The sequence below is a fragment of the Triticum dicoccoides genome, chromosome 5B (assembly GCF_002162155.2).
Source record: "Triticum dicoccoides isolate Atlit2015 ecotype Zavitan chromosome 5B, WEW_v2.0, whole genome shotgun sequence".
NCBI lineage: Eukaryota > Viridiplantae > Streptophyta > Magnoliopsida > Poales > Poaceae > Triticum > Triticum dicoccoides.
This window is the reverse complement of record NC_041389.1, coordinates 506,146,451-506,218,539: the sequence shown is the minus strand read 5'-3', so window position 1 is coordinate 506,218,539 and position 72,089 is coordinate 506,146,451. Positions and strand designations below refer to the sequence as shown.

At 44.3% G+C, this 72,089-nt stretch overlaps 2 protein-coding genes, 1 long non-coding RNA gene and 1 pseudogene across 3 annotated transcripts; 2 read left to right on the top strand and 2 right to left on the bottom strand.

The window, feature by feature from the left end:
• Window positions 1-50,163: 50,163 nt before the first annotated feature.
• LOC119305921 (dehydration-responsive element-binding protein 1B-like) lies at window positions 50,164-50,973 on the top strand. Its single transcript, XM_037582310.1, has one exon. The coding sequence runs from the start codon at window positions 50,185-50,187 to the stop codon at window positions 50,866-50,868; it is 684 nt and encodes a 227-aa protein (XP_037438207.1). The 5' UTR covers window positions 50,164-50,184; the 3' UTR covers window positions 50,869-50,973.
• A 3,684-nt stretch (window positions 50,974-54,657) lies between these two features.
• On the top strand, window positions 54,658-57,022 carry LOC119311203. The gene is made up of 4 exons (XR_005150935.1): window positions 54,658-54,768; window positions 54,828-55,086; window positions 55,264-55,523; window positions 55,658-57,022. It is a non-coding gene; the product is annotated as an uncharacterized LOC119311203 (long non-coding RNA).
• Window positions 57,023-57,917: 895 nt separating this feature from the next.
• Window positions 57,918-63,808, bottom strand: LOC119311202 (annotated as a pseudogene).
• A 4,194-nt stretch (window positions 63,809-68,002) lies between these two features.
• LOC119309883 lies at window positions 68,003-71,509 on the bottom strand. Its single transcript, XM_037585784.1, has 6 exons — window positions 71,274-71,509; window positions 70,567-71,170; window positions 68,929-70,481; window positions 68,745-68,843; window positions 68,601-68,669; window positions 68,003-68,372 (listed from the first exon to the last, which is right to left on the bottom strand). The coding sequence occupies exons 1-6, from the start codon at window positions 71,507-71,509 to the stop codon at window positions 68,213-68,215; spliced, it is 2,721 nt and encodes a 906-aa protein (XP_037441681.1). The 3' UTR covers window positions 68,003-68,212.
• Window positions 71,510-72,089: the final 580 nt, after the last annotated feature.

Sequence of the window (72,089 nt, the reverse complement as noted above, 5' to 3'; positions counted from 1 at the left end):
CGGCAACATTGCTTGCCGCGGTAGAGCGCGTCGCGCGGCTCGGTGGCTGTGGAGCCGGCTGCCGCCCCGCTGCGTCCCCGGCCCTGCGAAGGCGCCTCCTTGGCGGGGCCGGGGGCTCCGCCTGCGGCAAGTTCTCTGAAGGCTCAGCCTCCTCCTTGCCGGCCTCGCTCGGCTCGGCTTCGGAACCGGCAGGCTCCTCCTCGCCCATGAACTCCGCGCGTTCGGCAAGGTTTGCCGCCTCTGCAGCCTCCGCCTCCTCCACAGTAAACCCAAACACATCCGCAGCAGCTGCGGCCGCAGCCTCTTCCGCCCTAGTAGCGATGAGCTGCAGCTCCTCGTTGGTGGTGTCACGGGTGAGGCTCTTCTGCTCGTCAGCGTGGACCGGCACTTCCTCCAAGGTGTCGAAGAACGCTCGCACAACATCATCCGCAGGCTCTTGCCAAGTTGGGACGATGCCGTGTGAATCGCACAACGGCATCATGGCGCGGATCCGGTCAAGCGAAGAGTTATTGCACAAAGGAACTACGCCCCTCGGCAGTGTGAATGGGTGCTGGGGGTCGCGTTTGAATAATTCCAAGAGCATTGCGTCCAACTCCAAGACGGTGAAGTTGTAGTTGAGGCCCGGCCGCAGCCTCATGATGTCCGCCGAATTCTTGAATTCCCAGGCGGGCCTCCCCCTCTCCTGCAGGGGGGCAATGCGGCGGCGGAGGAAATCTGCCCCGACAGCACCTACAGTGAGCCTGGCAAGCCTGAGGCGAAGAATCCTAGTGATGGCGATCTTCAGCCTCTCGTCTTCCGGGGCCACGTTGCTCCAGTCATTGCCGCACACTATTGGAGTTTGGCGCACGGCGGTGAAGGGCTGCGGATTCTCCTCAACGATCCAGCACCACTCCGCTCTCCACTCCTCCCACTTGCTGCGGAGCTCACCCTCCAAGTACGCATCTTTCTTGCCGACTCTCGAGACCCAGGCAATCCCTCCAGCAAGCGGCTCTCCTCTCTCTACCCGAGGTATGAAGAAGTGGCGGAAAAGGGCAACACTAGGGTGGACTCCGACAAAGTTTTCGCACAAGTGTGCGAAAACTGCCATGGTCAGGACAGCATTGGGGGTGAAGTCAAGGAGGCGGAAGCCATATGTGTTCATAATATCACAGAAGAACTCCGATAAGGGCGGGCAGAACCCGCAATAGAAGAATAGCGGGAAGAACGGGTACCCATTTGGAGCCAACTCCGAGGCAGCGGCCGGGAGTACCCTCGTGCGCGGATGCGCACGCGTCTCCATCGCCCAAAAGAGGTAGAAGTACTCCCTCAGCTCCTGCACGCCGAGCTGGGGGGTGAAGATCGCCCGCTCCTTCCGCAGCGCCGCGAGCCGCTGCGCCTCGGCCGACTTCACACCCTTTCCCTTGTCGGCTTTCGGGGCCATGGCGGAGGTGGTGGGGAACATCGACGGCGTGGTGATGCTGGTGGCAATGGGGAGGGCGGAGCGCTGCTCTCTCGGCTACAAGAAGAGGGGGAGCGGCGGAGTTTGTGAAGAAGGAGTAGCAGCAACCAGCGAGGGGGAACGAACTGCCTCTGTTTCCTCTGCTTATAAAGAGGGATGGGGCGGACGTTTCGGCCTTCCAAATAAACAACCACCCACGATCTCTCCCACGATGCCGCATTCAACGTGTGCCGTTATGGGAGAGCGTGGTGAATACGGAGCAAGATTTGGCGTGGCCCAGCCCGCGTGTGCCCGTGCCCTGTCTTGGGCCTGGCCCAACAGCGCTCGGCACCGTGTCTGGCCCAGGCCCGGGGGCTCCTGTCGGTGTACTAGAATAGGGGTACCCTAGTACCCCGAACTTGTGCACGGGCAGTTGCAGCACCCCGCGGCAAAGGCTTGCCGGGCGAACGCCAAGATCCCCCAAGGTTCCCTTGGAGCCATCCAAGAACAAAGTATTTAAGCTAAGGAGACAAGACCCCGGCAAGAGGAGCTTGCCGGGAAGGCCAACCAAGGCGCTCTAAGGAACTTGCCGCGACGCGCCACGCGCTCCGGCAAGGCAACAAGGCCCCGGCAAGAGGAGCTTGCTGGGAAGACTAAATAAGGTACCCCGAGGCCCGGTGAGCGACGAGCTTCTGGACCCGGCGAGATAACAACAGCGGCAAGGCGCTTGCCGCGGCAGGCGGCCACTCTGCGCCCACGCTCCAGCGCATCCACCAACATGTCGCTCTGGGGGCCTCTCCGGGCGCGCGTGGCGGGAGGCTGTGCAGCGAGCGGTGCGCAGTGGCATGCGAAGCTGACAAGATCGCCATCGTGGCGAACGGTGGCGCCCCTAACGGTCCTTTTCTGCACTGTTCGGGCGACTCAGACGGGCATTTAATGCCCTTGTCCCCTGCCGTCAGGGTTAGGTAGGGTGCACTGTACAAGCAACTGTATCAACTACCTCGCTTTTTACGTTTTTACCCTCCTCTGCGTTGCCACCTGTCGGTGACCCCTTTAGCGTATAAAAGGAGGCCCATGCGCAACGTAGAGGGGGTTCGGGCAGTTTGCTTCGATTCATTCGTAGCCCAGAAAACATAACACTCTCTCGCTCGAGAGCAAGAACACCAGATAATACAACCAGACAAGCAGCAGTAGGAGTGTTATCTCTCCGGAGAGCTCCGAAGCTGGGTAAACTGCTCGTGTGCCTCTCCTCGATCTGCTCTTTGTGCGACCTCCGCCCCTCGCCGAACCGAAAGGGGCCCGGTCCGCCGGCCCCATAGGTGTTCATGGATCAGTTTTCCCCGACACAGGGGAAGCCTCCCCCAAGCTTGTGGGAGACTCTCTTCTTTGATTTGCGCAAAATTATATATTTCCCGCAAGGCAGCTTGTTTCTTATGAGCAGGGAAATATTTAGCAGAGAAGTAATAAATCATATCCTAGGGACTACGCACACAACTAGGAGCAAGAGAATTATACCAAGTCCTAGCATCACCCTTTAATGAGAACGGAAATATCTTAAGGATATATAAATAGCGAGACTTCTCATCATGAGTGAATAGGGTGGCTATATCATTCAACTTGGTAAGATGTGCCACAACAGTTTCAGATTCAAGGCCATAAAAAGGATCAGATTCAACTAAAGTAATAATATCAGTATCAATAGAGAATTCATAATCCTTATCAGTAATGCAGATAGGTGAAGTAGCAAAAGTAGGATCGGGCTTCATTCTAGCATTAGGAGACTGCTGCTTTTATTTAGCTAATAATTTCTTAAGATCATTTCTATCATTGCAAGCAAGGATTTCCATAGCAGCTTTTTCATTCATAATATAACCCTTAGGAACAACAGGTAATACATAATCATTGGGGGAACCTTCATCATCACTATCATCAGTAATAGGGTCTTCAATATTTTCATTCCCACTAACTCTAGCAAGTTGTTCATCTAGAAATTCACCTAATGGCACAGTAGTATCACTCACAGAAGTAGTTTCATCATGCATAGCAGAAGTGGCATCATCAATAACATGCGACATATCAGAATTCATAGCAGTAGCAGGTTTAGGTGTCGCAAGCTTACTAATAACGGAAGGAGAATCTAGTGCAGAGCTAGATGGCAGTTCCTTACCTCCCCTCGTAGTTGAGGGCAAAATAGTAGTTCGATCGTCTTTCAAATTCTTCATAGTGATCAATAGATATATATCCCAAGTGACTCAGAGAATAGAGCTATGCTCCCCGGCAACGGCGCCAGAAATTAGTCTTGATAACCCACAAGTATAGGGGATCGCAACAGCTTTCGAGGGTAGAGTATTCAACCCAAATTTATTGATTCAACACAAGGGGAGCCAAAGAATATTCTTGAGTATTAGCAGTTGAGTTGTCAATTCAACCACACCTGGATAACTTAGTATCTGCAGCAAAGTGTTTAGTAGCAAAAGTGGTATGATAATAAAGGTAACGGTAGCAAAAGTAAAGGTAGATGTTTTGGGTTTTTGTAGTAGTTGTAACAGTAGCAACAGAAAAGTAAATAAGCGAAGAACAATATGTGAAAAGCTCGTAGGGAATGGATCAATGATGGATAATTATGCCGGATGCGATTCCTCATGCAATAGTTATAACATAGGGTGATATAGAACTAGCTCCAATTCATCAATGTAATGTAGGCATGTATTCCGTAAATAGTCATACGTGCTTATGGAAAAGAACTTGCATGACATCTTTTGTCCTACCCTCCCGTTGAAGTGGATTCCTAGCGGAAACTAAGGGATATTAAGGCCTCCTTTTAATAGAGAACCGGACCAAAGCATTAACACATAGTGAATACATGAACTCCTCAAACTACGGTCATCACCGAGAAGTATCCCGATTATTGTCACTTCGGGGTTGTCGGATCATAACACATAATAGGTGACTATAGACTTGCAAGATAGGATCAAGAACACACATATATTCATGAAAACATAATAGGTTCAGACCTGAAATCATGGCACTCGGGCCCTAGTGACAAGCATTAAGCATAGCAAAGTCATAGCAACATCAATCTCAGAACATAGTGGATACTAGGGATCAAACCCTAACAAAACTAACTTGATTACATGGTAAATCTCATCCAACCCATCACCGTCCAGCAAGCCTACGATGGAATTACTCACACACGGTGGTGAGCATCATGAAATTGGTGATGGAGGATGGTTGATGATGACGACGGCGATAAATCCCCCTCTCCGGAGCCCCGAACGGACTCCAGATCAGCCCTCCCGAGAGAGATTAGGGCTTGGCGGTGGCTCCGTGTCATAAAACGCGATGAAAATTTCTCTCTGATTTTTCTCCCCGAACGTGAATATATGGAGTTAGAGTTGACGTCGGTGGAGGTCCAGGGGGCCCACGAGATAGGAGGCCACGCCCTAGGGGGGCGCGCCCCTGTCTCGTGGACAGGCTGTGGGGCCCCTGGCATTAATTCTTTCGCCAAAAATTCTTATTAATTCCAAAAAGTGCCTCCATGGATTTCCAGGACATTCCGAGAACTTTTCTTTTCTACACATAAAACAACATCATGGCAGTTCTGCTAAAAATAGCGTCAGTCCGGGTTAGTTTCATTCAAATCATGCAAGTTAGAGTCCAAAACAAGGGCAAAAGTGTTTGGAAAAGTAGATACATTGGAGACGTATCAACCACCTGTCGAAGAAACACATTGTCTTGATAACCCGACACAGGTAGTAAAGGTAAATTCTCTCTATAGATATGATAAAGTTGAAATTCCCTCTACTAAATTTCATAGCCCATGCTTAGATGAATTTGATGACTTTATGGCTAGACAAGAAAGTTTCAATGCTTACATTGGTAGAGAATTAAAGAATAATGTTTTTGAAATAGGATGCTTGAGTGAATATATGGCTAGAGTTAAAGATGAACTTAAACTCATTAGCAAATATGCTTCTATGGTTACCACTCAAGCTGAGCAAGTACTTAAAGCTCAAAGTGATTTGCTTGATGAATTAAATAATAAACATGACTTTGCTGTTAGATTGTCTACTAGAACTGGTAGAATGACTCAGGAACCTTTGTATCCTAAAGGCCACCCTAAGAGAATCGAGCAAGATTCTCAGGGAAATAATTTAGAGGCACGTAGTTCTTCTAAAAAGAAGAAAAAGAAACATGATAGGACTTTGCATGCTTCTAGTGAACCTGTTGTAGACACACCTGAGAATTCCAATGATATTTCTATTTCTGATGCTAAAACACAATCAGGTGATGAACATAAACCTAGTGCCAATGTTAATGATAATGTTCATGTTGATGCTCTACCTAGCAAAAATAATGAAGTAGAGATTGAACCTGTTGTTGAGCTTGATAACCCACAATCAAAGAATCAATGTTATGGTAAGAGAGATTTTGTTGCTAGGAAGCACGGTAGGGAAAGAGAACCATGGGTTCAGAAATCCATGCCCTTTCCTCCTAAACCATCCAAGACAAAGGATGATGAGGATTTTGAGTGCTTTGCTGAAATGATTAGACCTATCTTCTTACGTATGTGCTTGACTAATATGCTTAAAGTAAATCCGTATGCTAAGTATATGAAGGATCATTACAAATAAAAGAAAGATACCGGAAGCTGAAATTTCCACCATGCTTACTAATTATACTTTTAAGGGTGGAATACCGAAGAAACTTGGAGACCCCGGGGTACCAACTATACCATGCTCCATTAAAAGAAACTATGTTAAAACTGCTTTATGTGATCTTGGAGCCGGTGTTAGTGTTATGCCTCTCTATTTATATCATAGACTTGAATTGAATAAGTTGACACCTACTGAAATATCTTTGCAAATGGTTGATAAATCAACTGCTATACCTGTCGGTATTTGTGTGGATGTGCCTGTTGTGGTTGCAAATGTCACTATCTGAACGGACTTTGTTATTCTTGATATTCCCGAGGACGATAGTATGTCGATTATCCTTAGTAGACCCTTTTTGAATACTGCAGGGGCTGTTATTGATTGCAACAAAGGCAATGTCACTTTTCATGTTAATGGTAATGAGCATACGGTATACTTTCCGTGGAAACAACCTCAAGTTCATAGCATCAATTCTATTGGAAAAAGTCCAACTATCATTATTGGAGGTTTTGAATTTCCTCTTCCTAGTGTCAAGAAAAATATGATATTCTTATTGTTGGGGATGTTCATATCCCCGTTGAGGTAACTTAGTGTTATTCGAAATTTCTTCAGTTCCGTGTTATTCGGAATGATCTTGTTAACAAGACTTGATCAACCTTGTTAGTGGATTCATTTTGATGATCATGAGATGGATGAAACTAGAAGGCACAACCTTCTGTACCCTCTTTTTACTTTCTGTTATTTAGAATAAATAAAGCAAAAATAGTATTATCTGTCTGTTTTCTGAATTATCCGTGCAATAAAAAATATCCCGAAAATAAAAGTGCTCCTAATGCCTTGCAAATTTAGTATGATTTTTATGGAATATTTGAGGATTTTAGGCACTTAAAACACTGCACGAGGGGCAAGCACGTGGCCACGAGGGTGGAGGGCGCGCCCACATCCCCTGGGCACGCCCCCCTGTCTTGTGGGCCCAGGGTGGCCCCCCTCCACTTATTCCTGCACCCACACACTCCATCTTCTTCCCAAAAAAAACCATCCAGCTCAAGCACGAGTTCTAGCTCATTTTGCTGTGATTTTCGATCTCCTTGCTCAAAGCTCCATTCACAAAACTACTTTGGGAGATTGTTGCTTGGTATGTGACTCCTCCATTGGTCCAATTAGTTTTTGTTCTAGTGCTTTATTCATTGCAAATTTTTGCTGCATAGGTGACCCTGTTCTTGAGCTTGCATGTCAAATTTATGAGGTCCCAAGTAATTCTAATACATGATATAGGCTCTAGGCACTTGTAGGAGTAGTTACTACCAATCTTGTTTGGTTTTATTCACTTTTATTTTGAAGTTACTAATATTTCAGAAATTTTTAGAAAATGTTAAGGAGATTTTTGAGGGGCTCTTCTAGCCAAGGCTCCCAGGAAAAACAAGCTAAAGAGAAGGAAAAGGCCAAGTATAATCTTCCTCGTGTAGCGGAAGTACGGCCGTGTGAATGGCCCTGTGATGAATTCTTGAGAGAGGCCGTGATTTATGAAGACTTTTATTCTTTGATTGAAAATGCAGGCCTCACCGACTTCCTCCACGACCGGATCGATCAGTATACCTTACTCACCAATACTTTCGTGCAAAACTTTTATTACTATCCTAAGAAATCACCTCCTTCAGTATCATTTCATTTATATGATGAATTCAAGGAAATGTCTTTACATAATTTTTGCGCGGTATGTAGAATACCCTTTGAGGGTAAATTAGATGAACCACATCGTAAAGATGTGGATGGCTTTGTTAACACCATTACTGTAGGGGATCCAAAGAAGGGTTCCGATGCAAGAATCTCTAGCATACACTTTCCTGTTTTACGCTACTTTGCCTTATTTGCTAGTCGATACTTAATTGGTCGTGGAAATAGTGGAAACTTCAATGTTCTTGATATTGTTATTATTCTCCATGCCTTGTTTGGTGATAATAGTTTTAGTATGGGTGTCGTCATTGCTAAACGGCAAAGCCTGAACCGTACAAAAGGCCCCATTCTTGGAGGTATCTATGCTCCACGCATTGCTTAACATTTTGAGATACCTATTAGGCACCATGAGAAAGAGGAGACAATACTGCCTCCTTACCTTTTAGATTACAGGAGCATGGTAGCGCATGAGTTTATTGTTCATAATAATAATAAGATGCTCCTGTATAACTTGAGATTTAATAAGAAACACAATGAGACTATTATTCTGCCTGCGCCTCTGTTGTTTGATTTGACTACAGTTAATTATCTTGTCACGCAGGAAGCGGTGTACATCATCGAGGCCAAGCATCCACTCTAGAGCCTGAGCCTGAGCCGGAACCTTCACTGGACCCTTATCATTCATCATCTTACCAGTGGGATCCGGAGGATATGGCCAGCCAGTGGTATCCTGATTACACCCCTCAGCACACCGGGGAGAGTAGCCGCGATCCTTGGCAGTAGACCAACTTAGGCCAAAAGCCTAAGCTTGGGGGAGTACGTATTTCTCACCGACTTTACATTCATGTTCACACACTATTCTAGTTGTCGGTGCTCATACTCTTTCATTGTATTATCCATGCTAGTTTAATTTTCTTTTTCTAGCTTTCTTCTTGTGTGTTTGATAAACCTTAAGAAAAACCAAAAAATTAGTTAGTTTAATTTCCATGCTTGTAGTAGACTTAAAATGAAAACCCAAAAAGATTTCTCGTTCTGCTTCTTACTTGTTGGGAGCTTTCCCATGTAAATAGTTTTATTTTCTTTTCTTTCCTTTGGGGGTCGAGAGTAGAAGACCGTATTGAAAATGTTTAGTGGCTCTCTTATGCATGATTGTTTATTTAATTTAGAGCCCATATTACTTTGTCTTCTCTCTTGAATTGAATGCTTGCAGATTCCAGCTTAGTCCAATGCATGTGCACTATTATTATTATACACATAGTTCGGTCGTGCAAGGCAATAATGATGATATACGATGGACTGATCTAGATGAGAAAAGCTGGTATGAACTCGACCTCTCTTGTTTTTGTAAATATGATGAGTTCATCGTTCCTGATCCAGCTTATTATAAAGTAAACATATTTGCAATGACATTTAGAGATTATAGTTGCTTGTGACATGCTTAATTAGCTATGAGTTATAATGGTTTACCTTGCGTGCCAACATGCTATTAAAATGATTATGATGTGGTATGATGGGATGGTATCCTCCTTTGAATGAATTGAGTGACTTGACTTGGCACATGTTCACGCATGTAGTTGAAACAAATCAACATAGCCTTCATGATATTTATGTTCATGGTAGATTATATCCTACTCATGCTTGTACTTGGTGTAAATTAATTTTAATGCATGTCCATGACTGTTGTCGCTCTCTCAGTTGGTCGCTTCCCAGTCTTTTGCTAGCCTTCACCTGTACGAAGCGGGAATACTGCTTGTGCATCCAAAATCCATGAACCCCAAAGTTGTTCCATATGAGTCCACCATACCTTCCTATATACGGTATCTACCTACCGTTCCAAGTAAATTTGTATGTGCCAAACTCCAAACCTTCAAATGAAATTCCGTTTTGTATGCTCCAGCAGCTCATGTTTCAACTAGGGCTGCCTGTATCTTCCATCCTAGGTGGGTTATTCTCAAGAGGAGTGGACTCCCCTCCTCACTCACGAGGAAGGGCCGGTAACAGGGATGCCCAGTCCGATGATCCAAAAAGATCAAAGCAAATCAAAATAATTAAACAAAACTCCCCCAGGGCTGTATTTAGTTGGAGGCACTCGTTGTTTCGAGCAAGCCATCGATTGATGCTTGTTGGTGGTGGGGGAGTATAAACTTTTACCATTCTGTTTGGGAACTGCCTATAATGCATGTAGTATGGAAGATATCGCCATCTCATAGTTGTTGCGTTGACAGTGAAAGTATGCCGCTCAAAATGTTATTCATCTCTATTTTAAAATCGAGCTCTAGCACCTCTACAAATCCCTGCTTCCCTCTGCGAAGGGCCTATCTATTTACTTTTATGTTGAGTCATCATCCCTCTTATTAAAAAGCACCCGCTGGAGAGCACACTGTCATTTGCATTCATTACTATTGGTTTATATTGGGTATGACTTGACTGGATCTCTTTTACCATCAATTGCAATGTTTAGTAAGTCCTTGATCTTTAAAGGTGCTCTGCATTTATGTTTTGCGGTCTCAGGAAGGGCTAGCGAGATACCATTTTGTTATATCGTATTATGATTGTTTTGAGAAAGTGTTGTCATCTGAGTTTTATTATTATTGCTCGCTAGCTGATTATGCCATTGATATGAGTAATTGTGAGACCTAAGTGTTATTGTGAGTATGGTTAGTTCATAATACTTGCTGAAAACTTGAATGCTAGCTTTACATATTTACAACAACAAGAGCAAACCGAGCTTATAAAGTTTTTCTTTATCACTTTCAGTTTATCAACTGAATTGCTTGAGGACAAGCAAAGGTTTAAGCTTGGGGGAGTTGATACGTAGCCAACGTATCTACTTTTCCAAACACTTTTGCCCTTGTTTTGGACTCTAACTTGCATGATTTGAATGAAACTAACCCGGACTGATGTTGTTTTCAGCAGAACTGCCATGATGTTGTTTACTATGCAGAAAACAAAAGTTCTCGGAATGACCTGAAAATCCACGGAGATAAGTTTTGGAAAATATAAAAAATACCGGTGAAAGAATCAAGGCCAGGGGGCCCACACCCTGTCCACGAGGGTGGGGGCGCGCCCTCCCCCCTGGGCGCGCCCCCTGTCTCGTGGGCCCCTGATGCTCCACCGACCTCAACTCCAACTCCATATATTCCATTTTGCGGAGAAAAAAATCAGAGAGAAAGCTTCATCACGTTTTATGATACGGAGCCGCTGCCAAGCCCTAATCTCTCTCAGGAGGGCTGATCTGGAGTTCGTTCAGGGCTCCGGAGAAGGGGATTCGTCGCCGTCGTCATCATCAACCATCCTCCATCACCAATTTCATGATGCTCACCGCCATGCGTGAGCATTTCCATCGTAGGCTTGCTGGATGGTGATGGGTTGGATGAGATTTACCATGTAATCAAGTTAGTTTTGTTAGGGTTTAATCCCTAGTATCCACTATGTTCTGAGATTGATGTTGCTATGACTTTGCTATGCTTAATGCTTGTCACTAGGGCCCGAGTGCCATGATTTCAGATCTGAACCTATTATGTTTTCATGAATATATGTGTGTTCTTGATCCTATCTTGCAAGTCTATAGTCACCTATTATGTGCTATGATCCGACAACCCCGAAGTGACAATAATCGGGATACTTCTTGGTGATGACCATAGTTTGAGGAGTTCATGTATTCACTATGTGCTAATGCTTTGTTCCGGTTCTCTATTAAAGGGAGGCCTTAATATCCCTTAGTTTCCACTAGGACCCCGCTGCCATGGGAGGGTAGGACAAAAGATGTCATGCAAGTTCTTTTCCATAAGCACGTATGACTATATTCGGAACACATGCCTACATTACATTGATGAATTGGAGCTAGTTCTGTGTCACCCTATGTTATAGCTATTACAGGAGGAATCGCATCCGACATAATTATCCATCACTGATCCAATGCCTATGAGATTTTCACATATTGTGCTTCGCTTATTTACTTTTCCGTTGCTACTGTTACAATTACCACAAAACTATTATCTTTACTTTTGCCACTATTACCATTACTATCATACTACTTTGCTACTAAATACTTTGCTGCAGATACTAAGTTATCCAGGTGTGGTTGAATTGACAACTCAACTGCTAATACTTAAGAATATTCTTTGGCTCCCCTTGTGTCGAATCAATAAATTTGGGTTGAATACTCTACCCTCGAAAGCTGCTGCGATCCCCTACACTTGTGGGTTATCACCCCCCTTGCCCTTTCCTACTCCCTCTCTCTTTCCCTCTTTCCTTCTCTCCTACTCCAAAAGGGAAAGGGATTCCTACTAGGACTTGGAAGTCCTAGTAGGACTCCATACTCTAGGCGCACCCCTAGGGGGCCGGCCTCCCTCCCTCCCTCCTTTATATATGTGGGCAGGGGGCACCCCAAAGACACACAAGTTTCTCTTAACCATGTGCGGTGCCCCCCTCCATAGTTACACACCTCGATCATACCATCGTAGTGCTTAGGCGAAGCCCTGCGCCGATAACATAATCATCATCGTCGCCACGCTGTCGTGCTAACAGAACTCACCCTCGTCCTCAACTGGATCTAGAGCACAAGGGACGTTATCGAGCTGAACATGTGCTGAACGCGGAGGTGCCGTACATTTTGTACTTGATTGGTTGGATTGCGAAGAACTTCGACTACATCAACGGCGTTATTGAAACACTTCCGCTTTCGGTCTACGAGGATAAGTGGACACACTCTCCCCTCTCGTTGTTATGCATCACCTAGATAGATCTTGCGTGATCGTATGATTTTTTTTTGAAATTACTACATTCCCCAACAGTGGCGTCCGAGCCAGGTCTATGCGTAGATGTTTTATGCACGAGTAGAACACAAAGAGTTGTGGGCGATAATAGTCATAATGCTTACCACCAATGTCTTACTTTGATTCGGCGGTATTGTTGGATCAAGCGGCCCGGACCGACACTACATGACCGTGTTCGTGAGACTGGTTCTACCGACGTGCTTTTGTGCACGCGTGGCTGGCGGGTGTCTGTTTCTCCAACTTTAGTTGAATCGAGTTTGACTATGGCCGGTCCTTGTTGAAGGTTAAAACAACACACTTGACAAAAAAATCGTTCTAGTTTTGATGCGTAGGTAAGAATGGTTCTTTCTAGAAGCCCGTTGCAGCCACGTAAAACTTGCAACAACAAAGTAGAGGACGTTTAACTAGTTTTTGCAGGGCATGTTGTGATGTGATATGGTCAAGACATGATGTGAGATGAACATGTTTTGTTAAATTTATCAGCAACTGGCAGGAGCCTTATGGTTGTGTCTTTATTCCATAAGATGCAAGCGCTATATAATTGCTTTACTTTATCTCTATGCGATAGCAATAGTTGCAAAAGCAATAGCTGGCGAGACGACCATGTGATGACACGTTGATAAAGATCAAGATGATGGAGATCATGGTGTCATGCCGGTGACGATGGAGATCATGATGGTACTTTGGAGATGGAGATCAAAGGCACCAGATGATGATGGCCATATGGTGTCACATATTTTGATTGCATGTGATGTTCATCTTTTATATTCTTATTTTGCTTAGTTCGGCGGTAGCATTATAAGACGATCCCTTACTAAAATTTCAAGGTATAAGTGTTCTCCCTGAGTATTCACCGTTGCAACAGTTCTTTGTGCCGAGACACCACGTAATGATTGGGTGTGATAAGCTCTACGTTCACATACAACGGGTGCAAGCTAGTTTTGCACACGCAGAATACTCGGGTTAAACTTGACGAGCCTAGCATATGCAGATATGGCCTCGTAACACTGGAGACCGAAATGTCGAGTGTGAATCATATAGTAGATATGATCAAGATAGTGATATTCACCATTGAAAACTACTCCATCTCACGTGATGATCGGACATGTTTTAGTTGATTTGGATCACGTGATCATTTAGATGACTAGAGGGATGTCTATCTAAGTGGGAGTTCTTAAGTAATATGATTAATTGAACTTTAATTTATCATGAAATTAGTCCTGATAGTATTTTGCAAATTATGTTGTAGATCAATAGCTCGCGTTATAGCTTCCCTATGTTTTTTATATGTTCCTAGAGAAAACTAAGTTGAAATATGATAGTGGCAATGATGCGGACTGGGTCCTTGATCTGAGGTGTATCCTCATTGCTGCACAGAAGAATTATGTCCTTGATGCACCGCTAGGTGACAAAACTATATATTGCAACAGCAGATTTAGACGTTATGAATGTTTGGCTAGCTCAATATGATGACTACTTGATAGTTTAGTGCACCATGCTTTACAACTTAGAATTGGGACTTCAAAGACGTTTTGAACGTCATGGACCATATGAGATGTTCCAGGAGTTGAAGTTAATATTTCAAGTAAATGCCCGAGTTGAGAGATATGAAGTCTCCAACAAGTTCTATAGCTAAAAGATGGAGGAGAATTGCTTAGCTAGTAAGCATGTGCTCAGAATGTCTGGGAACTACAATCACTTGAATCAAGTGGGAGTTAATATTCCAGATAAGATAGTGATTGGCAGAGTTCTCTAGTCACCATCACCAAGTTACTGGAACTTCGTGATGAACTATAGTATGCAAGGGATGACGAAAATGATTCCCGAGCTATTTGTGATGCTGAAATCGACGAAGGTAGAAATCAAGAAAGAGCATCAAGTGTTGATGATTAAACAAGACCACTAGTTCCAAGAAAAGGGCAAAGGGAAAGAAAGGGAACTTCAAGAAGAATGGCAAGCAAGTTGTCACTCCCGTGAAGAAGGCCAAAGCTGGACCTAAGCCTGAAACTGAGTGCTTCTACTACAAAGGAAATGGTCACTGGAAGTAGAACTGCCCCAAATATTTGGCGGATAAGAAGGATGGCTAAGTGAACAAAGGTATATTTGATATACATATTATTGATGTATACCTTACTAGTGCTCATAGTAGTCCCTGGGTATTTGATACTTGTTCGGTTGCTAAGATTAGTAACTCGAAACAGGAGTTGCAGAATAAATAGAGACTAGTTGAGGATGAAGTGACGATGTGTGTTGGAAGTGGTTCCAAGGTTGATATGGCCATCATCGAGCACTCCCTATACTTTCGGGATTAGTGTTGAACCTAAATAAATGTTATTTGGTGTTTGTGTTGAGCATGAATATGATTAGATCATGTTAATTGCAATACGGTTATTCATTTAAGACAGAGAATAATTGTTATTCTATTTACATGAATAAAACCTTCTATGGTCATACACCCAATGTTGATGGTTTATTGAATCTCGATCGTGGTAATACGCATATTCATAGTATTGATGCCAAAAGATGCAAAGTTGATAATGATAGTGCAACTTATTTGTGGCACTGCCGTTTGGGTCATATCGGTGTAAAGCGCATAAAGAAACTCCATAAAGATGGACTTTTGGAATCACTTGATGCTTGCGAACCGTGCCTTATGGGCAAGATGACTAAAACTCCGTTCTCCGGAACAATGGAACGAGCTAGTGACTTACTGAAAATAATACATACCGATGTATGCGGTCCAATGAGTGTTGTTGCTCGTGGTGGGTATCATTATTTTCTGACATTCACAGATGATTTGAGCAGATATGGGTATATCTACTTAATGAAACACCAGTCTGAAACATTTGAAAAGTTCAAAGAATTTCAGAGTGAAGTGGAGAATCATCGTAACAAGAAAATAAAGTTTCTAGGATTTGATCATGGAGCAGAATATTTGAGTTACGAGTTTGGACTTCATTTAAACCAATATATAATAGTTTCACAGCTCATGCCACCTGGAACACCACAGCGTAATGGTGTGTCCGAATGTCGTAACTGCACTTTATTGGATATGGTGTGATCTATGATGTCTCTTACCGATTTACCACTATCGTTTTGGGGTTATGCATTAGAGACAGCTACATTCATGTTAAACAGGGCACCATCAAAATCCGTTGAGACGACGCCTTATGAATTGTGGTTTGGCAAGAAACCAAAGTTGTCGTTTCTTAAAGTTTGGGGCTGCGATGCTTATGTGAAAAAGCTTCAAGCTGATAAGTTCGAACCCAAATCGGAGAAATGTATCTTCATAGGATACCCAAAAGCAACTGTTGGGTAGAGCTTCTATCACAGATCTGAAGGCAAGATATTCGTTGCTAAGAATGGATCCTTTCTAGAGAATGAGTTTTCTCTCGAAAGAAGTGAGTGGGAGGAAAGTAGAACTTGATGAGATAATTGTACCTTCTCCCGAATTGGAAAGTAGTTCATCACATAAATCAGTTCCAGTGATTCCTACACCAATTAGTGAGGAAGCTAATGATGATGATCATTAAACTTCAGATCAAGTTACTACCAAACCTCGTAGGACAACCAGAGTACGATCCGCACTAGAGTGGTATGGTAATCCTATTCTGGAAGTCATGTTACTAGACCATGATGAACCTATGAACTATGATGAAGCGATGATGAGCCCAGATTCCGCGAAATGGCTTGAGCCCATAAAATCTGAGATGGGATCCATGTATGAGGACAAAGTGTGGACTTTGGTGGACTTGCCCGATGATCGTCAAGCCATTAAGAATAAATGGATCTTCAAGAGGAAGACGAACGCTGATAGTAGTGTTACTATCTACAAAGGTTGACTTGTCGCAAAATGTTTTCGACAAGTTCAAGGAGTTGACTAGGATGAGACTTTCTCACTCGTAGCGATGCTTAAGTCTGTCCGAATCATGTTAGCAATTGCTGCATTTTATGATTATGAAATTGGGACAATTACACTTCTCCCTCTAACTTGAGCCACCACCTGGGATTTGCCCCTAGTTTTCAGGTATGCTCAAAAATACCCCTCTTCCGTCTGTGGCCCTTACAGAAATCCCCCTCCGGGTCGTTTTCGTCAGGTCAATGGTCTTTGACTGGTAACTTGCCGTCTGTTGGACATTTTGGCCCCTGGTTCTTACATGTGGGCCCATATCAAAACGTTATCCACTCGCTCACTCTCTCTTCTCCCTCGCGACACACCTCTTCTCTCGTTCCCCTCTTGGCGACCAAAACTCTAACCCTAGGTCACCCTAAATCCCTCACCGGCGGTCCTCCAACATGTATTACTTGTCGCTCAAATGGATGTCGATCATGTTTCGTTGGGACCATTTGATCGACGAGTAATATGGATTGGAGAGGTACAGACAGAAACAATAAGACAGAGAGAGATCACAAGATCCAACTGATGCTTTTCAATTACTTTGTCTTTCCAAAAGATGCATAGCATCAAAGTTACACAACCAGGAGCAACTCACATCATGAAAAAGTTCACAACATCAAGCTAATTTCTACTCAGTGCCAAACTAGCTTGTTCTCACTGACTAATATGCATTCTTTGAACTAAACAAATATGATAGAATGCATATGCCAACAATTATCATCAAAAATGCCCATGTTTCCATCTGATCATGCTTCTTCTGCAATTGTAACCTTAACTTCTTCTTTTTCTCTCTGAGACGTGTCATCCTCTTCTCTAAACGATGAGATTTGAACCAACTTGATTCTAGTCCATCATGTAGTGTCTCAAATGCACGCCCCACAAGATCTGGAGGAGAAGGGTCAACCCACACAGCCCATTCACATTCATCAAGAAGCTGCAACATAAAAAAATTCGTCAAAATGCGATCTTGGCACCAATTTGTTGCAAAACAGATACAATCTACCAAATTACATCCAGTGGGCATCCAAGAAAACGTCTCCCCATGCTTGCTCCTCCCCAGGCAACACGGCAAGCGGGAACGAGCCCGTGCCTCAGGCACCGATGCTTGGAAAGCTTCTCAAGGCCGCAATAACTCGGATCTGGCATGTAGAACTCGGAGGAGAACTGCACTATGCCAACCCCATCGACCTAGGAGAGAGAAAATCCCCAATTTTACCTCAAACCCTAATGAGAAATCCGCGGGCGCACACAAATCAGAGAAGAATAACTTACCTCCACGGCGATAGAAGAGCTTGAAAACGACATGCGTGAGGTGCACATCCACGTGGCCTCACTGCCCGAGCTCCAAAACGATGTTGTTCGTGCGCCGCCGATGCGGTCACCAAGAGGGGAACGAGAGAAGAGGTGTGTCGCGAGGTAGAAGAAACAGAGTGAGCGAGTGGATAACGTTTTGATACAGGCCCACATGTCAGAACCAGGGGCCAAAATGTCCAACAGACGCCAAGTTACCGGTCAAAGACCATTGACCCGACAAAAACGGCCCGGAGGGGGATTTCTGTAAGGGCCACAGATGGAAGATGGGTATTTTTGAGGATACCTGAAAACTAGGGGCAAATCCCAGGTGCTGGCTCAAGTTAGGGGGAGAAATGGAATTGTCCCTATGAAATTTGGCAGATGGATGTTAAAACTGCATTCCTGAATGGATTTCTGGAAGAAGAGTTGTATATGATGCAAATAGAAGGTTTTGTCGATCCAAAGGGTGCTAACAAAGTGTGCAAGCTCTAGCGATCCATTTCTGGACTGGTGCAAGCCTTTTGGAGTTATAATAAATGATTTGATAGTGTGATCAAAGCATATGGTTTTATACAGACTTTTGGAGAAGCATGTATTTACAAGAAAGTGAGTGGGAGCTCTTTAACATTTCTAACATTATATGTGGATGACATATTGTTGACTGGAAATGATATAGAACTTCTGGATAGCATAAAGGGATACTTGAATAAGAGTTTTTCAACGAAAGACCTCGGTGAAGCTGCTTACATATTGGGCATCAAGATCTATAGAGATAGATCAAGACGCTTGATAAGATTTTTCAATGAGTAAATACCTTGACAAGTTTTTGAAAGAGCTCAAAATGGATCAGTCAAAGAAGCAGTTCTTGTCCGTATTACAAGGTGTAAAGTTGAGTAAGACTCAAAGCCCGATGACGGAAGAAGACAGAAAGAGAATGAAAGGCATTCCCTATGCCACAGTCATAGGTTCTATAAAGTATGATGTGCTGTGTACCAGACCTATTATGTACCTTGCCATGACTTTGGCAAGGGGGTACAATAGTGATCTAATAGTAGATCACTGGACAACGGTCAAAATTATCCTTAGTGAGGACTAAGGAAATGTTTCTCAGTAATGGGGGTGGTAAAGAGTTCATCTTAAAGAGTTACGTCGATGCAAGCTTTTACATTGATCCAGATGACTCTAAGTCTCAATCTGGATACATATTGAAAGTGGGAGCAATTAGCTAGAGTAGCTCTATGCAGAGCATTGTACACATAGAATATTTGCAAAATACATATGATGCTAATCACATAGCAATGTTAACTAGATTATTGACTCTAGTAAACCCTTTCGTTGTTGGTCACATGGCGATGTGTACCATGGGTGTTAATCACATACAGATGTGAACTATTGATATTAAATCACATGGCAATGTGAACTAGATTATTGACTCTAGTGCAAGTGGGAGACTAAAGGAAATATGCCCTGGGGGCAATAATAAAGTTGTTATTTATATTTCCTTATATCATGATCAATGTTTATTATTCATGCTAGGATTGTAGTAACTGGAAACTTAGTACATGTGTGAATACATAGACAAAACATGGTGTCCCTAGTATGCCTCTACTTGACTAGCTCGTTAATCAAAGATGGTTATGTTTACTAACCATAGACATGTGTTGTCATTTGATGAATGGGATCACATCATTAGGAGAATGATGTGATGGACAAGACCCATCCATTAGCTTATCATTATGATCGTTACAGTTTCATTGCTACTGCTTTCTTCATGACTTATACACGTTCCTCAAACTATGAGATTATGCAACTCCCGAATACCAGAGGAACACCTTGTGTGCTATCAACACACCATAACTGGGTGATTATAAAGATGATCTACATGTGTCTCTAAAGGTGTTTTTTGGGTTGGCATAGATCGAGATTAGGATTTGTCACTCCGTGTATCGAGAGGGATCTCTGGGCCCTCTCCGTAATGCTCATCACTATAAGCCTTGCAAGGAATGTGACTAATGAGTTAGTTGCGGGATGAAGCATTACAAAACAAGTAAAGAGACTTGCTAGTAATGAGATTGAACTAGGTATGATGATACCGACGATCAAATCTTGGGCAAGTAACATACCGATGACAAAGGGAACAACGTATGTTGTTAAACGGTTTGACCGATAAAGATCTTCGTAGAATATGTAGGAGCCAATATGAGCATCCAGGTTCCGCTATTGGTTATTGACCAGAGATGTGTCTCGTTCATGTCTACATAATTCTCGAACCCGTAGTGTCCGCACGCTTAACGTTTGATGACGATTTGTATTATGAGTTATGTGTTTTGATGACCGAAGTTTGTTCGGAGTCCTGTATGAGATCACAAACGTGACAAGGAGTCTCGAAATGGTCGAGACGTAAAGACTCATATATTGGAAGGCTATATTCGGACATCAGAAAGGTTCTGAGTGATTCGGATATTTTTAGGAGTGCCGGGGAGTTAAGGGAATTCACCGGGAGAAGTAGTGGACCTTATTGGGCCATACGGGAAAGGAGGAGGCAGGCCAAAGGGGAGGTGGCGCATGCCCCCCCATGGGTCTGAATTGGACTAGGGGAAGGGGCGGCGCCTGAGGGAGTCCTGGATTAAGGGGTCCTCGGACAGCCAGACTATATACTTTGGCCGGACTGTTCGACTATGAAGATACAAGATTGAAGACTTCGTCCCATGTCCGGATGGGACTCTCCTTTGCGTAGAAGGCAAGCTTGGATATTCGGATGTGTAGATTTCCTTCTTTGTAACCGACTCTGTGTAACCCTAGCCCCCTCCGGTGTATATATATAAACCCGAGGGTTTAGTCCGTAGGACAACAACAATCATAATCATAGGCTAGCTTCTAGGGTTTAGCCTCTACGATCTCGTGGTAGATCAACTCTTGTAATACTCATATCATCAAGATCAATCAAGCAGGAAGTAGGGTATTACCTCCATCGAGAGGGCCCAAACCTGGGTAAAACATCATGTCCCCTACCTCCTATTACCATTAGCCTTAGACGCATAGTTCGAGACCCCCTACCCGAGATCCGCCGGTTTTGGCACCGACATTGGTGCTTTCATTGAGAGTTCCACTGTGCCGTCGCAATAAGGCTTGATGGCTCCCTCGATCATCTTCAACAATGCGGTCCAGGGGGAGGTTTTCCTTCCTGGACAGATCTTCGTATTCGGCGGCTTCGTACTGCGGGCCAACTCGCTTGGCCATCTGGAGCAGATCGACAGCTATGCCCCTGGCCATCAGGTTAGGTTTGGAAGCTTAAACTATACTACCAACATCCGTGGAGACTTGATCTTCGACGGATTCAAGCCCATGACAGGTGCGCCGAACAGTCATGACGAACATAACTTTGATCTGCCGTCGGACAGTATTCGGGAGATCGCACCCGCGTTGGCGCCGGGAATCAATCCGGAGCAGATCATGCCCTCAAAGGACGGGTGGATGGACCCCGCCACGGAGGCCGCACACTCATCAGCGTCGGAGCCAAACACTGATCCCACCTCCTGTGAGAGTGGCGTTATCGGACCCCCCCTGACTCGTCTCTGGCTGTAGGATCCGAACCGCGTGCGCCCGTGCCTATAGAATCAGATTGGGCACCCGTCATGGAGTTCACTGCCGCAGATATCTTTCACCACTCACCTTTGAGTGACGTGCTGAATTCATTAAGATCTCTGTCCTTGTCAGGAGATTCTTGGTCGAACTATGTCCGGCTATATATACATGGTGGACACACCAAAAGAAGGCGATGGTGACGATACAACGAAGGATAATCCCCTCGATAAGCCACCAAAGCAGCGCCGTAGACGCCACTCTAAATCTAGCCACAGTAAAAACAGTGACAACAGCGCAAGAAATAATAATACCCCGGTTGATCCCAAAGGAAACGGCGACCCCATGGACCCAGCGATGGAGCAGGATGAGCCAGGGGACGGTGAAAATAGTCCGGATCCGATGTTAGATAACGCCGATCCCGAGGGTAAAATTTCAACAACCTGTCTCCGGAGAAGAGAACAGCCCGGACGATGACGCACTCGTCATCCCAGAATAACTCTTGGAACAAGAGAACCTCCACAGAAGGCTTATAGCCACCGCAAGGAGCCTAAAGAAGCAGAAGCAACGGCTTAAGGCCGCGCAGGATACGCTCAACCGCAGGTGGAACAAAGTGCTAGACACAGAAGAAAAATACGATGACGATCGCCACACAAAGAGCTATCCAAAGTGCAAGCTGCTGTTTGAATTCGACGATGAGGCCGTAGAGCCCACTCGGCCGAAAACGACAGATCGGCCAGACCGAATGCCCCATCGCCGTGACAAGACGGCTAATGATGCCGCCCACAAGTCAGCACACGATTTACGTGAGCTCCTGGAAAGAAAGTCTGGTATGGTCAGATACATCTACGGATCTAGGAAGCGCGCTCCGGCACAGGATCAGAGCTACCAAAATGATCACACCGGTTGAATACCAGCTTGGAATCAGATTCGAACACAACAACCGTTGAAGCATGCCACGACACAACCAAATACAGGGGTGCCGCACACCCCCTGTGCTTCATCGATGAGGTACTGGATCATGAATTTCCGGAAGGATTTAAACCCATAAATATAGAGGCATACGACGGAACTACAGACCCTGGGGTCTGGATCGAGGACTTTATCCTTCATATCCACATGGCTCGCGGAGACGGTCTCCACGCCATTAAGTATCTACCCCTCAACTTAAAGGGACCAACTCAACACTGGTTGAAAAGCCTTCCCGAAAACTCAATTTGAAGTTGGGAAGAGCTCGAGGATGCTTTCAGGGCCAATTTTCAAGGGACCTATGTCTGGCCACCGGACGCTGACGACCTAAGTCACATAATTCAACAGCCCGGAGAGTCAGCTCGAAAGCTCTGGAACAGGTTTCTTACTAAGAAAAATCAAATAGTCGATTGCCTGGACGCCGAAGCCTTAGTGGCTTTCAAACACAGTATCCGGGACGAATGGCTTGCCAGACACCTCGGCCAAGAAAAACCGAGGATGATGGCAGCCTTAACAAGCCTTATGACCCGCTTTTGCGCGGGCGAGGACAGGTGGTTGGCCCATAGCGGCACCAGCGACCCAAGCACATCCAAAGTCAGGGATGGCAACGGGAAGCCGCGACGCAACAAAAACAAGCATCGAAACAATAATGACAGCCCAGAGAATACGACGGTCAATGCCGGATTCAGGGGCTCTCGACCCGATCAATGGAAGAAGCCATTTAAAGGCAGCAAAGATGGACCGTCCAGCCTAAACAAGATTCTTGACAAATTATGTCGGATTCACGGCACCCTAGAAAAGCCTGCAAACCACACCCACAGAGAGTGTTGGGTTTTCAAACAGGCAGGCAAGTTGAATGCCGAACAAAAGGGGAGGGAGACGCCAAGTGAGGATGAGGATGAGCCTCGTCAGCCGAACACTGGAGGACAGAAAAAATTCCCACCAGAAGTCAAAATAGTGAATATGATTTACGTAACTCACATTCCAAAGAGAACGCGCAAACGTGCACTCAGAGACATATACGTTGTTGAGCCCGTTGCCCCCAAATTTAATCCCTGGTCAGCCTGCCCGATCACCTTCGATCGCAGGGACCATCCGACTAGTGTCCGACACGGAGGATCAGCTGCCTTGGTGCTCGACCCAATAATTGACGGGTACCATCTCACACGAGTCCTCATGGATGGCGGCAGTAGTCTAAACCTGATATATCAGGACACTGTCTGCAAAATGGGGATAGACCCTTCAAGGATCAGCCTAAGTAACACTACCTTTAAAGGAGTAATACCAGGCGTTGAGGCCCACTGTATGGGCTCTCTAGTACTAGAGGTTGTATTTGGTTCCCCCGAAAACTTCAGAAGTGAGGAATTAACCTTCCACGTCGCTCCATTCCGGAGTGGCTATCACGCACTACTCGGACGAACGGCCTTCGCTCGTTTTAATGCAGTACCGCATTACGCCTACCTCAAACTTAAGATGCTCGGTCCACGTGGCGTCATCACAGTTAGCGAAAACATAGAGCGTTCCTTACGTGCGGAAGAATATGTGGCGGCTCTAGCGGCCGAACACTGAGCGGTCCCTCCAACCAGGACTAACGGCCGGTCGTCAAGACCACGGACACGGTTAGACGAGTCCGGCGCTCCACCTAATGTAACCGCCCAGTAGGGATTTCCCCATAAAAGATGATAGGGGCTGCTCGCAAAAAGAGCCCATAGTTTGGCTCGACCCTATCAATACAATAGCATATTGCATTTTCATTAACAAACACCTCGCACGAAGTCTTTCACCTAGTTTTTGTTCTTTTACAGACGACCATTGTGCTACACCCTTCCAGGATATGGCACAATGGAGATAAAGGCATAGACGTGCAGCAGGGCCCCGCACAAAGGTTTCTCTTTAGATTAAGACCCTGCGTAAACCTTTTTAACATCTCTTGTTGCTTCTTCCCCCCGGAAACTTTATACAACCGGGGAGGATACTGGCGTTTTCGGCATTTTGTCACTCCAGAACACTGCTCATACCTGGAAACTCATGGCTCATTGTTAAGGCCGTTATTCAGCCCAGTACACATTATAAAGTCCGAATACCTTAGGGAGTGTTCGGCGTCGCGAGTTTGGCCTTATATGCATCAGCTCCGAATCATGTCTTTGGTCAAATGTTGGGTTTGCCCGGCTCCCGTGTTTTGCTACCTTACGTTCCATTCTATCGGCTAAGGCGGCACCGGGAGAACTACTGCGATTGTGGCCCGGTTCACCTGGACGAGCACCTCAGTAGAGAAAGCTGAAAACTAACTGTCATGATACAGCGCGAGACTCGTCAACCACTCGATGACCCAGCGGAATCTTCGCGATTCCTCCGCATTAACGAAGGACCAGTTTCTCGGTCACGTACATACACACACTATATCCGGCTGAACGCGAAAGTACCAGGGGCTATATAGTAGCCCCACCGTCAAACTCCTATGGCTAAGTGAAAGTGTTAAAGCTATATAGCCCGATTGCCTGGTTCGCCGCGCTATCACCTTCTTAATGGACCAAGACATTGGATCAAGTGTGACTACGCATTTTCTTGAACACCCCCACATTATATGCATGGGGGCTGAAGCCGATGACTGCAAACTTTCAGGTTATATATATATATATATATATATATATATATATATATATATATATACATATACATAAACACTATTCTGATCACGGGATGAGAATAATATTCTGATCACAACCTGACCTGCCCCGATAGTAGTACGTTGAACTTCCCTGTGAACTAGGTTGAACTTCCGCCAACATTGCCCAAATGGGGCTTGCGATATACCATTGGAAAGCTATGGACACCAGTATCATGAACCAACTTAAATTTTTGGCAAAATGTAAGCGGTTTAAGAGCAGTTTTGAAAACCGTTTTTTCTTCACACAGAAAATGGGAATCGTATTTTCGATCGCATTTCTAAACTGTTTATCGGAATGAGACATATAATGTGGCGTTGGAAAGCTGCTGCAAAAACGCTAATTCGACATGTTGAATGTTTTCTCTAATTCTCTATGGTTAAAGAGTAATTTGAAAAAACGTAAAATTTTGCAAACCGAACAGCCGAGTTCGTATTTTCAACGTCATTTCTAAACGGCTAAACCAATTGAGGCATATGATATGGCGTTAGAAAGCTTATGAAAATGCGCTACTCTTTCATGTTTAAAGTTGTTCCTAATTTTGAACGGTTTAAAAGTAATTTAGAAAATGGTACAAGTCCTACCGAGTTCGTATATTCGAGCTAATTTTTTAACCGTGCGTCTGAATGCAGCAAATGATATGGCCTTGGAAAGCTTGAACAAATTTGAACCATTTTGGTATGTATTATTTCTCCCAATTCTTTACGGTTTTAAGTCAGTTTCGAAAATGGTGAAAAACGTATTTTCATCGTATTTTCTACAAACTTTATCGGAATGACGCAAATAATATACCGTTGAAAAGCTACGGAAAATGCGAAACTTTTTCATATTGACAGTTTTCTCTGATTCCTATCCGTTTTCAAGTAATTTCAAAAACGGCGAGATCATTCGTTCTACCTTTATCGCGAAACAGATTCGCCAAAAATGCATCGCGTGAAGTACCTGAACTTCTCGGTATGAAACCTTGAACTTCACTCTGTTTTTCACGTGCTTTTTTTCCTCGTATATCTCTATCCACTGCTCCTAGCTCTATATCCACTCACCGGAATTGAGCAAGTGATACATTGATGGAAAGCTGTTGTAAACATGCAACTTTCCTGTTTTGATCATTTTTGATACTCGCAACGATTTTAAAAGTTTTTCATCTGAAATTCATTCAGCGTAGTAGTTGAACTTCATGCTATTTTCACGTTGAACTTCTGTGACGTATTTTTTTGTACACGCGCCTAAACTTCCCTCTGTATGAACCCAACCTTCGGGCTATCTTTGCAATTCTGGCTTCCCCCGCGAATTATTCTGGTTAGTAGTGTTCTATATGACGTTAGTGTAATCTAGAAAGGTTTTTAGCAACTAAATACCGGTTTTCAATAGAAATCTTGCTCGCTGGCAGATTTTTTCTCTCGGGTCATGATGAAATTGCGGTTTTGCAATTTTACTGCCTGATTTGTTCGACCTGAACTTCCCCTAGTGCTAGGTTGAACTTCCGTCAACACTGCCCAAATGGGGCTTGCGATATACCGTTGGAAAGCTATGGACACCAGTATCATGACCCAACTTAAAATTTTGGCAAAATGTAAGTGGTTTAAGAGCAGTTTTGAAAACCGTTTTTTCTTCATACAAAAAATGTGAATCGTATTTTCGATCGCATTTCTAAACCGTTTATCGGAATGAGGCAAATAATATGGCGTTGGAAAGCTGCTATAAAACTGCTCCTTCCACATGCTGAAAGTTTTTTCTAATTTCCTATGGTTAAAAAGTAATGTGGAAAATCGTAAAATTTCACAAGCCGAACAACCGAGTTCGTATTTTCGTTGCCATTTCTAAACTCCTAATCCAATTGAGACAAATGATATCGCACTGGAAAGCTTATGAAAATGCTCTTTTTTCTCATGTTGAAAGTTTTTTTCTAATTTTGAATGGTTTAAGAGTAATTTAGAAAACGGTACAAGTTCTACCAAGTTTGTATTTTCGATATATTTTTTTAATCATACGTCCGAACATAGCAAATGATATGGCGTTGGAAAGCCTGAACAAATGCAAAACTTTTTGGTATATATTGTTTCTCCAAATTCATTACGGTTTTACGTTGATTTTGAAAATGGCTAAAAACGTATTTTTTCCGTAATTTCTACAAACTTCATCGGTACGGGGCAAAGAATATATTATTGAAAAGCTACGAGAAATGCAAAACTTTTTCATGTTGATGGTTTTCTCTGAATCCCAGCCATTTTCAAGTAATTTCAGAAACGGCGAGATCACTCGTTCTTCCTTTATCGCTAAACAGATTCGTCGAAAATGCATTGCGTGAAGTACTTGAACTTCTATGGCAGTTCTGCCTGAACATCACTCTGTTTTTCACATGCTCGTAGCTCTTCATTCACTCACCGAAATTAAGCAAGTGATATACCGATGGAAAGCTGCTATAAACACAGAACTTTTCCGTGTTGATCATTTTTTCATACTCGCGACGGTTTTAAAAGTTTTTCTTGTGAAATTTATTCAGTGTAGTAGTTGAACTTCCTGCTATTTTCACGTTGGACTTCTGTGACATATTTTTTGTTTGTAATTTTCCCATCCATTTTCGTCAGTGTTACACAAATGATATTCTTTTTGTACAAACCTCTCTCACAATATTTTTTTAACTTTCTCCGACCGAGGACTTGAACTTACACAAATCATACTCCTGTCGTTTTGAAGTAAATTATAAAATGACAAGATCATGATTTTTTCCTTCATTGCGAATGGAAACGCACTGCATGGAGTAGTTGAACTTCTCGGGCATGTCTGTTTGAACCTCACTCTGTTTTTGACGTGTTGTTTTTTGCACTGCGTGAAGTAGTTGAACTTCTGTGGCATGTCTGTTTGAACTTCACTCTGTTTCACTTTATTGAATTTTTCTTTTATGAAACACACACCATGCAGTACGTGAACTTCTGGATGTTATCACTTTGAACTTCTCTCTGGTTTGAGTGAATTATTTTAAAACACAACAAACAACTTGTTTTTATGTATTTTGGACATCTAAATACACGGTGAACCTCTCTCACAAGAATATTTGAACTTTTCCTCGCCGAGCACTTGAACTTCTAGCAACCATTTTTTTCATTTATGAGTTGTTTTTAAAAGTGCAAAAAAAGGCGTTGTGTTTTTTATTTTTTGAACAGGTAAATCATAGGTTTTAATAAACTCCGAACTTCTTTGTTATTTCAATTTGAACTTTACCTTTTTATATTTTTGAGTAAAGAATTGTATTCGACTTTTATACAGAAAAAATCGAACATGGAAATACAAGGTGAACCTCTCTCGCAAGAATCATTGAACTTCCCCGGACAGAGCACTTGAACTTCTTGCAACAAACCTTTTAAGCTTTTAATTTTCTATACTTTTATTCTCATTTGAAATGCATTCCTTGCAGTAGTTGAACTTCTCGTTGTTTTCACCTTGAACTTCTGTCAGGTATCTTTGTTCAACCTCTCACAAGAATTTTTGAACTTTCTCGGGCCGAGCACTTGAACTTCTAGCAAAAAAACTGTTTAGCCTTTGCCTTTTTATTCTTGTTTTTCATACAAAATGCACACTGTGTAGTACGTGAACTTCTGGTAGTTATCAACCTGAACTTCTCTCGGTTACGTGAGAATATCTAAGTTTTTTCAATTTTTTGAACCTCTTATCTGAAATGTGTTTTGTGTAGTAGTTGAACTTCCCATTGTTTTCTCCTTAAACTTCTGTCACGTATTTTTAAGAAACGTGATAGAACCAATTTTTCTTCAAATGTTTGAAATGCCCTCTCTTAAAAAATTGAACTTCTTGGCTTTTACTCTTTAGGCATGGGATAAATATGTTTTTGTATAAAGTTCAAAATGCAATGCTAATTTAATTTGACCTTCTATGTTTTTGCTCTCCCGAGCACAAATTTGAGTTTTTTATAAACTTTGACCTTCTCTATTATTTAATTTGAACTTCTTAGTTTTGTTCTTAGAAAATTTTGGTTCTTTTAATCCATTTTAATAAAAAAATTGGACTTGTTTTGTTTTTTAATTCGACCTTCTTTGATTTTGTAATAAAAAACTTCTCAATTTTTTGAATTTAAACCTCTAGATTTCATAGAAAACAAGAAAAGTCCATTTTAAAAATTTTGAACTACTCTCTTTTTTGGTTTGAACTCCTTGGTTAATTATTTAGTAACAGGGATAATCCTAGGTTGTTAATAAATACTGAACCGCTCTATTATCTAAATTTGAACTTCTAGGTTTCTTAAGAAATGAAGAAAACCCATTTTATATATAAAAATTTGTACTGCTCTATTTATTTTAGTTGACCTTCTTGATTTTCTAATAAACAATGAACTTCTATGTTATTTAAATTTGAACTTCTAAGTTTCTTGTATCGATGAAAACCTATTTTTTATAATCCTATTGGACTACTCTAGTTTTTAGTTTGCCCTTTTTGGTTTTATAATAAGTAGTGAACTTCTCTATTTTTTAACTTTGAACCTCTAGTAGTTTTTTTTTTGAAATGGGGACAATCCTTTCTCATATGTTTTTTTACAAATGAGGAAGGGAGTGCTAGTGAGGGATGACATCGATTGTCGGAGAGGGGGATGAGGGGCAGCGCCGATGGTTGCAAAAGTAATCTTCTCTGTTTTTAAAATGGATAAATCCTTTTTTGTACACATTGAAGTTCTTCATTATTTTTTGTTTGATGTTATTCTATTTTTTATGAACATGAAAAACTAATCTTTTTAAAATAAACGTAGGACGGCTCTACTTTTTTAAATTTAATCTTCTTGGTTTGTTTTCTAGAAACAGAGAATATCCAAAAATATGTAAATGTACATCAAACAGCTCTATTTTAAGTCGGATCAACTGAATACATTTTTAAGTCTGTCATAATTGAACATTAACATATTTTTTCAAGTATCAGTACAGTGTTAGTACTAGTCCCAGAAGACACGGTAACAACAATTATAATAAACTCAGAAGTGAAGAACACTCGCATCTCCCATCCTGGTACATCTAACTCACTCAAACCCATAAGCAAATCACTCTACGTAACGCCTAACACTAGTACTTCTAGCTGACACAAACATGACCTGCTTAGCTTGGTTAACAACCACTAGGCTATGCCAAAATAAGCGAGTGCGCAGCTAGCTCCTGCCTCCGGCTACTTCACTGGAGCACTGCGTGAGGCGATCGAATGCATCAAGCGTGTACTGCAAACATATAGACATGGATCGAGTACAACTTTATTGACGGCGGTGGCGAAGATGGACGGTGGAAGAAAGACGATTGGCACGACCTGTAGGAGTCGACCTGCTGGTGTGGTACAATGTGGACTTCGGCAACGCCATTCATATGGCCGGGAGGTAGCAGCGGCTGGTGGAGATGTGGCAGAAGGGTAGGTCGCAGGCTGGAGGTGCGACGCTGGGAGCTTGCTTGCTGGAGCAGCGGGAGAAAGATGTATGTTGCAGGGCAGTCGTCCGCCTTTATGCATCAGGGAAAGGGGCCATAGCTGCGGGTGAGAAAGCAATGTTCAGAAACGTGCTGCTCATTCACTGAAATTGATGGAACTATTATAGTCTGATACTTCACAAATTTGAAATCTAAGCAGAGTTTTTGCTGCAACTTACCTCGTGGAAAATCACTAGATCCGAGATTTCACAACTTCTTTCTTTATCATATCTGAACTTCAGATTAGTGCATTCCCATTTATTTTTTTGCTCTGGCATGTTGTACAAGCTTCAAATAGTACATTAGAGAGCAAGAGCACAGTACATTAGAGAACTGGAAGCGAGTAGCAGCAAGCTTTTCCATCAATTAGGATTGATGAAAACAATGAAGAACACTTACCTGATAACCAAGAAACACGGTGAAAAAATTCAGCAGGAAAAGTACAACTCTAATCTCAGTTTTTCACATTCTACACAGTTAATTCTTTTTTAGCAACGTACGTATGAAATTAATTAACGAATCAAAACTCAGAAAAGGGACTCTCTTTTATGCAGATGTAGACCCAATCATTCAGATTTTTCTTTGACATGCTAAGATGAACAACAGAGAAGCATCCATACTGTAGAAACAAACATCAGAGTTACCCGTCGCTTGAACGAGTAGAGCTGAGGCAGCCATGGCATTAGTAGCCGAGGAGCATCCATTTTTTCTATGGCCTAGTGTTGTCACTAGGGCTGGACGCTCGAGCGAGCTTTTTAGCTCGGCCGGAAACTAGCTCCAGCTCGGCCCGACATGGAAATAGGCCGAGCCGAGCTGTGAATATTCGACTCGTTCGGCGATCGAGCCGAGACGGTTTCCGCTCGGTCCAGCTCGGTGGCTTGTTTGGCGGCCCAGATTTCTTTTTTTTTTTTGAAATTTTGCAGCCCAGTGTATACACTAAGCAGCCTACGGAATAGCCCAAGCCCACTACGAAGCACCCCCGACTAACCCTAGCGAGCTTTGACCCACAAATTCCTCCGCCGCGTCGCCGCTCTCTCCATGACCTGATGAACTCGTCGTCCTCCTTGCCGTGCCCGATGTTGGACGGTGCTCTCTCAGCACCGCCGGCAGACGTACCCGTTCGGCGCCGCGTCGGACGTCGCCGTTCGTCGCTCCCGAAGTTCATCGCCAAGCTCGCGGCAGTCCTAGTGTGGCCGCCCCAAGCACAAGCAGGTATGACTTCCATGGCTCCCTCCGGCGGCGCGCATGCACTCACCGACGGCTAGCACGCACACTTCACGCATGCACTAGCACTAGCTGACTCATGCACGCATGCACTGCAGCACTGGCACACTGCATCGCCGCGCACCCATAAAGTAGGGCACTTCCGTTCAAAAAAATAAAAATACAGCAGGGCACCCACGAGCCGCTCGGCCTGAACCGAGCCAGAGGCAAGACGAGCCGAGCCACCAAAACCAGGCTCGTTCGACCAGCGAGCCGAGCCGAGCTTAGCTCATTCATGGCGAGTCAAAGGCAGGCTCGGATCAAGCTCGGCTTGGCTCGGCTAGTGTCCAGCCCTAGTTGTCACTCCAAGCACACACATAACCAATGAAATTGATTTCAAGCTCCAAGTGTAGTAGCCTATGACAAAGCTAGCAAATAACAACAACTTCAACCAGCAAAAGGGCACAACATAGAGCAACCGTAGTAGTGCAGTAGGCAGATTTACATGGAGGAGCAGCAAAAGTTCACACGTTCAAGCAAGAGACGACGGGGAAGGTCGATCAGAGGTGCCGGAGTAGGTCACATACTAGAGATGCCAAGGCAGGAGGCAGATCCCGCGGGTGGAAGGGGGCATCTACGACGGATCAGAGCTGGTGTCCCGAGCCATATTTGGTGGCAGTAGCAGGTGTGGCGGCAGCAAGTGCACTGCAGTTCAATCACACCGGTGATGGCAGCAACCAGCGATGGCTGCAGATGAGCGCTGCAGGACTTGGGGTGTTTCACTGGACAAATCGAGGAAGCGGCCTCCGCTAACAGCAAAGGTGGGGCGACTAGGAAGGGAGCAGTGCACGCCACGACTCCGACGCGGATTTGGAGAAGAAAGGGGGCAACGCCGAGCAGTGGCCACTGGACATGGGGTGCAGGTGTCGGCGCGGGGAGCCTGGGAGGCCGGTGTAGGAGGCAGGTGGTCGCGGTGCCGCATGGTGGCAGCCGGATCCTGGGCCTCCGGCGTCCGGGACGCGAGAGCCTGGCGGCGATGCACCTAGTGGCGGGGATGTGGTTGGGGGGAGGGCGATGGACGTTGGGGAGGTGGATCGCCGGCGGTAGGGAGCGGAGGCGGTGAGATCCAGGGAGGGTGGCGGCGGCGGCGTGATCCAGAGAGGCAAGGACTATGCGCGGGGAAGGTGGGCTGTTTTTTTTCACTTGTCGTTGTCGGTTCGGGAGTTCGGCAGATCCGCATTGTGCCTATATAAGGGCTGCTGTGATCCAAATAACTATTCTAATCCCAGGATTAGAATAGTGTTGTCCTATATATATATATATATATATATATATATTCTGATCACGGGATCAGAATAATATTCTAATCACAACATGAACTTCCCGATTAACGCGCCTGACCTTCCCCGAGTACTAGGTTGAACTTCATCTAAAATGTGTCCAAATGGGGCTTGTGATATACCGTTGGAAAGCTATGGACACCAATATCATGACCCAAATTAAATTTTTGGCAAAATGTAAGCGGTTTAAGAGCAGTTTTGAAAATCGTTTTTTCTTCATACAAAAAATGTGACTCATATTTTCGATCGCATTTCTAAACCGTTTATCGGAATGAGGTAAATAATATGGCGTTGGAAAGCTGCTGCAAACCGCTCCTTCGACATGTTGAAAGTTTTCTCTAATTCCCTATGGATAAAGAGTAATTTTTAAAATTGTAAAATTTCGCAAACCGAACAGCCGAGTTCGTATTTTCAATGTAATTTCTAAACGGCTAATGTAAATGAGGAAAATGATATGGTGCTGGAAAGCTTGTGAAAATGCGCTACTTTTCCATGTTAAAAGTTTCTTCTAATTTGGAACGGTTTAAAATTAATTCATAAAACGATACAAGTTCCACCGAGTTCGTATTTTGAAGCTAAGATTTTAATCGTACGTCCGAATGCAACAAATAATACGGCGTTGGAAAGCTTGAGGACATGCGAAACTTTTTCTTATATATTGCTTCTACCAATTCCTTATGGTTTTAAGTCAAATTTGAAAATGGCTAAAAATGTATTTTTGGCATAATTTCTACAAACTTTATCGGAATGGGGCATATACCTCTGAAAACCTACGGAAAATGGGAAACTTTTTCATGTTGATGGTTTTCTCTGATTCCTAGACGTTTTCCAGTAATTGCGAAAATGACGAGATCATACGTTCTGCCTTTATCGCGAAACTGATTCTTCGAAAATGCACCGCGTGAAGAACCTGAACTTCTCGGCACGTGTACTTGAACTTCACTCTGTTTTTCACGTGCTTCTTTGGCTCGCAGCTCTCGACCCACTCACCGGAATTGAGCAAGTGATATACCGATGGAAAGTTGCTGTAAACACGCAACTTTCCTGTGTTGATCATTTTTTCATACTCGCAACGGTTTTAAAGTTTTTCATCCGAAATTCATTTAGTGTAGTAATTGAACTTCTTGCTGCTTTCATGTTGAACTTCTTGTTGTTTTTACTCTGATGTATTTTTAATAACGAGGAAAGTCTGAGTTTTCTATAATCATCGAACTTCTCCATCTTTTTAAAATGGTCTTCTTGGTTTTATTTCTTAATCATTTTTTATGAATAAAAATATTTTAAGACACCAAAATAACATTTTTGTGTGTGTTTTTGCATTGGTTTGCACATCAAACCGCGTCATCTTTAGAAATCGAACTTCTCCTTTTCTTTTTATTTTCTTTCAGTATTGTTTAGCACGTCGAACCACGTCATCTTTAAAAATTGAACTTCTCCTTTCCTTTTGTTTTCTTTCAACATTGGGTTGCACGTCGAACCGCTTCATTTTTAGAAATTAAACTTCTCATTTTCTTTTTGTTTTCTTTCAACATTGGTTCACACGTTGAACCGCCTCATCTTTACAGATTGAACTTCTCCCATTTTGTTTTCTTGCATGTTTTACCTTGCATGTTCAAATTTATTTTGAACTTGCTGAGATAACACACTTGACCTTCTCAAACACACCATTTTAACCTTCGCAAAACATAAATTAAAGCCAAACTTTTGACCTACAGAGCATGTATAATTTTCTCCACTTCTTCAAGAATTAGCGCTGAATCGCCCCGTTAGTTTGACTTGAACTTCTGCTGCACATGAATAAGCTGCTGTAAACACGCAACTTTCCTGTGTTGATCATTCTTTCATACTAAAAGTTTTTCATCTGAAATTCATTCAGTGTAGTAGGTGAACTTCCTGCTGTTTTCACGTTGAACTTCTGTGACGTATTTTTGAACAGGTAAATCCTAGGTTTTAATAAACTCCGAACTTCTCTGTTATTTCAATTTGAACTTCACCTTTTTATATTTTGAGTAAAGAATAGTATTCGATTTTCAGACGGAAAAAATCGAACATGGAAATACAAGGTGAACCTTGAACTTCTCTATTATTCAATTTGATCTACTTACTTTTATTCTTAGAGAAAAAATATGGGTTTTGAATAAGCATCAAATATTTTTTAAACTAAACTTCATTCTTTTATTTTTCCTACAAATGGAAAGATTTTGGTGACGCTTGTGTTTAATTGGTGTATAAACATCGAACTACTCTATTTTTTTTAATTGAAACTCTTGATTGGTTCTTTAGTAATGGAAGAAATCCGAGTTTTGCTATAAACATCGAACCGCTTCGTCATTTTAATTTGAACTTCTTGGTTTCTTTAGAAACAGAGAAAATATGGGTTTTCCACTAACATCGAACTAGTTTTTTTTATTTGAACTTCTTTGGTCTTATTTTATAGTAGTGGGAAAATCCGAGTTTTTATAATAAATGTCAAACTGCTCTGTTTTTTATATGGACTTCTAGTTTTTTTTAAATAGGAAAAAAATAATCTCTTTAATTTTTTTGAACTGCTCCATTTTTTTAAGTTGAACTTATAGTTCTTCTAGTAAATATTGAAACGCTTGGTTTTTCTAATTTGAACTTGTGTGTTTTTTTTTTGAACCAGAAAAATCCTTTTTTATATTAATTTTAAACTGCTTCATTTTTTATTTGAAATTTTTGGTTTTATATTTATTAATGGTTATAATATGAGGTTTTAGTAAACATTGAACCGCTCCTTTATTTTAATTTAAAGTTCTAGGTTTTTTAAGGTGTATTGTGAGTAGAATTCCGAACTTCGGCGGTCGGTGTATTTGAACTTATGCAATACTTGTAAGAAAACAGAGCCAATTTGTGCAAATTTTTTGTTGTTGTAAAAATGCACTGATTTTGTATGTTAGTTATTCAACGGCAAAGGCCGAGGACGTCTCTGGGTTTTTCTAACTTGAACGTCCGTAGTAAAAAAAAATCAAGGGCCTTCTGTGCTGGTCCTCTTCGAACTTCTATGAAAATAAATTTGGTTGGAGCCGGAGACTATTAAATAAGCAAAGAAATGGTAGGTAGAGAAAAACTACAAAACACTGCAATAATAAACAAGTACATGTACAAGAAGTACTGTACTAGTTTACTCCCTCCGTTCCAAAATAGATGACCCAACTTTATACTAAATTAGTACAAAGTTGGGTCATCTATTTTGGAACGGAGGGAGTAGCTCACAAAGACATTTCAACGATCACAAGTTGTGCATGTAGACAGCTGTTTTTGCACAGAGCCAATGGTTTGATCTTTTCATGGTCCTTGCAGGCGCTCAGGTCAACATCGCCATGTAGTGTTGTGCTGGCTCGCATCAGATAAGGAGCAAACCTTTTTTTTAGAGCGGAGGCATCTACAGCTACACACCCGTGCTGGCCATGGCGAGCAATCTGCTTGTACACAGCCCTGCCGGCCATTGCAAGCTCACTCACGGCAGTGGGGTGCACGAGCTGCTACACGCACGAGTAGCAGCGGCGAGGGACGCATCTTTCTCGCCGGAGCACTGCGACCGATGCCACAATCGTATGGGATGACGCCTCCGCGCGATTGAGTTCTGGGTAGGCACGCAGCGGGAGGAGATGCTCCAGCGGAATAGCAGTTCAGGCGCCCTGGGTGGTGGCACGCGTGCAGAGAAAGCCGTGGCTCGCGTACGGAGATGAGCGGTGCAGCGGGTGGGGAACATTGCTGGGTGTTGTGGGCGAGAGCAGGGAGAGGGAGAGGCGAGCTGAACGATGGTGGAGGGGACGGGAACGGCTGTTCCAGGGATGAGCCCTCCTCGGGAAGGCCGAGTTGGCCCTTGTGAGAAGGTCAATTAGTCGGTCCTCGGCGGTGCCGCGGGGCGGGGCTGCTTGCGAAGATCCAGGGGAAGGGAGCGACGGGGAAGGTGGAAGTCCAAATCGAGGTGTCGGAGCCGTTCACCATGGGGATCGATGGCGATGTGTGGCGGCTCGCTGGGGGAGGGAGGTTGGCTCGCGGGCGTCGTCCAGGAGATGCGAGCGGTGGAATGCGGCGGGGCGAGCATGCCATCAGCGCGCGAGCTCGGGGCGGTGGGGCGCATGAGCTCGGGAGCGTAGGCGGCGGCGGACGAGCTCTAGAACGGCGGTAGGTGCGCGCGAGCTCTGGAACGGCGACGCGCTGGATCAGGAATAACGGGCGGTGCGCGCGAGCTTGGGAACGGTGGCGGTGCGCGGGGATCGGGGACGGCGGCGCGCTGGATCGGGAACGGCGGCTGTGCGCGCGGGATCTGGAACAGAATCGGGTCGGCCTTGCAGGGGTTGGGGGGACCGCGTAGCTTTTTTTTGTCTGGTTTCTGGATCTCGGGAACACCTCATCGGTCCTATATAGGGCGTGACGTGATCACAATAACTATTCTGATCCCAGGATCAGAATAGTGCTATCATATATATATATAACGGCTGCACATGAGGCATTATAATACTTTCAAGCAAAAGTATAAAAAAACAGTTTTTATAATCAAAATAGCATTATCTTTACAATCACGATACATGTCATTCGAACATGGCACTCTTCGAGCACTGAGCCTTTAATAAACGGGCGCCTTCTAAGACTTGTTTGAAATAGTGCTCGGCCGGGTCCTGGTCGTCCACCGCACTCTGGGTTGTAATAGCGGTGGCTTCCATCCTAGCCCAGTACTCCCTCCGTCCGGAAATACTTGTCATTGAAATGGATGTATCTAGATGTATTTTAGTTGTAGATACATCTATTTTCATTCATTTTGATGACAAGTATTTCCAGACGGAGGGAGTATGTTTTAACACGGGCAAGAGCCATCTGTGCACCCTCTATGCACGTCGACGTCTTCACAACATCGATATGCGACACAACACCAAAGAATTATTGCACCAATCCAAAATAGTTGTCCGGCCTTGGCCCTTGTGGCCAAAGATGATCCACGACAGACCTCATAGCAAGCCCGGACAACCTGTGGAGTTCGGCCCATGCGGCCATCTTTTCATTCAATGGCAGCGGACATGTCGGGGCACTGAACTGCGACCATAATAACCTCTCAGCCTTATGGTCCTTCCGATCTTTGTAAAACTCGGACGCATCAGCAGCACTCTTTGCCAGGTCCGCATACGCGTCCGCCGCACTCCACAACTGATCCAGAGGGGCATACTTCGGATCTCCGAATTTCATTCGCAACAGATAGGGCTTTCCGGCCACGATATCTCCGGCTTCACGAAGCTCCTCCCTCATCCCCCTCATTTCAGAGCGGGTATCCTTGGCTGCCTCCAGGGCCTTCTTCAGGTCAGCCACTTTTGCTTGATTTTCCTTTTCAAGGAGCTCGCGGCGGTTGGCGGCATCTTCCAGCGCGGTAGCCATCTGAGTTATATAGAGCACACTTAGCATGTGCGGAAACATCAAAAATACACTTTTTACGTACCTCAAAGCCTCTCAGTAGACTTGTAAAAGCTTCATTCAAACCGCTTTTCGCGGATGAAATCCTCTCAACTACCGTGCCCATTAGAGCACGATGCGTCTCGGAGACGGCCGCTCGCTCCAGAAGGCCCATTATTGTGTCCGGCTGTGCGCCGGACAATCCCGCACTCCCCCTGAAACTCTCCTTGGGAGCCGGATATTTTAGACTCCGGGCAGCCGAAGTGTCAACTTCTGGCCTTGGTGGATCCGAAGAAATCCTCCGTAACGACACTTCGGGGTCGTCCGCCCCATGTGACGGGGAGGAAGGGGGAGGCGACTCACTCTCCATCATCTCCGAAGGAAGATCCCTCGAGGACGAATTCTGTGGAGAAGGGCTACGAGCCGGACTGCAACAAATATGTTCTGGTCATTATTCTCAGAGACAAAACAGGATATGTTTATCAAAGTACTCTTTCACTTACGGTTCGGTGGAGGACCGGCCCCCTTGCGAGGTTTTCTTCCCTCGTTTAGAAGCTTCTGTTTCTAAATCTTTGGAGGCGCCCCTTTTCTTACCTGGGAGAGGGGATTTTAGATTCCTCTCCCCGATTATCCTCCTTTGCGGAGGCACCTACTCTTCCAATCTGGATGTGTAAAAAAATGAGGCCCATCTGTGGCTTCTCTATTCCTCCCCTCGTCTTCGCCTGATGGCACCTGATACGGCGCGCGGTCAAGCATCCTGGTCAACAAAGGATTCGGTGAGCCTTCGGGAAGAGGGGCCGGACACCTAATCCTCTCCGCCTTCAGCCAGTCCTGGCAGAGAACATTTTTTAGAATGATGTTATAATAAATATAAAGGATGGTGTGTTCGGCAGCAGAAGTATTTACCAGGGTATCCGGGCGGTTACAATTGAGACCCACGTCCTCGGTGGTGTCCGGACACTTTATCCGTGATCCGAAGAATAACTCGTACATCTCTTTGAGCGTCATACCAAAGAATTGTTGAACGGTTCGCGGTCCTTCAGGGTTGAACTCCCACATACGGAGAGGACGACGTTGGCAGGGCAGGACTCGACGAACCAGCATCACTTGCATTATCTTGGCAAGACTGATATCCCTCTTGAGAAGGTCTCGGACGCGGCTCTGTAATGTCAACACGTCATTTGCTGGCCCCCAATCCAGCCCTTTGTTGACCCATGACGCCAGTTGTGGTGGACGGCCCGGGCGGAATGCTGGAGCAGCCACCCGCTTTGTACCTCGGGGAGTGGTGATGTAAAACCACTCCCGCTGCCATAAATCAGAAGTCTCCACGAAAGAGCCCTTTGGCCATGGGGCGTCGGCGCCTTTGCTTATTATAGTGCCTCCGCACTCCGCGTGACGCCTGTCGATCACCCTCGGCCTCACATTGAAGGTCTTCAGCCATAGGCCGAAGTGGGGGGTGATGCAGAGGAAGGCTTCACACACGACGATAAACAACGAGATGTGAAGAACGGAATCCGGAGCTAGATCGTGGAAATCTAGTCCGTAATAGAACATGAGCCCTCTTATGAAGGGATCAATGCTAAAACCTAGCCCTCGGAGAAAGTGGGAGATAAAGACAACGCTCTCGTTGGGTTCGGGAGTGGGGACGACCTGCCCTGAAGCAGGTAGCCTGTGCGGAATCTCGGCGGTGAGATACCTAGCCTCCCTAAGCTTCCGGATGTCCTCCTCTGTGACGGAGGAGGCCATCCACCGGCCTTGATTGGATCCGTACATGGTCGAAAGACCGAAGTGCTTTAGCTTGAGCCTTGGGTGTTGGAACTCGAGGTGCGGGAGGGGAAGGATCGAGCGTGGAAAGAAAAGGACAGGCCTTGGCCCCCTTTATAAAGAGGACGAATATCAAGCGTCCCCTGCGTGACCATTTGGGACTTGCCTAAAATCGAGGAGTCATATTAAACAAACATGGTTGGATTACTTACACCTATATTGATGAGAATCCCGTGATAAGGGGAGACACGATCTCTGCTTCGACAAGACGTGCCAGTAAAACCGCCTCGCAACGCGTGTAGTGGCTGGTTATGAAAACGGTTCTAATAAAGACCGGACCATGGCGTGATATCGTAAAAGCTGTCGGCAGTTTAGATTTGTGGAAAATTATACTCTCTGCGGTGGTATGTGGAATTTGTTTTGCAGAGCCGGACACGATTCTTGTGTCCTAAATCTTCTATGGAATATTCGGAGAGGGAACCCGCCTTACAATGCCGAAGACAATCTGCGCGCCGGACTCATCGTCATTGAAGCCTGGTTCAGGGGCTACTGAGGGAGTCCTGTATTAAGGGGTCCTCGGATAGCCGGACTATATACTTTGGCCGGACTGTTGGACTATGAAGATACAAGATTGAAGACTTCGTCCCGTGTCCGGATGGGACTCTCCTTTGCATAGAAGGCAAGCTTGGATATTCGGATGTGTAGATTTCCTTCTCTGTAACCCACTCTGTGTAACCCTAGCCCCCTCAGGTGTCTATATAAACCGGAGGGTTTAGTCCGTAGGACAACAACAATCATAATCATAGGCTAGCTTCTAGGGTTTAGCCTCTACGATCTCGTGGTAGATCAACTCTTGTAATACTCATATCATCAAGATCAATCAAGCAGGAAGTAGGGTATTACCTCCATCGAGAGGGCCCGAACCTGGATAAAACATCGTGTCCCTTGCCTCCTGTTACCATTAGCCTTAGATGCACAGTTCGGGACCCCCTACCCGAGATCCGCCAGTTTTGACACCGACAGCGCCCCCTTGCCCTCTCCTACTCCCTCTCTCTTTCCCTCTTTCCTTCTCTCCTACTCCAAAAGGGAAAGGGATTCCTACTAGGACTTGGAAGTCCTAGTAGGACTCCATAATCCAGGCGCACCCATAGGGGGCTGGCCCCCCTCCCTCCTTTACATACGTGGGCAGGGGGCACCCCAAAGACACACACATTTCTCTTAACCGTGTGTGCTGCCCCCCTCCACAGTTACACACTTTGATCATACCATCGTAGTGCTTAGGCGAAGCCCTGCGCCGGTAACATCATCATCACCATCGTCATGCCGTCGTGTTGATAGAACTCACCCTCGTCCTCAACTATATCAAGAGCATGAGGGACGTCATCGAGCTGAACGCGGAGGTGCCGTACGTTCGGTACTTGATTGGTTGGATCGCGAAGAAGTTCGACTACGTCAACCGCGTTATTGAAACGCTTCCACTTTCGGTCTGCGAGGGTACGTGGACACACTCTCCCCTCTCGTTGCTATGCATCACCTAGATAGATCTTGCGTGATCGTAGGAATTTTTTTTGAAATTACTACGTTCCCCAACAACACTCTCCACCTCCTTTCGCTCTCTTCCTCCTCCAACTCCATCGGCGCGGACGGCCGGGGCCCCACCGCATAGGAAAGGTTCTAGCTCTGGCTCGGCACCTTCATAACAGCATAGAAGGCGTCGCGTGCCGACAACGCCGCCGTGCTCGCGTTCTTCGGCCGTGCTGCCAGCCTCAAGTCCGCCGACTCTTTTTTTCTTAACCATGCAGGAAAGCTACATGTATATTGACTAAGAAATGACAATATACATTGTGATAGAAGGCACGACCAGTACAAAGCCAACCCAACACAACTACCACGACCTAAAGAGTTCCGACCCGAGAGTTTGTGATCTACAACCCTGATACAACCAAACCCACACATTGAGCAAGGGTACAACAAAGGGTGTGAAAGCAAGAAAAGCATCCACTGGCAGATCATGAACCACAACCAGCTATAACACGACCTAAGAGCATCTACAGTCGGGCGCCCCGAACTCTCCTCAAATGCCTAGGCGGCCTGTCCGGTCACTGACCGATCATGAAAATCTGACCAAGACGGGCGCCTCAAACGGGCCTCAAACGCCCGGACTGACCGACACCCATCATATCTAGCCATCATATGAGGCGGATATGGGGCGCCCGGGCGCATCCGCCACGTCAGAACCGACCCACTCTGGCCCACCCGACCCCACGTATATTCGTCCCCAATCGCTCGACGAAACAAACCCTAGCCACTTCACACTCCTCTCCCCTCCAGTTCCTCCGCCACCCGAGCTCAGCTCCGGCAATTCTCGGTCGGGCATTGCGGGCAGCAGATCTAACTCCGACCGGTCCGGATCCGTCGACTGGGGTGTCATCCCGTGTGGGTTGGAGGAGGCAATGAAGGTTCGCATTGCACTACGCTGCTCCCGGGAGGACAGCGCCCAACCGACGGACGGATCTGTCCGGCGCGACTCCATACCATCGACACAACTTGCGCTCGGGTCCTCTGGGGCCAGATCTTTGTGGTCCCGGCAGCCGGAAAATCTCTCCTTCCCCATCATCGGTCGGGTGGACTATGAGTCCCACCGGGAACGGGCAGCCCGTTGTGAGAAGGAGAGGATAAGGGCCGCCGAGACCCGTATCGCGGTGGAAATGGCGGTGGTGGAGGTGGCTGATGCGGCTGTGCGGGCAGCCACAGAGGAGGAAGCCATCCGCGCCCGCATTGTGAAGAAACAACAGTGGAGGGACATGCGCGCCATCGCCTCAGAGCAGAACCGGGCGGTCCGTGCCATGGCCGGACTGCCATCGAAGGAGGAGAAGGAGGACATCGACGGCGAGGACAGCTCCGACGACGAGCAGATCCGGCTCGATACCTACTGTGTCTTCCACCGGTACTTCCACGAGAAGGACGACAAAGGCGATGGGAAGGGCAAGGGCAGCCGTGGATGATCTCCATCATAGTCAAACATGCCAAATTTTGGTAGTCCGATGGCATGTTTCTATACTGCTTATAGTGTACCAGCTTTGAATTGGGCATGATCATCAATCCTGGCCATTCGTGTGCTAAATCCAATAGCTGAAAAGATTGGGATTTGCAATGAACAGTACACCGCTGCTCCATCCACAATGCTCGAGAATGATCGCCTCATTCTTAAGTGGCCCATATTGATTCCTCTTGGCCCATGTTGCAATTTGAGGACGTATTGAGCCCATGAAAAGTTGTTTCAGAGAGGAAATATACTGTAAAGTTATACTCTCTCCATATCACAATATAAAATGTTTCGGCAAGCAATTTTATGAATTATTTTCTTTCTTAACAAGTTACGGGGATTACATATATTAACTCCTACTTTTTTGTAATGTATTTTCTTTTTGCATTCGTACATAAACGATATTTTCATTTTGCCCTGAATCTATTGTCAAGTCTATGTGTTTTAAACCAAAAACCACTCCATAATAATGTTAAAACGTGTGTTACACGTGCATACATACTATAGTTAATAGGGATGAAGTAGCCGAACGATGTGTGTGCATCGACCTATTTGCATAAGTTTGTATGGATTTAAGATATGATAATTGAGGTGTCCTAATGTTAGATTATTTGAGGCATTACCAGTCAGTGTCCACGCACACGGCCGGGCGCATCCGTGGGGTTTAATGGACGGATTTCCCATCGAGGTTGTAAATGTTTTAAATTCGCCATAATGACCACGCGTTGTGCCGCTAGCCTCATGTTCACCGACTCTGCCTGAGCGGATGCTGCCAGCCGGGCCGCTCAACAGCGCGGGAGATCAAGGGCGCCACCATCACCGTCGCGGCGTTCCAGCAGAATCACCGGATCGACCCAGGAGTTGTCGTCCTGGGTTGCGACCAAAACGGCTCTAGTTTCGCGGCATGGACGTCGGAGATGCTCTTGTAGCCGCCCGACGCAGAGCGCGGCGGCGAGGCATAAGTAGGGAGCTACATGTTCAATTTAGCGGTGTTTACGTAGTTTATTAATGTGTAGCACTCCCAGTTCTGTTTTTCCAAATATGGGAAGAAAGAGAGAGTCATATACCCCCATCGCGGCCATATGTGTTCGTTGATTGTGAAAGATTCCGGTTTCTATTCTTGGGTTATCACTTAGATAGTTACTTGCCCATCGAGAGCGGCCATAGCGTGCTCGGGCGCGCGCGCTCCTGGTATGAGCGTGAATGGAGCAAGGTCACGTGGCTGGTGGCAGTTATGACTGCTGGAAATGCAGATTCGTATTAGCGCGATAAATGGCGGATACACCATAGTGGCACCGTATACTCGACTTGACGGAACGATGCATTGCCGTGAAGGAATTCCACCATGATGTACGGATGGACTGGTGGTACAGGTCCTACAAAACGAGGTGTCCAACAAGGCGTGGGGCCATTTAATACGATACCTCAGGTTGATTGGACTTTTTTTTCTGTATACCCTCCCTCTGATGCTTATTGAGGAATCAATTACATTTTTATAGCCTGCCTCCTGGTCGTTAATTATGGTGTAGATTCATACATAAATTTTGAAAAAATGATACGAGCCGGCCTTACAATTTGTATTTCGGGTACGTTTGATTACATTTCCGGTGTTCGTTAACTCTATGTTAATTCAGCTAGCACACGCTCAATACCTACGTGTGAGTCCCACCTGTCAGTAGCAAGGAAAGAAAGGAAAACCATTATACAAAAATAAAGTGATAGCCGCTGCACCACCTGGTAGTTTCTGTCAATAGTGGAGAAAGACGTTACTTATACCCTTTAAAAGAATATAATTGATTTGGAACCAAAACGCCGCATCAAGGTTTGAACAAGTGTTTTTTTCTTCTTGATTTTGGTATTTTTCATTAGATTGAAAAAATTGAAGTGATATTTTATTTTGGATTCGAACTCAAGAGTGTCGCACGTGTCCGGCAGTAGCCACTGCACCACATGCTATTTCTGGTTAATGTTATGTAATGCTATATATATTTAATCCGGAAAATTGTCTTCAATCTAAAATGTGTGTTGCTCGGGTTTACTGTGTGAGTGCTTCTCTCATCACCATTTTTCCTGGTCGATCGGTTATGGAAAATTCCGTGAGCCCATTTTTTAGAAGATGCTCATATGCAGATGTTTTCACATAACAACTTTTGTCCAAGTGACAGGGTGTGAACCATAACGGCTCATATGCAAAAAGTATTGATGGAGAGTTAACGACAATGACATAAATGTACTCAAAAGTATCTGAAACACAAGTTGTAGGATCGATTTATGTCAATTTCAAGTTTATGTATATATGTGTACATCCAGTGCAAGTATTGATGGAGAGTTAACGACAATGACATAAATGTACTCTCGTTAGGTAGAATTTTAATGAGAGTGGCGTTCTGGCACATGGGAGCATATGCTCCTGGATTTTAAATTGGGTTTAAACATATTTTGAAATGTAACAAAATTCTGACAAAATGATTCTCGCGTACATCTTGACATTCTAAGTGCATACAAACTTGAGCTCAGGAGCAGATGGGACTTTTTGGTTGCAACATGAGTTTCACACTGGTAGCACTTGTGTGGTCAAGATTTTTTTCAGTCAAAGCAAAGTGGATAATTTTTTTTATGTGGATTAATATCTTGACATTCTCGCGTACATCTTGACATCTTGAGAAAATTCAGACACTCAAAACAGTTATCAAAGTTTTTTTACAAAAAAAAAATAGTATTTTTTGAAGTCCTTAACTTTTTTTTGTGGATTTTACTATTACCCCGAGCTCATTTGAGCTCAGGAGCAGATAGGACTTTTTGGTTGCAACATGAGTTTCACACTGTGGTAGCACTTGTGTGGTCAAGATTTTTTTTCAGTCAAAGCAAAGTGGATAAAAAAATTGTTTGGATTAATACCTTTTTTAAGCAAAGATGGGATTTACATCATAAAATATGTACTTTCTAAGCTATGTATGGTAAAGTAATAATATGTTGTTCTCCGATAATAATCCATATGCAATACTCCCTTCGATCCATAATAAGTGTCCTAGTTTTGAACTAAGCTTAGTTTAAAACTATGACATTTATTTTGAATCAGTGGGAGTATTAATTAGACAAATTGTTCTTTGTTATTCGTGAAAAACAAAATAAATAAAAGAATTGCCAGATTGCCACTCTCAAGAATCGAACCCAACACCTTCTAAGTTTTATCGTTTTGGGAGTCACACCTTCTAGTCGCAATATTAAAGTTCAGAACGTATGCCGTCTGATGGGCCGTGAGTACAGATTTGTAGACGTTTGTTTTCACGTCGTGAGTGAACGGACGTACTGTGCTGTGGGTCTGCACCAGCATTCTTAATTGTTTAGGATGTTGCTTGCTGCAGCATATACAACATTCAATACTCCCTCCATTCCAAAATATAGTGCGCCCGCGCTTTTCGAGGTCCAACTTTGACCATAAATTTAACCAACGAGACCAACTGCGGCGGGAGAAAAAATTATATAATTGAAAACTTCATTCGAATACGAATTCACTGATATAATTTTTGCTCCCGCCGCAATCGGTCTTGGCAGTTAAATTTACGGTCAAAGTTGAAACACGTGGATAGAGGAAGCACTACATTGTGGAATGGAGGGAGTACGAGCCCAGTCTCCCATCCCAACACAAACGAGCGTGCAACGATAACATGAGCAGGCGAGGACGAGCGCTCCTATGGATTTTCGCTTGCCCATTTCCTTTTCCTAACGAGACGTGAGTACAATTATTCCCACTGAACCCGAATGTCGTCTACTCTCCGAACCCAAATCAAATATGCTCGAATGTGTATATACTAGTACACCTTATGAAAAGAAAAGGAGTAAAGGACGTCACTGCCGGTTGACAACTTGTCAAAATAATGGATTGAGGCGACGAAAAGAAAATATGATGGATTGGACGTCTCGCAATTGGTTCTAAAGTAGGCACCATTGGATTATGCCAAAAGGATCATTAAGTTATTGTAATCGGATCCTTAGATCTGGACGTTAATCCAGAAGCTATGGACAACAATCACTCTGGGTCCGCTTAGAGATCTCGTAACCTTGACTCCTTGTCCCATTAATGTTATATTGAAATCCTTGTCGCCAAGTGAGCTGTCTCTTCACTCATTCATTCTCGTTTCTAAGGTGGTGTTTGTTTCTCTAGTCCTAAGACCTTTTCTAGTCCCTGGAACTTTTTAAAAAAGACTCTCAAGGATGCGCTTCTAAGGACTTTTAGCAAAAAGTCCCACCATGTTTGATTTGCTAGGGACTTTTTCTAGTCCCAACATCAAAAAGTCCCTGGAAATAAACACCCACCACCGTAACCTAGACTCCTTGTCCCATTAGTAATTTGTTATCGGAACACTTGTCGACAGGCGAGCTGTCTCCTCATTCATTCATTCACGTTTCTAATTACCAGTGGCCTGGCAAGATGCGTCAGTGGTTAGATTTTTTTTCTTTTCAATTTCTTGTTTAAATCTTTGTCGCCAAGGGAGCTGTCGCTTCGATCATTCATTCTCGTTCCTAATTACCAGTGGGCCTTCGCAAGTTGTGATGCGTCGTATGATTAGATTTTCAAGTATGCAAGGAACAACTGTTTGATGTACATATATATAGCATACAGTAATAATGATTAGTGCACGCATTGGAAATCCATTATCAGTTAATTACAACAAAACTTGCTTTTGCCGCCATGCAAATAACTAATATATATTTTGGTGAGCAATTGTGTGGCTCGAAATTACAGTACTATGCGTTCATATTTAGAATTGGATTCATTTTATTTGTTCTTAATTGAAAATATTACCGCCTTCAAATAAAATCCACCGGGGAGTTTTTGTCTCGGTTTGAGTAGCGGACATTGAATAGGTTTGCTTAGCACATCTCTAGCTGATCTCTAAAAAAATAGAAAAGTAATTATTTGCATGACAGCAAAAGCGGATCTCTAAATTTACGAGATTGGCTAGAGCCAATAATTGCTCACAAAAAGTTAGTGGATCTTGCCGATCCCCTACATATTGTGGAGCTTGAGAGGAGTAAACCACTACGTTTTGGTAGGTTCTAGCCGATCTCCTAAAAATAGCGGAGTAAAATTTGTTTTTGCCAAAATATTCCAATTCTAATTTACTTAATACATTGCTACTACATATTAGCACCCATATGAAAACCAAACATAATAAATAAGATTTACACAACTCATGAATATTACAAATTCATAGTCTACAAACCAAATTATTCAAATCATGCCAAGAACAATTTCGAAGACATCATCATCTTCTTCCTCTTCAGATGATGATGAGTCATGAAGATCATCTCTCGCAACCTCTTCATCTTCAATTTGTATGGCTCAGTTCAATTGAATTGTACAAAACAAAACAAGAAAAATAAACTCACCTAGGCAAACCGTCGAACACTTGGTAGGCGATGTTGGTTTATCAGCCGGTCGTCAAGGTTGAGGTCGAACTAGCGGGGTAATGACACGTGGGAATGGCCTCCAAGAGTGCGTACACACGGTCAGATATGGCGGCCACCAACGAGGAAGAAGATCTGAGGAGATATCCTACGAATCCGTCGAGTCGGTAGCGGCGGCGATTCACCTCTATTCCGGCGACGACAACAGTTGGCGAAAGGCTCGGACTCGGGCAGAAGGGAGGCGGAGTGGTAGCGGCGATGGCGGTGGATAGTCGCCGGGAGGTGCGTCAGCGACGAAGCAGTGGGTGGGGAGGTGGTAAAGTGGCCGCAAAGTTTACTCTATGCATGAACACATCGACACCTTAAGCAGTGAACGGATTTGCATGCAATCTCTCGGAGTAGCGGCTCATGCAGAAATCAACTCATACATGTTGTTGTATACATGTGTGTTGCTGATTTTTTATACCCGCATGGATGTTTGTTGATGATTGTTGTTGTATACGTGTTCATGATCTATTAAGAGAAGAAAACAATGCCAATTGCTTCATTTTTGCAATGTACATTTTTATAACACTCAAGTACTATGGAACAAATCCCTCCAGAAAAAAAATTGCACCTACGGAGTTTAAAATTCCACCTATTAATGGTTGACCAATTCATCCAGTTAATAGGCCGATTCATCGATTAATCGCTACTACCAAGCCGAGCGAGCAGCTACCAGTTACGGATTTCCTCAACATTGGGGAGCACCGGTGAGGTGAGATCCACCCCCGGGATGGCCAGATCCAATGACCTGCCCGCCGGTTCCTTGGCGACAACATCGGAGCAAGCGCGGGGTGGTGACTGGAAACATGGGGTTGGAGAGGAAAGGGGAAGGACAGAGAGGAAGATGTCCGCCACTGGCGGCGAGGAGTGAGAGGCGGAGGAAGACTCGAATGCTATGGTTTGTGGTCCACGTTGTCGCCAATTTTTGTTTGCTAGGCTTAACTATTCGATTTGTCATATTGGCAAGTGCATTGCAGTTTTTAATACCTGTATGGTTGAATGTATCAAGATGAAAATGTGGTAGCTCACACTCCAACACAAAATCTTTCTTCATTAGAAAAAGATGCAGGATAGAACTTTCGCACAAGCATGCATGCTTGTCTTTGACTTGTGAACTGCTGGACGATTTTGTTGTCACCGCAATGAGATTTCATGTTGATGCCATAAATAGGATAGGACGATCCAGGTCTTTGATTTAATAAGTGAGATTAGACGGCAGACCAATCGAGGGGCCCTCCATCGGCCGGCGTGTAGCTCTGCAATATAAAGAGTACTACGTGAAACTACCTGCTGATGCGTACATGTTGATAATGGACGCCGCTCCACTGCACCTTGCCATTGGTTCATTGACATGCGGGTCACTGGTCTCCACTTCCAGTTATATATACGTCCCATCCTCCTCTCAAGCTCCAACACCGCTCACTAGCTCCGACCTTCCCATTTACTTGTCTTGGATTTGTGTAGATACAGTTGTATCTAGACTCATTTTAGTGCTAGATACATTCATATCTAGACAAATCTAAGACGAATAATTCGGAGCGGAGGGAGTACCTCGCTATACTACAACCCACTCTCGACGAGTGATGGACACCGTCGGCGCCTGGCCGCATTTTGAGGGGCAAGAGTACATGACGGTGTGGCCGGAGGAGGAGTACCGGACGGTGTGGTCCGAGCCGCCGAAGCGGCGGGCGGGCCGGAACAAGCTGCAGGAGACGCGCCACCCGGTGTACCGCGGCGTGCGCCGCCGTGGCCGGGAAGGGCAGTGGGTGTGGGTGTGCGAGCTACGCGTGCCGGCCGCCGGAAGCCGGGTTTACTCCAGGATCTGGCTCGGCACCTTCGCCGACCCCGAGATGGCGGCGCGCGCGCACGACTCGGCCGCGCTGGCGCTGTCCGGCCGCGATGCGTGCCTCAACTTCGCCGACTCCGCCTGGCGGATGATGCCCGTCCACGCGGCCGGGTCGTTCAAGATGGCCGCCGCGCAGGAGATCAAGGACGCCGTGGCCGTCGCCCTCAAGGCGTTCCAGGAGCTGCAGTGCCCTGCCGATGTGTCAAAGGCGCCATCCTCCACGTCCGAGGAGAGCGCGCCGTCCATTACCTCCAGCGACTTGTCTGGGCTGGACGACGAGCACTGGATCGGCGGCATGGACGCCGGGTCGTACTACGCAAACTTGGCGCAGGGCATGCTCATGGAGCCGCCGGCCGCCGGAGGGTGGCGGGAGGACCGCGAACAGGACGACGGCGTCGGCACGTCGCTGTGGACCTACTAGTTGGACGGATTTGGATGTGTAAGGTTGTAAAGAGCAGTACTGTGTTTTTACCAGATGTGGGAAGAAGAGAGAGTAAAGGCCTGTTCGGTATCTCGCCAGTTTCAAAACTCCGCTCCGTGCTAGGAGCTGGTTCCGAGCCACTCCGTAGGATTCCACTGCCGCTCCCTCCGCTCCGGGAGTCGCAGCCGTGGAGCCGAGTGAATCCGAACAGGGCTTAAGCGTCGGGGGAAAGGTTTTCCTTAAATGTGAAAGCTCTCGGTTTCTACTCTCGGAAGGGCACACCTGAGCTTCTTTTTTTTTTACACCTGAGCTTCTTTGTTTATTCAATAATTTAAATAGTGCTCCATCCGGGTTTTTTTTTTCATATAAGTTTTGGTCAAAGTCAAGCTTTGTAAAGTTTAATTAATTTTATATTAAAAAATATCAATATTCATAATACTCTTTCCGTTTCAAAATAAGTGTCTCAACTTTTAACTAGCTCCAGTACATTTGTACCAGTTCAAGACACTTATTTTGGGACGGAGGGAGTATGAAATCAATATTATCAGATGCACCATGAAATGTATTTTCATACTATATAGTTTTAGTATCGTAGATGTTTCTATTTTTAATATAAATTTGATCAAATTTTATGTAGTTTAACTTTGATCAAATTTTATAAGCGGAGTAAAGATAAACGGAGGAAGTACCCCCACACTGTACATGCAGAAACGAGGCAGTGTAGCACTAGATCAATCATTCGATCCATGGAAATGGACCAATGACATGAATGGACGACACAGCTCGATGTAGTACTCTTTTTGGACGGCCCCGCAATATAATTCAACGCGAGGTACAGTTCGTTCATGTGTGATGGCCAGAATTGGCAGGCACCCACAAATATCTCAAGAACAGGGGTATAGCCGGTAACTTCCGTCGGGACCGGGTGTTCATATTCACTTTTTCCGCTAGACACATCCGTATTTATTTGATCGTCAAGTAATTTCGGACGAATGAAGTATTTATCTATTATTTTAACGGAAAACATACACTATGACTATTTTGCTAAGTTGGAGAAAACCGAGAAAATGAGCAACAAAAATACATGACAAAACCACTTTATATGACATTAACAGCCACTAATCGCTCATGGGCGATGTCTTCTTTTGGCTTTTGCCATGGAAGCAACGTCCAAAAAGATGTAACCTGCTCACCCCCTTGAACCATGCAGCTGATTTTTGTATGACTGGACCAGGAATTGGTTTTTCTTTTTCTTGAAGCATATTGTTTCTTGATTAGTGTATTTGTCTAACTGTTTCTTGATTAGTGTGCTGGTTCGAAATTCTGAAGATACCCTAGTAGTCACATGTATGGTGCATTGATCATACCCAAGTAGTGATTCCGATTTAGTTTGTTCGTTTTCACATTTTGAGGAATAAAACTGTGGAGATATATTACTTTTGCTTGGAGCTCTTTGAAAATTCTCTCTAAGTATACACAATTCTATGTCTATGCACTTATCCAGATTATATTTTGTGCCCTTTTAACATTTCACAACATCATATGGTGAGCAAATAGTTTTTGTTTGAGAAAAATTCATTGTAGGTCCCTAAACTTGCCCCGGTGCCACTTTAGTCCCCGTAGTTTAAAATACCTGAAATACAATCCCTAAGCTTGTCCAGGGGTTCACATACGGTCCAAAGTATGGTTTTGTGTACGTATTTCTTCGAGCTGGCATAGGTCGACCGGTCAATCACCATGTGGCGATGACTGTTTGGACTGCGTGGCATCATATTTTGTAAAAAAGAATTGCTGCATGCAAGGGCTCACCTATCAGCTCCCGAGGAGAAATAGAAGAGAAAAACTACTGTTGAGATTCGAAGCTGAGACGTACTGTAGGTAGCCCACGCATGCTGAGCACGACAAAGCGATGATCGCGTTATTGCACAGGCCTCAATCATTTTGTACTAGTTTCGACACGCTGGGCAAAAACGCTCCTATGAGAGATTTTATGAGGATATTAATAAACGTTGGGCCCAGCGAGACCAGCACATTGAGTTACTCCTTTCTTTTATCAGGATATTAATACATTTTTTTACAATTACATATTACTATTATTAAGTGCCAAACACCAGACTAGAACTAGAACACACGACACAAATTTTCTGTGTCTAGTGTCTTCACTCAGGACCACAAGCATGCACAAATATTGTGCATCCTCATTGTATTTTTCAAATAAGCAACTATTAAGCAATATGCACAACACACCGTTGTTTTAATTTATTGCAAATATTGATTGTATTTAAAAAAACACTGTTATTTAAAAAGTTGACAACATGTATTAAAAATTATTGTGTAATCATAATCAATTTATAATTGCATTAAAACTGTTCAAATTGTATTAAAAAATTCAATGTGTTTTTTGAAATGCAAGATTTATTTTGCACAATAAGTTTTAAATCATGATGAACATTTTTTGAAATACACATCCTAATTTTTTAATGCATGACGAACATTTTAAAAAATACATTTAAAATTTTGAATCCATTTACAAATTTATGAGTAGTATAAACGAGTAGGCGCCTAAACTAAAACGCGAGCAACGCTGTTGGCGAGTGGTTATTGTGCGCGAGCTATCTTCAAAGTTCACAGGTTTGAATCCTTCTTTTTCGTTTGTTTTACTACTTTTTGTCCAATTTGGTAGAAACTTTATAAAGAGTTTGATTCTATGGAGACTTGCGAACAAAAAAAAAAGTTCTCTCGCAGGAGCCTTTTTGTCCGGCGTGTCAAAACTAGTACAAAAAGATATAGGCCTGTTCAGCTAAGTGACTATCGCTTGTCGTAGTGGTTAGCGTCACGTGGTGATTGACCAGTCAACATATGCCAGCTCAATGAAATACACACACACAACCATATTTGGACTATATATGAACCTCTAGAATAAGTTTAAGGATCGTATTTCGAGTATATAAAGTGTCGAGACTAAAGTGGTCACCCGAGCAAGTTTAGGGACCTTGAGTGAGGTTTTCTTATTTCCAAAGTAGTACGTCTCCTCGCTAGGGTAGCTCGGTTGCCCGTTCTTCTTATCAACTCCTTTTTCCCGTTGCCCCTTGCCAGTTCTGGTCAGCACACATGGACGAATACAGAACGGAGTTCCTAAAAAAAGAAATAGTGCGGAGTGGAGTACCTTCTAGCTTTGGAATACATCTGCAAGCCGTCCAAATCCATCATTTTCAGAAGTTGTCAACCAACAGTGACGTTCTTCAATGTATCATTTTCTTTTCATAAAATATTTGATACGTTTCTTTTTTCAAACTAATACTCTCTTTGATTTGGATTCATGGACAATAATAATTGATGGGTGTAAATAAGCAATCTAGCCCTTTCTCCCAAAAATAGAAACCGGAAACTTGCTACATACACAATTAAGAAACAAACTGCCTGCCGAGAACGGCCATAGAGAGGACGGGCTCGCCTGCTCCCGGAACGCAAACGAATAGTATAGAGGCGCGTGTGTGCGTGTATTGAATGCAAGCGTATAGATAAGCAAAGGACACGGCCCATCAAACAGTATCATACAGTCAAGGCGCCGTCTATACAGACAGCAGGATGACGGTACACCATGCATGTGTTCTGTTGGTACATGACGCTGGGGAAATGGTAGATAAGGATTGCCACGGTTGTGGTCCGTTACACAAATGGCGTACTGGTAAACGATAATCATCTATGCAAGTGTGGGGATATCCAAGTGTGGGAGTACCAGCTCACAACCCCTCCCCCCAACCCTCACTGGGCGCTTAGGAAAAAACACATCTATCCCTTCGGGTGCCGCAGAACGGCAGAAGTCAATAAGCTCGGAGCCATGGCGACGATGGAGGCGGGAGATGAGGGATTCGAGTTCCTATCATATCCGGTTGACAGGTATGGTCCGCACGGCCGTTTTTCCTTTGTAGTGGCTGCCACTCTAACTACGCCGGCAGCTTGGTACTGCGCTCCTTTCTTCTCCACAGGTTTCCCCTACCGGATCTTGCCGCTGGCGATTGCAATGCATACTGGCCGGCGAAACCAATCAAACTCTGGTCTGCGTGGCTGCTGATTCGAGCGTTGGTGATGTGGTGATGCATCGCTGACAGTACAGCTAGATTTAAAGAGCACTCGCGAGGGGGTGGCCTTGTCCGCACCCAACTCAGAGCAGTCAACTGACAAAGATGATCGTCAGGCGCCCGATTGGACCAAGAGGTATATTCTAGTTCGGATATCGCATAAATTTGGGTACGTTATCTGAATTTTTTTGTGCTGAATCATATCGATCTCTGTTGTTATGTGGGGGAGACAGGTTGTGTGATCGTAGTTACATGAGTTTCTTTTTTCATTTTTCGATTATGTACCAGTGAAAACGTTTCTCAATTTGCACAGGGTACGCATTGGACATTCACCTACCGAACATCCACCCTGTGCTAGCAGATTTAGTGCCATGGCGAAAACATTGGAATGTTATGCAGACAAAAAGGCTGATACAGTCATAGTTCCTGCAATTGGAAGTAATTTTGATTCACTGGGAGAAGCATATGCCTATTAACAATTTGTATTCCTGGGAAATTGGGTTCGGAATTAGGTACATCAAGAGCAGACTCGACATCGACAGGACAAAATGTATGCAGGATATTGGTTGCTCGGTAAGCATTGTTTTCAATTCAATACCAACAAAACACACTAGCTGATGCATCAGTCCTATGCTTGTGGCACCAACTAAATAAGCTAACACATTGGTCTTTGCTGCAACATTGGTCTTTGCTGCAACCATTTGCAGGGGATCCCAAAAGGAACACACGATCTTACCGGTGCTGGTGCCCCGCGATGATTTGGTTACTCCGGTTAAACGACAATGGCTAGTACATAGGCATGCATAAGCCAGCACACGAAAACTCATTGATGGAAAAGTATGGTGTGAAGTTATATATGAATCAATCCAGTACAAAGTAGAGGAGATCAGTAAAGGGGAAAACCTATTTTATGCGGTGATATCATCCAGAGAAACACGAGAAGTGGTGCAGGGTTGTGTATAAAGTGGAATTTGTTGAGGAGGGGAGGGACCTGATATGTGAGTGCTAATTCTGAGCACACAGGCTTCTTGTGCTGCCATTTAGTTAAGGTAACGAAAAAACCATCCCTTCTAACCCAGGTTTCTTTTTGTTGAACACCATAATTAAGCGTAGCAGCTATGTGATTGCGGGTCCTCGATTTCCTCAGTATAGACCAGATACCAGCAAAGCATATTTTGAAATGTTGGACAAAAGTTGCAAGTAATGCCAACCACTTGTCACATCTTCAAAAGGATAGCATTTCTGTGAACTCAATAACATTCAGGTACTCAAATCTGTACACACATGCTCTTGAGGTTGTGAGACTGGGAGATGCAAACACTGAATATTTTGAAGACAACAATATTTTGAAGACAACAGTGGATAATTTGACACGTATAGCCGCTGTGCGGGATGGAATGGGGTTGGAAGACAAAATTCAGGCAAACAAGGGGAAAGACAAAGAAGTGTTCCCAGCGTGCGCAACCGACAACAGGTGTGGAAGCGATGTTGAAGGTAGTGCAATTGGTAATTTCGTAGGTCTAAAAGCTCCAGAATGGAAAGGAAAGACTGGTCGACCAACCACAAGCAGGGAATAAGCCTCCATCTGATGATCGCGGCGCAAAAAGTAAGAAGTACAAATGGGCAACAAATGCACAAGCTGACGGATGCAGTACAAGTAAACGCACTCGCTTCTTTAGTATATGTCGGGAGCCAGGTCACAAGAGCACCACATGTCCACAGAGAAGTGATCTTCCTCAAAAAGAAAGAAAAGAGGCAAAATGTTCAGACTGTGGCGTCGGTGGTCACAGGAAGAACACTTGCAACAAGCCAAAGGTCGTGCTGCATGTTGTTGAAAATGCTACTTTAGAGGCAAATGCAATTTTTGGGTGACTTCGTTTAGATTCAGTATTTATGTTCTGTGTTGTTGAGGGCTCCATAGCCGCTAACTGTAAGATTGTGTTGTTGTAATATTAACTACTACAGTTGTTAGTTGTGCTCACTTTGTCACTGGGATGTGTTTATCATCTAAGGAATTATGTACGAAGTTACCTACTGTTCACCTTGAATTTCACTGCGTTTTTAAAATTTAATATACAGTCTGTCTGAACTACTACCTTCTGTGAGCGAAAATATATTTGGTTTTCTCTTATCCCCTCTTGTGAAATTGTTTGGCATCAGTTTCCCTACACTACTGAGCAGAGGTAGCAGTGATTCAATGTGTCTGTCACCTAACAGGTGTCAACACAGCCCCTGATGTATGCCATGGGCAAGGGAATCCGTTTAGTTTGAATTTCGAACTCTTTGAGAGGGCTCCGAAACCAGAGGTCTACTTAACGAGGGGACTACTTCTCCTTCGCAGGGCCCACATTCATCTACGGCCTATCCCCCGCGATTCAGACGAGCTGTCTGTGTGTCAAAGATGTCTTCTGCTTCCGGCGGGACCGCAGGAGCTCTGTTCGAGCTCAAGTGCCCTTGGTGTCAGCGACGGTCAAGGCCACCATGTTCAAGATGTGATCTATCAAGTTGATGCGGGTAGCGGCAGTGCTCTAGGGGGTGCCGTTTGGGTGCACGAGCGTTGGCTGCTCGAGGTACGTGCCACTCGTTTTTTGTCTTCCGTTCTCCCCCATGCCGATGTGCAACGCAAGAAGCACGGATCAAAGCTGAAGTCCAATCGTTCTAAAAAAAATCTGAAGTCCAATCTCGATTTTCAGCAGTGGAAGAAGTCGGGAACTACGATCCAGAAAAGCAAAATCCACCGCTGGCGTCAACTGCTCCGAGATAGGTAGCTACACCGAATACGTGATCAACCATGGTGTGGAATCCGGCACCAGCACTATGGTGACAATCCACCAGCAAATCGACCAAGACTTGGGGACTGATCCCTGTTTCTTCCTGTGATTTGGGGATTGAGAAGCCGACGTCATTGATAGATCGGGAGTTAAATGGAGTTGATGGGTCGACCCAAACGGATTTCAGTCCCCCAGTCGTCGTTAAGTCTTAAGCCCACAAGTTTTCGACTGCCTACTCTGTTTCTTACCAAACTGGGAAGAACACAACACAACTAGTACAAATATGTACAGTACAACTATGCTCTGCTTAGCTGATGCTGAACGATTAGCTCCACAACAGCGTCTGCGTCTCCGCCACACCGTTGTGCTTGCTGTCCTCTCGCCATGCTCCGGCCTCCGGCGGCTCCACCAGCATCCCCTGCGCCAAGCTCTCGTAGTACGACCCGGCAACCATGCCGCCAAACCACTGTTCGTCGTCGAGCTCCAGCAAGTCGCCTGACGACATGGAGAATAGCGCGCCGCTCGGGACGACGGCCGGCTCCGCCGCCGGGCACGCGACGGGAAGAACAATCTGCTGCCGCTGGAACGCGAAGGACGGCGACGGCGACGGCGGTCTTGATCTCCCGCGCGCTGCCGAAGCCGAAGGAGCCGGCCGCGAGCACGAGCAGCATCCGCCAGGCGGAGTCGGCGAAGTTGAGGCAGGCTTTGCGGCCGGAGAGCGCGAGCACGGCGGCGTCGTGGGCGCGCGCCGCCATCTCGGCGGTGACGAAGGTGCGGAGCCAGAGCCTGGAGCCCCTCATCCCGAGTCAGGGTGCAAGCGGGGCGGGTTGCGGCTGCCCGCCGAACAGCCAAGCGGGAGCCAGCTTTTCCGGCGGCCACAGCAGCTGTCCGCCTTTAGGCCGCTTGATTTTTAGCGAACAAAATGTATCAAACATGCACAGTACCGCGTGAGCTAGCTTTTCCTACTACTACAGACTGCCAGGCAGCCGCATGTATCGTTTGCTCATTCATCAGTAACAAGCTAAACCAGGCCACCCATGTAACATCCAGTTACATTTTCTGAAAAGACAGTGTACAGCAGGATAAGTTCTAAAATGACAGAAAATGATGTTGAAACATTCAGTGAACTTTTGTGCAGCAGGATAAGTTCTAAAATAATATTCATTAACATTCTCTAGAAGACAATGTACAGCAGGAGAAGTTCTGAAATGGCAGAAAAAGACAATGAATTCTCCTGGAGAACCCTCTGAACTCTGAAACATGTTGCTCATTTTGTGAATTCAACTAGATAGCATGAATTTAATTAACTACTGCAGCTAAACCAGGCCACCCCTGATATGGAAGTGACTGATAATTATAATACAACTAGACCCAAAACATGTTCTAGATCATTACAATTGATGTCCATTAAGCATCTCTTTCACTGGGAATCTCCAACTGGTTCATGAATCCTGTTGCACCACCTACATAGGAAAGAGTTTCAAAGTATTAATGTACAAATAGGCAAGAGTTTCAAGAATTGATGTACATTCTAGAAAACTTATCAAGGTCTGACAAAGGTTTAAATGATCTAGAAAACTATTAATGCAAACCAGTACAATATGCTGCTTCTCATAACTCAAATAGTTGCATCTACAACCGACAAACTTAGAAGCCAATCACAATAATATGCAGCAGAACCATCACATCTCATGGCTACAGAAACAGAACTGTTCATGTATCTCACCTTGAGAAAAACTGCCCTCCATCAATGCACTAAAACTACCATTTTACAGTTCTATAGTGCATATGACAATAGGTGTAGCAAAGAATTTACTTCAATTGTTATATAAAGAACTTTTCAACTTGGCCACAGAAACAGAACTGGTGGCATGAGCTAATGTGATGTCAAAAACTAATATTTTTCTAGATCATAAGAATTACATAAACACTACCACACAGCCATGAGGACGGAACACAACCATCAAGATTTAAAGATGATAATATGTATTTCAAGATTAGGCTTACCTAATGTTGCAATCAATGAGCATCAATATCAGCATTTGTTCCATAAATAACATCGTTTATTATCGTGCCAACATGATTAGTTCCTGCAATGAGAGAAAAAAACGTTACAAGTTATATCATCATAACACTAAAGAATGCCAAATATCACTAAAAAGAGAGTTTGTTACCTCGAGGTCGCATCCAATCTTGTAGACAGATTAATGCCTCTATAGTGGTTTCTATCATTCTGCTCCTATAGTCACTCAGTATTCTTCCTCCGGTGGAGAAGGCTGACTCTGATGCTACAGAAGATGCAGGTGCAGCCAGAACATCCTTTGCTTTCCGAGATACTATGGGGTATTTGTGTGCATTTGTGCACCACCAGGATAGTATGTCGAAGCCATCTTCTTGCAGGCAAATTTCATCTTTTAGGTAAATATCAAGTTCACTCAGCTTTGCTCGATTTTGTTGATGTTGTTGAACATGCTTGTTCCATTGATCCCATGGGTTATCAGTACTTGTACCAACATTGCTGGTTCCTTGATCATTTCCCATACTTGAGTCACCCTCATGCACAGAATATTCAACAAATAAATCTTTGAAAGTTCTCTTCACTTTAGCAAGATATCTCATTGCGTCACTTTCAAGTCCAAATTTCAAGCAAAACTCCAAGAATTTGAACTTGTATCTTGATCGAGTATGACCGGAATACAAATGGTCAAGAATGAAAGCTTCCAATACTTCATGAACTTTTCTTGCATTGCTTCAACCATGGATTTGATGACAATATCGGTCTGGTTGGCCTCTCTTTGCAATGTTAGATGAATTTTCCAAAGTTGGTGGAAATACAAATGAGCCGTTGGATATAATGTACCAGATACCACCATAGTTGCGTCAAGGAAAAGCTCTAACAAGCTGCAAACAGATTGTGCCGTTTCCCATTCAACATTTGTAGGTTGACATGTAAATGTTGTGTCCTGCAACTTCATAGCGGTGAATGCTCTCCTATACTCTAGGGCTGTTTTGATCATCAAATGCGTTGAATTCCACCGTGTGACAATGTCTAGAGATAGGCTCTTTTTGCAACCAATGCCTTCTTGTGCAACTATTTCCTTAAATTTCTGTTTCCGAGTGGGGGAGCTTCTCACAAACTTGATGCTTTCCCTGATATTATCCACTGCTTTGCATGTAATCTCCAACCCATCTTGGACAATAAGGTTGATCACATGAGCTGCACATCGACCATGTAAAAGATCTCCTTTACAAGGTACGAAATTCTTTCCTAGCAGATTGGATTTGATGTACTTCACACACGAGTTGTTATTTGATGCATTGTCTAGCGTGATGGAGAAAATCTTCTTTGGCAAACCCCAATATTGCATGCATTCTAACATGATATTAAATAAACTTGGTCCATTATGTGGTGTTTCTGCCTCGCAAAACCAAATCACTTTTTTCCGCAATTTCCACTTCGTCGTACTAACAAAATGGCATGTTATACACATATAGCTCACGGCTTGACTTGAAGTCCACATGTCGGCGGTTAAAGAGACACAAGAGGTTAAGTTCTGTATAGCCTCTCGAAACTTTTCCCTTTGTTCATGAAATAGCATGAGGCAATCAACTCTTATTGTCGTCCTAGACACCACCTCAAATGTGGGATTCAGACAATACACAAATCTTCTAAATCCCTCGTATTCCACAAAAGAGAATGGCAATTCATGAACAACAATCATCCTCACCAACTCCCAATGAGCTCTCTCGGGGTCATAGTTCCATTTCTCTAGACTATTTGGATCAGGTTGTGGCATGGCTGATTTAACTGAGTCAAGAAACTCATTGATCTTGGCTCTTTCCTCGCAAACTAACAAATGCCTAATGCAATGACTAGTACCATTTGCTCTTGTACAACCAGAAACTCTCTTGCAATGTTTACAGTGTGCTTCCTTGAGTTTGTTGCCATCATACACAGGATCATAATCATTCCAGATTTCAGATTTAAGTTTCCTTCTTTTTCTTTTATGTGAAAGACCTACGGAATTTGAGATGAACAAATAACTTATGCCAAGACATTTGAGATATGCGCACAATTGACATTACAACTTAACATGTGTGTGCAGAATAGACATTAAAACTTACAAGGAATCTGAGGCAGTGTTGGCGACGATCGTTTCACACCTAATCTTGGAGATGCCTGAGATAACACGACATTAACCCCTGGGGATCCCACTATGGGCACAACTAACGGTGACCTCAACCTCTTCTTTGGTGGGGGTTTTGGGAGTCTTTGCTTTTCTCCTGAGTAACCTGTTTTCAATCACACAAATAATGCATAAGTAAGAGCACAATTTTCATGTTGTTGTATCTGGTTGCAAACAAAACTGGGCCCAATTGCAAATAATATATAAGTTAACATTTGCATTTCCAATCTCTACATCTAGTAGTATATATAACTAGTCTCCAGCTTTTCTCGAGCTCTCATGTATGCAAACATATGAACTATTCCAAAGCACTATCTCAGTTCACCCTCTCTCTGTCCAAGCTACTATTACATAGAGAGTAGATGACCCATCAAGATTAAAAGGCAAGGGAGCACCATGTACCTTGGTGAGGATCTTGGGTCACTGGGACAAGGGAGCAAAGTGTTGTAGCTGCATCGACTTATTCAGTGGACGCATGCCCTTTGTTCTTGGATGCATGCCCTTTGTTCTTGGAGGAGAGGAAAGGGCGCGACAAGGTTGCAGGAGCCCTTGCTGAAGCGGACGGTGACGTAACAGCAGCTCCAATCAAGGAGGGAAACGATGGAGAAACAACAGCTTCAGCATGTGAGGGAGGCGGTGGAGGGACAACATCTCCATCGAGGATTTCTGTAGGGCAGTCCCGATGTGGAGATGGCGCCATCGACCCCACCATGATTGCTCAATAAACAAGGAGTTCTTCTGACCGTATATCACTGGAACACAAGGAACCTACACCCAGGCAAAACATACATGAGCACTGCATCATATACATCAACTTAATGAGAATACTAAAGATGATCCACAACAGCCGCAGAGATACTATCGAAATTACAATGAACCATGAAGCAAAAATTCAGCAGAAGAGGAAGTTTAGAACATGAGAGATAAAACTCAATTTTCGTGACAGAACAGCTACACAATAGACAGACTCCAAGCACATGATTTACTGTGTATCTGAATTTTATTGGTTGCGTATCTGAGCTTTGCTAATAAACCAAACAACATAGCTAAGAGAGTGCATACACATCAGCAGCGTATGGAGTATCTCTCTCTGCAAAATTGCTCCATGCCGAAGCATCGCTGTCTCTCTCTCACCAGCAGCAGCGTATGGAGCAGCCGATCTGTCTAGCGTATGGAGCAGCGTATGGAGCAGCCGATCTGTCTAGCGTATGGAGGCGCAGCCGATCTCTATCTCACGCACACACACATAGGCGAAGCCTGCTGGCCTGCCCCAGCGTCCCCGCGCATCGACCTCCGGCTGCCAGCCCCGGCCGTCGACGAACAAGAAAAAGCGGGCACGAATCAGGCATAAGCATCAGCATCAGCACGGACGTACCAAGATTTGGAGGGGACCTGGCGGTTGCTCCGGAGGCGGGGGTGGCCGGGAGGTGGAGAAGAGCTTGCGGAGGGCGTCGGCGGCGAGGAGCAGGCCGTCGTCGAGCAGGTGGCGACGGAGAAGCGTTAGGTGGGCGAAGCAGCCGCCGCCGCTGCCATCGTGGGTAGGCACGAAGCAAGGTTAGGACTTATGCGGGATATGCGGGATATGCGGCAAGCCCGCTGGACTCAGCGGCGTGACCGCCTGGGCCCGTTACACACGACGCGGTCAGTCCAACAGCATTTTGCGGGCTATTTTTGCGGGGCGGCATGGCGGCCGAGCGGGATGTCCCGCGTCGCTTGCACCCTGAATCCCGAGCACGCGCACCTCGCAGACCCACCTCCCGGCGGGCCCCCGCTGCCGCACGCCGCGGTACAGCGGGTGGCGCGTCTCCTGGAACTTGGTCCGCCCCGCGGGCCGCTTCGGCGGCTCCGACCTCACCGTCCCGTGCTGCTGCTCCTGCTGACCAGACGACATCTAGATGCTGCTTGTAAGTGCTGGAAGAATCAGCAGCTGTGTTGAGAGGTTTGATCGATGGATCGATGGAGTTCTGTCTGAGAAAAATGAGAAGTGAGACGGGGGAGTATATATAGGCTGATGGTAGGTGGTTACCTGGCGCCAGCAGAAGAAGGCAGACTCATGGCGCGCGTTCCACTTCCTCTCTTGGTTACTAGATCGGGGTCGCGCCTTAGCGCGAGGGTGCCGGTCTTAATGACGGGGCCGAGTGGGTAAAGATCAGATGCTATGATGCATTAGTAGAAAGGATAGTAAGTGCAGCTTGCCGCAACCCACCTGATCCAATTGTATCAGTCCGGTAATATTCGTATAGAATATATATATATATATATATATATATATATATATGTATATATATATATATATGTATGTATATATATGTTTCAGGATGGGCATGTACATAGGGCAAGATTCAGTACAAATATCAATCCACTAACAGGAAATAATGTTCATCTAAGGTTGTCTGAATTTCAGTTTCACATGAATATATATGTACTAATAGACTACCACTATTTGCTCCAGAAGGTGTCGTGAATGGTCCTCGAATGTGTTCTTTATGCTGAGCCTTACAGCGAAGGATGAACGGGATCAGGCAATCAAAGAGTCAGTGGTGTATCAGTTTGATATGAATATATGCTCGCTAAAAGACTTCCACTATTTGCAGCAGAAGGCACCAAATATGGTCATCAACTGCGTTCTTCCCTCCAAGCTCTCTCACGGTCCTCTTAAATTGGTACTTCTTGTCAATACCCAGCTGGCTGTTTAGATTTCCTTGTGTGATTGTGGCTCTCTGAGTAATCAATCATACAAAGTGTTAGTTTTGTTTCAGGGAGAAACAACAATTACTGAACAGAAGACTCAGGCTGAAGTCTGTTTGGATCGCTTCCTCACAGATTATTGCCTGGCCTGGCATGTGCCTGGTTGTTGCCTGGAAAGTGTTTGGTTGATGTCCAGAAGATGCCTGAGCTAGCCTGGCCTGGGAGTTCCCACTGTATGTTTAGCCTGGCTAAATAGGTATGTGATGTGATTAGCCTGGCCCAGGCATTGAAAAAGGGACGCCTGGGGGATGCCTGGAGAGTACGACAGCAGCCTGAGAATACTAATAAAGTATTAGCACATGCATATTGTTGACTTGATGCTGTACCAGGCTAGGCTACGAACAAAACACTACTATCAGACTCAAGCCTGGCCAGGCAAAAAACGCATGTTGTTTCAGGGTCGGTCCAGGCGCCGGTTTGTCCCAGGCACAAGACTGAGGACACCAACCAAATTGACCCTTAGTGCAGAGCAGCCATGACAAATAGAGCAGTGCATGTCTATTAAGCAAGGAACGGCAACGTGTGCTTTATACTAATCCAACAAATTCCGATCCATAAGCGGTCATAACAAATAGGGGTGGGAACTAACACCTCATTGTCATTAATCTGTATGCGGTCATTGATGTTTGCTCCATTCATCCTACATTTGTCAGTTGAGTTTCACAACTGTCTGAATCAACAAGCTATTTACCATTATTGCACAATGCAGTTGATAGTGGATTTGCTTGCTAGTACAAATGTAAACACAACCTTGCTATAATTATTTTTACAGGCTATAGTTCAATTAGAAACAGACATTTCCAACAAAAGGTTCACTTGAGATCGTACTTGTTCTTATAAATTATTATACACTGCATTATTGATCATTGACAGAGTTTTGTTAGTCTTTTTTTTTCTTTTGGAGTATAAAGGAACTAACAAACATATAATATAAGTTTAATCAATCTTAATTAGGTCTCTGTGAATGTTTACTCGGCCAAAATTTTAAATAAGATCACATTAATTCGGTTAATTTTTAATAGTCAAAGAAACCAAGAACCAATCGGAGCTAGATATATGCACCAAAAATGACACATTAATTCAATTAAGCATGCACCATAAAGACAGATTAGTTGTTCTTCTAATTTTGCACCCATGTTGTGGCAGAGAAGCGTACACGAAGGGAGCTAGATATTTGTTGTTTGGCACATCGATTTCAGCTGTATATACCATATGCCAATACATTTAAAAAATGAGAAGAAATGAAAGAAACGGTGAGTACTGATGAATATGGCTAATGTCTAAAGATACTAATCACAATCACAATTCCCTTTAGAGGATAACTGATTATCACCAACTTGTGGGGAAAAGGTCGCAGCTGACCTATGGCATAGGGTTGGCATAAAAAGAAGTAGGAGGTCATCATTTCCCATACTTGAACATGCCGCCACCAGCCAATTAACATTCCATTACTCCTGAAAAATTATAAAGAAAACAAAAATTAATGCTTTGTGACTGACCAGCAAGAATTAGAAAACAAATTCATATATGCAAAGGTGCTCTGAACCCAAATCTTTTCTTCATAAACATGGAGAAACTCTCGTGAACAGAGTAAGCTTGCGTCAGATAAAAAGATATTATAAGAAAGAACACCAGATAAGAGCTAACAAAATTAAATTTAGAATATATGCTAGCAAAACAATAACTGTACAAAAATATTGTGGGACAAATCGAATTCATATAGGCCACTAACTAAACTGACAGGAACCAAACATGCATGGACTGAACTCTTCAGCAAAATAATATGTCTATTCAAAGCTATATGTTTCCAGATTGTTTAGGATTACTTTAACTGCTAGCAAAACATTATGTTAAATAATAAGAAAAGAAAGCTTCCCAGTTCATATGGATAGATATATGTCTAAGAATAAAAGAAAGCTTCCCAATTCGTATGGATCAGGTATGAGCTGAGCCATAAATCGTGTATCTGATATACATGTACTGATGTAAATAAATCAATATGTACAAAGAAAATTCCCCTTGCGCTAGGTAACATGATCCCTTCAGTTCTCAAGTAAGAGAAAGCTTCTCAGTCTATAAATAGAAAACTATCAAATGGGGGCTACTGCTACCAAAGGCATGCCAATCGATACTCGAGGATCTGTGGGCAAGAGCTGCGGCGTGTTGAACAGCATGGGCACTTGGATCTGTGTCAACGACCTGGTGATGCCGAGCAGTGCATGGATGCAGACCGCTACACCCCCACCTCATCACATTTTAGCATCAACCAAACCAGGCCCTGTAAGCTAACGCGATGGAAAGAATAGAGATCAGGGAGTGGAGAGAGCCTTACCGGTGGGTGAGACGACGATATGGTGTGGAAGGAGGGGCAAGAGAGAACTGGCTGGCACGTCGTGCTGGAGAGGTGGCCAGGCCTGGATGCATCTTTCCAACGGAGATCTAATCCCCAGTGCGCCCATCATCAGCCGCTTGCGGTGGACCTCCTTGACTCGTACGCCATCTGCAGAGCGCCTCCATCAGCCGCTCCCTTGGCAGTATCTAAAGAAATGGATGCAAATTTGTTATGGAAACGGTAGATGATTGACATGAGGTGGTATTCTCCTGTTGCTAGGAGGGCATCTCTAACATCTGCCCCTTTGTCCTAAAACACAAGGCAAATATGAGCAAACATGCAGTCTATGTAGATACCATAGTTACTTGCATAAGTAAATCCATTTATCTAAAAATGTATAAAGCCACGAACAATGATATCTCTTGTCCACTTACAAAAGGCTACTATGGTGCTTCTCACTAAGACATGGTCACCCTAGTGAGTCAATCACAGCTATTATCACTTGAAATAAAGACCATGAATCACAACGCGATTCAGGATTAAGGTAATAAAACACTCACACTGATTTAGATAATACAAAAGGGTGAACAGACACCTTAGGTGTGCATATTCCAAGCACTCAACCAATCGGATACTTAAAAATTCTGTAAGCAAATCATAATCAGACCTCCATGAGAAGAAATTAAACCGTCTTGTAAGCACACTCTCCAAAAATCAGTGCTAGAGGTTTTAAATTGAGAGAATTCCTTCTATGACACTACTCCTAAAATATAATGCCTTATGTGACACTCCCAACTTTTTGCTTCCTTCTATGGCCACTTGTGTAAAATTTATGCCTCACATGACACTCTAGTATATTTTTAGAGCTAACGCTGTCAACTTTTCACATGCAAAGTCACTTTTGCCCCTGGTGCAATGTGTGATAAAAAATACAAGAAATATTGTTGTACTATGTAATATGTAATATTGTTGTACTAATTCAAAAAAAAATCAAAAAATCGGCAAAACCTCCCCTATATTTTGATGCCATATCCCTTGCACACAGTTTACATGTATATAATCGATTGAACAATTTTCAACAAGTGCCATAAGCAACCAGATTCACACATATAAGTCACCAATAGTTCACATATGTCAGGCTAAAGGATTTCCAAAAGAACCGTCATATCACAGGAACTCCAAAAGAACCATTACATCAATGGAAGAGCATAGACGCATATGAAATTACATGCTGAGCCTTCTTTTGCTTCTTGTGCTCATAGCAGGGCTAGGAGGATTAAACTTTCTGCTCCTTGTGCCCATTGCTGGGCTGTCAAGTGGCACCGGAATCTTCTCGGCAACCTTCTTTTTCGTCTTGGCATTCTCAATGGAGCCAGTTTTTGATCTGCACATGCGTGTATGGCAACAGTAAGTTTAGGGCAATAATGACAACCTAAAGTTTATGGCAGTAGCAAGTTTATTGCAGTAATGACATAAGCAAATTTATGGCAGCAGTAAGTTTAGAGCAGCAGCAGCAACAAATTTATGGCAGCAATAAGTTTAGAGCAGTAACAAGTTTATGGCAGTAGCATAATACATCAAGTTTATGGCAGCAAGTAATACAGAAAAGTACCTCTTTGAACCTCCAGATTCAGTGTTGTCATGTTTTCTCTTTTTCTTAGTTGTAGTTTCCAAGCTTTGGCTATAATGAGAAAGAAACAACTTAGAACATAAACTGAGTTTTCATACTCACTGGCAGAAGTGTATAAGTGCTAACCTTGGTGGTGGAAAAAGCATCCTTGTTGGTGCTCCATCCTCGCAAGGCACAATGGATTGGGCTGTTTTGCTAGTCTTTGCCCTCTTCTTTGGTGGTTCTCTACATGAGCAATAGGAAAAGTTGTTAAGACATGTAGTTGCAAACAAAAATAATAAGAGAAGCAAGAAAGAGTAATCTATATTACCTAATAGCCAACATTGCAGCAATGTCATCAGGGTTACCCTTCTTACAGTTGTGCCAATGATGCCCATATTCCTTACAAATTGGACATAAGTGCTTGCCCTTTTTTCTTTTCTTGTCAATACAACCTTTATATCTCTCAGTTTTAGGCCTGCCAGCTGTAGCTTTAAGTAGTGGTGGATGCATGAAAAATCCATGGTCAGATTTAGGCCATTGGCTCTTGTCAGGCATAGCAGGGATCAGGTTGGAATAGGCTGCTCTAAATTTTTCAATGGAATAATACAAATCAGCGTAATTCTTTATGTGAGCATCACTAAGTGACGTGATGAATGCAAGAGCATGTTTGCAAGGAAGACCACAAACTTGCCATTGTCGACATGAACATGTTCTATTTTGCAAGTTAACAATAAACCTAAAACCGCTGCCTCCTAATGCAACCACTTCAGCCACTTCTTCTGAGCATTCTACCACCTCCAAGTTGAATTCTCTAGTCAATGCATTTAACTTCTTCATTATGTGGGGTAGAATCAATCCATCTAACTTCTTTGCTACTTTTCTCCTATCATTCCACAAGATCATAATCAACTGCCTTGCCTTGTCCAAGAAATCGTCCAAGTTCAATGACTTGTGGTGCTTGATCCAATTGTTAAAGCACTCTGCCAAGTTGTTGGTTACATAGTCCACCTTGCATATGGTCGAGAACTGACTCCTAGACCACAACCTATTGTGCCACTTCCTAATATATGCTGTTGCGGCTGGCTTTACTGCCTCCATTGCAGCCCAATTCTTGTCAAATATATATGGGTTCCATGAGTAAGCAGCTGCCCATAGGTGGTCGTCAAATACTTTTCCAGTAAACTTCTTCTTGAAGTTGCTCACCAAGTGGAACATACATTCTCTATGTTCTGCCTCCGGGAAGACTTCTTTTACCCCTGTCATCACTGCTTGGCCAGCATCAGTGCATATGGCTAAACCTGTTGGTGATCCTATGGCCTGTCTTAGCAACTGCATGAACCAGATCCAATTTTCATTTGTTTCAGAGTCAAAAATTCCAAAGCAAACTGGATACATCCAATTATGGCCATCCACTGCAGTAGCACTAGCCAATTGCCCCTTGAATCTGCCTGTCATAAAGGTGTTGTCCACAGCCAAATATGGCCTGCAACCACTAAGAAATCCATCTATGCAAGGTTTGAGAGCAACAAAAATTCTTCTAAACCTTATTTTACCATTTATGGTATGATGGTCGATCTGCACTATGCTATTAGGGCAGCAACTTTCAACTTGTGCTTTAAACCTATACAAGTTGTTAAAACTACTATCCCAATCACCGTATAGTTGCTTCAAGGCTAGCAGCTTACCCATATAGACTCTCTTGTAGTGGATTTTGATCTTGTAGTGTTCTTTCAGCTTTTTTCGCAATTTCATTGCTCCTAGAGTTGCATCTTCAATGAGCCAATCTTTCACCTTCTCACATATCCAGAACTTAGTTGCGTTCTTCACTTTCTTTTTCCTTTTCGTACTAGAACAATCGTGCTCAAAAGGTTTCTTTTTCACCTACAAAAGAGGAATACAAGTAAGCTAAAATCTCCTCAACATTTATGCAAGATATATTCAGAAATAAGTACGGTTAGACAATTACCATTACAGTGCGCCTATCAGCTGTTGTAGAAGCATGTATCCTCCATGGGCAATCATCTTCATCTCTTCTTTTACAATAGGCCCTTAACCTACGTTGTGTGCTCTTCTCTGTGTTATACTCAAAGTCACGTTTGACTGCATGCTGAGAAAGAGCCAACTTAAACACATCCATATTGGGATATGTGGATCCTACAGTCATTGGAGGGTCTTGTTGGTCATACTCTATATTTGGGGCATGATCTGGCTCATGCAACTCCTCCTCCTCTACTTCAGGCTCCTCCTCGCTCCCATCCTCGCTCCCATCCTCGCTCCCATCCTTGCTCCCATCCTCGCTCTCATCCTCAGAAACATTGGTTTTGTCTTTCTCTTTACCAGAAAAAAGAACCAATTTTGGAGGTATAGGTTCTTTCTCCAAATACATTTTCTCCTCATCAATACCAACATGCTCATTCTGCGGGATTGGGTTGCAAAGATAACTATCATCGGCCTCTTTTGTGTTGTTGTCTGCTTGAACATCTGTCCAATCCTCGGCGATAGGCTCATATGCTTCTTTGGAGGGATCACAGTATGCAATCAACATATGCACTACCTTTTCTGGATCCATCCTGCAAATCACAGAGAAATACATAAACATTGCTACTAAATCTCATACAACAATCGATTAGTAAGAAAATACAATTTTGGAAGTGGGGGTCACGAAGCACTCACCCTTCTTGCCAATTTGCCCAAGCCGACCAGCCCAAATCGGTGCGTTGCTCGCCCTCCGCGCCTCCAGGTCCACCCTCTACGCCTCCAGGTCCGCCCTCCGCGCCTCCAGGCCTGCCCTCTGCCGCCCCGCCTTGCCTGCCCTCTGCCGCCCCGCCTTGCCCGCCCTCGGCCGCCCCGCCTTGCCCGCCCTCGGCCGCCCCGCCGCCTGGTTCTTCTTCAGCCGCCGCTTGCTCCATGGCGCTCTCGGCCGCCGCGCTTCCGGTGACACAGCCGCGCCGCCGCTGCTAGGGTTTCGCCCCGACGCGTGAGGTGCGGGCTCGGGGTGAGAAAGGCTGGCGCTAGCGATAAGGTGAGGAAGGCTGTGGTGCTCGATCGAGTCAAACGGGGGCAATTTGGTCCAGACGGGTTAAAAGTGACGGAACGATGTAACAGAACCGACGGCAGTGTCATGTGAGGCATAAATTTTACACGAGAGGTCACATGAGGAAGCAAAAAAATGGGAGTGTCACATAAGGCATCAAATTTAAGAGTAGTGTCATAGAAGGAATTCTCTCTTTTAAATTCTGACATAACACACAAGGATGGGGCATAGCTTGTGACACTGGAAGATATGGTAACTACAGATTGCGACAATTGTCGAAAAAACATTTATACACGCACCATTTAATTTGGACAAAATTCTAGTACATTAATATTTGTTCAAGAGAAGGAGCAAGACAAAATGGAGGGAGTGATGTTCTAAAAAATGGAGGGAGTGGTTACTGAGGAGCAGTAGTAGCTACCTTGAGACCAGGATGGAGGGAAAAAATTGCATGG

Excerpts from the sequence above, each read along its gene's own strand:
- LOC119305921 (XM_037582310.1), top strand. The coding sequence starts at position 50,185 with ATGGACACCGTCGGCGCCTGGCCGCATTTTGAGGGGCAAGAGTACATG.
- LOC119309883 (XM_037585784.1), bottom strand. The coding sequence starts at position 71,509 with ATGGAGCAAGCGGCGGCTGAAGAAGAACCAGGCGGCGGGGCGGCCGAG. Across the intron at positions 70,482-70,566 it reads CTGATAGGCGCACTGTAATG|GTGAAAAAGAAACCTTTTGA; the intron begins GTAATTGTCTAA and ends CCTCTTTTGTAG. Across the intron at positions 68,670-68,744 it reads ATGCTTTTTCCACCACCAAG|CCAAAGCTTGGAAACTACAA; the intron begins GTTAGCACTTAT and ends TTCTCATTATAG.